The following is a 72,089-nucleotide window of genomic DNA, read 5'->3' on the forward strand; positions in this document are numbered from 1 at the left end:
AACACTCAAGAAGCTTGATACCATCCAGGACAAAGCAGCCCGCTTGATTGGTACCACATCCCACAAACATCTCCATTAACGCACAGTCGCAGCAGTGTGTCCCATCTACAAGATGCACTGTAGGAATTCACCAAGCCACCTTAGGCAGCACTTCCCAAATCCATGACAACTACCATCTAGAAGGACAAGGGCAGCAGACACATGGGAACAGCACCACCTGCAAGTTCCCCTCCAAGACATTCACCATACTGACTTGGAAACATATTGCCGTTCCTTCACTGTCACTAGGTCAAAATCCTGGAACTCCCTTCCTAACAGCACTGTGGGTGTACCTACACCACATGGACTGCAGCCGTTCAAGAAGGCAGCTCACCACCACCTTCTCAAGGGCAACTGGGGATGGGCAATAAATGCTGGCCCAGCCAGCAAAGTCCACATCCTATGAGTGAATTTTTTTTTTTTTTTAAATTGAGCTATGATGGCATCCTTAGGTTGTGGTCTCTTGCAAACTGTGAACTGGACATACATTTGCGACTCTTGAAATCAATAGGACAGAAAAGTGATCACATTAGCCTGGACTATGTTTAAACCCAAGTTCTAGACATGAACAGACAGATGTTCTAGCTTACCTTGGCATCCAATTTCTCAAAGATTTTTCTTTCTGGAATTAATGTCACCAATGGGGAATAACCCAGGGATAGCAGAATGATGCATATGGAAAAAACATGAACAACTATTTTTCTTTTTAAAATAAAATGCACGACTATCACTGTACTTAATAAATTTATATTTTTTCATTTGATATAATTTTTTTATTATTTACTCATTGGATGTGGACATTGCTGGCTAGGCCAGCAATTATTGCCCATCCCTAATTGCCCTTGAGAAGGTGGTGGTGAGCTGCCTCCTTGAATTGCTGCAGTCCATGTGGTGTAGGTACACCCACAGTGCTGTTAGGGAGGGAGTTCCAGGATTTTGACCAGTGACAGTGAAGGGATGGCCGATATATTTCCAAGTCAGGATGGTGAGTTACTTGGAGGGGGACTTCCAGGTGCTGGTTTCCCCATGTGTCTGCTGCCCTGTCCTTCTACATGACAGTGGTCATGGGTTTGGAAGATGCTGTGTAAGGACCCTTGGTAAATTCCTGCAGTGCATCTTGTAGATGGTACACACTGCTGCTACTGTGCGTCAATGGTGGAGGAAGTGAATGTTAGTGGATGGGATGCCAATATGAACATAGGAACATGTAAAAATATGAAATAAGGGCAGACATAGGCCACTTGTCCCCTCGAGCCTGCTCCACCATACATTAAGATCATGGATGATCTGTTTGTATTTTGAATTCCACATTTCCATCTACCCTGGATAACCTTTGATTCCCTTACTGAAAAATAATCTATCTATAACAAAAGCAAAATACTGCGGATGCTGGAAATCTGAAGTAAAAATGGAAAATGCTGGAGAAGCTCAGCAGGTATGGCAGCATCTGTGGAGAGTGAAACAGAATTGATGTTTCGAGTCCATGTGACCCTTCTTCAGGATCTATATACCTCTGCCATAAAATTTTCAATGATATTGTGTTCACAGCCTTCTGAGGCAGAGTTCCAAAGTTGCACAATCATCTTAGAGAAATGATTTTTCCTCATCTCTGTCCGAAAATGGTGACCCCTAATTTTAAAACAGTGTCCCTTAGTTCTGGACTCACTCATAATAGGAAACATCCTTTCCGTGTCCACCTTGTCAATAGATATAAAAACAAAAGTCTGTTTTTGTTTTCCGCCTTGTCAATACCGTTCAGGATCTTATATACTTCAATCAAGCCACCCCTCACTCTTCGAAACTCCAATGGAAAAATCATATAGGCTCCTTTGTCCTAGATGGTGTCGAGCATTTTGAGTATTGGAGTTGCACTCATCCAGGCAAGTAGAGAGTATTTCATCACTCTCCTGAGTTGTGCCTTGAAGATGGTGGACAGGCTTTGGGGAGTCAAGAGGTGAGTTACTCACCACAGGATTCCTAGCCTCTGACCTGGCCTTGAAGCCACAGTATTTATATGGCTAGTCCAGTTCAGTTTCTGGTCAATGGTAACCCCCAGGATGTTGATAGTGGGGGATTCAGTGATGGTAATGCCATTGAACATCAAGGGGTGATAGTTGGATTCTCTCTTGATGGTCGTTGCCTGGCACTTGTGTGGCACGAATGTTACTTGCCACTTGTCAGCCCAAGCCTGGATATTGTCCAGGTCTTGCTGCATTTAGATATGGACTGCTTCAGTATCTGAGGAGTCGCAAATGGTGGTGAACATTGTGCAATCATCAGTGAACATCCCCACCTCTGACCTTATGATGGAAGGAAGGTCATTGATGAAGCAGCTGAAGATGGTTGGGCCGAGGACACTACCCTGAGGAACTCCTGCAGTGATGTCCTGGAGCTGAGATGATTGACCTCTAATAATCACAATCATCTTCCTTTGTGCTCAGCGTGACTCCAACCAGCGGAGATTTTTTCCTTTAATTTTCATTGACTCCAGCTTTGCTAGGACTCCTTGATGCCACATTCAGTCAAATGCTACCTTGATGTCAAGGGCAGTCACTCTTACCTCACCTCGGGAGTTCAGCTCTTTTGCCCATGTTTGAACTAAGGCTGTAATGAGGTCAGGAGCTGAGTGGACCTGGTGGAACTGAAACTGGGTGTTAGTGAGCAGGTTATTGCTAAGCAAGTGCCGCTTGATAGCACTGCTGATGACACCTTCCATCATTTTACTGATGATCAGAGTAGACTGATGGGGAAGTAATTGGCTGGGTTGGATTTGTCCTGTTTTTTGCATACAGGACATACCTGGGCAATTTTCCACAGAGCTGGGTAGATGCCAATGTTGTAGCTGTACTGGAACAGCTTGGCTAGGGGCATGGCAAGTTCTGGAGCACAAGTCTTCAGTACTATTGCTGGAATACTATCAGGGCCCATAGCATTTGCACTATCCAGTGCCTTCAGCTGTTTCGTGATATCTCGTGGAGTGAATCGAAATGGCTGAAGACTGACTTCTGTGATGCTGGGGAAATCCAGAGGAGGCCAAGATGGATCATCCACTCGTCACTTCTGGATGAAGATTGTTGCAAATGCTTCAGCCTTATCTTTTGCACTGATGTGCTGGGCTCCTCCATCATTGAGGATGAGGATATTTGTGGAGCCCCCTCCTCCAGTGAGCGGTTTAATTGTCCGCCACCATTCATGACTGAATGTGGCAGGGATGCAGAGCTTAGATCTGATCCATTGGCTGTGGGATCGCTTAGCTCTGTCTATCACTTGTTGCTTATGCTGTTTGGAATGCAAGTAGTCCTGTGTTATAGCTTCACCAGGTTGAAACATCCCTTTTTGGTTTGCCTGGTGCTGCTTCTGGCATGCCCTCCTGCACTCTTCATTGAACCAGGGTTGATCCCCTGGCTTGATGGTAATGGTAGAGTGGGGGATATGCCGGGCCATGAGGTTACAGATTGTGTTCGAGTGCAATTCTGCTGCTGCTGATGGCCCACAGCACCTCATGGATGCCCAGTCTTAAATTGCTAGATGTGTTTGAAATCTATCCCATTTAGCACGGTGATAGTGCCACACAACATGATGGAGGATATCCTCAGTGTGAAGGCGGGACTTTGTCTCCACAATGACTGTGTGGTGGTCACTCCTACCGATACTGTCATGAACCATCTGCATCTGCGGCAGGCAGTTTGGTGAGGATGAGGTCAAGTATATTTTTCCCTCTTGTTAGTTCCCTCACCACCTGCCGCAGACCCAGTCTATGTCCTTTAAGACTCGGCCGACTCAGTCATTAGTGGTGCAACCGAGCCACTCTTGGTGATAGACATTGAAGTCCCCCACCCAGAGAACATTCTGCACCCTCAGTGCTTCCTCCAAGTGGTGTTCAACATGGAGGGGTGCTGATTCGTCAGCTGAGGGAGGGCAGTACATGGTAATCAGCAAGAGGTTTCCTTGCCCACGATGCCATGAGAATTCATGAGGTCTGGAGTCGATAACTCTCAGGGCAACTCCCTGCTGACTGTATGCCTCTGTGCCGCCACCTCTGCTGGGTCTGTCCTGCCGGTGAGACAGGACATACCCAGGGGTGTTGATGGTGGAGTCTGGGACATTGTCTGTCAGCTATGATTCCTTTAGGATGACTATGTCGGGCTGTTGCTTGACTAGTCTGTGAGACAGCTCTCCTAATTTTGGCACTAGGCTCCGGGTGTTAGTAAGGAGGACTTTGCAGGGTCGAAAGGGCTGAGATTGCCCATGTCGGTTCCGGTGCCTAGTTCCGGATTGTCCATCTGGTTTCATTCCTTCTTGGCTTCTTCATGGTTTGATGCAACTGGGTGGTTTGCTTGGCCATTTCTGAGTTAACCAGTGTTAACCAGAGTGGACCTGGAGCCACATGTGGGCCAGACAGGCAGGTTCATTCCTAAAGTACATTAGTGAACCAAATGGGTTTTTATGCCAATCAACAATGGTTTCATTGTCATTAAACTTTTAATTCCAGACTTTTTAACCAGGTCCCCAGAGCATTACTCTGGGTCTCTGGATCTGGACAAGTCCAATGACAGTTCCACTGTGCCTCCCCCCTTTTCTATGGGATGCACTAAAATCAGTTCTCATTTGAAACAAAAATGCAGCAAATGCTGGAAATGTGAATTAAATTATTAAAAATTACTCTGAGCCAAAAATCAGGGAATAAGATACGAAAATGGAAAATCCCAGCCATTTACTGAACGACCGTTACACCCGACCCTAACATTACCATCCTTTGTAAATATTAACTGCCTCATAAGCCAACAATGTAAACACTATTATATCTCTCACTAAAGGAAGCTTTGCTTTATTCTGGTGCCAGGCATTAAACTTAATCAGTTTTCAAACAAATAGCAATATCTGCACCAGAATATTAAGGGGATGTGGTGGCGTATCGGTGTTTTCACTGGATTGGAAATCTAGAGCCCTGGGTTCGAATCCCTCCACAGCAGATGGTAGAAATTAAATCCAATAGACTGGAATTAATGGTGATCATTAATGATTGTCATACAAAACCAACCTGCCCTTTAAGAAAGGAAACCTGCTGCCCTTATCTCCAAACCCACTCAGCAATGTGGTTGACTCTTAAATAGCCTAGCCTAGCAAGCCACTCAGTCACATCAAACCACTAAAAAATCAGAGGGCCACCACCTGGCATTGACAAAGGCTCTAGAAACCTGTCAACCCTGCAAATTCCTCCTTACTAACATCAATGTGCCAAAACAAAAGAGAGCTGACATCCTGATCTACTCAGGAATGTCCTAGATATCACCATCATCATCCCTGAGTATGCCCTGTTCCACCAGCAGAGGTGGCAGTACCATGGTATACAGTCGAGATGACTCCAGCAAACAAGGGCATGGAAACATCTTGCTGATTACCACCTGTGTCCCACCCAACCACCCCCCTCCAAGCACTGGCAGAGGGGCAGAATGCACTCTGGATGGGGGACTGCAATGTCCATCGCCAAGTGTGGCTCTGGTTGCTCCACTGCTGGTTGAATCCTAAAGGACGGAGTTGTTGGATACCAACCTGCCTGCTGCATCCGTCCATGACAGTATTGGTAGGAGTGACCTCTGCACTAGTCCTTGTGGAGATGAAGTCCTGTCTTAACATTGTGGATACCGTCCATCTGTTTTGTGGCACTACCAGTGTGCTAAAAGGATAGATCTGGCAACAATGAGGCATTGTAGGCCATCATCAGCAGCAGAATCATACTCAACCTCATGGCTCGGCATATCCCCCACTCTCCCATTACCACCAAGCCAGGGTGTCAACCTTGTGAAGCTACAACACAGGACTACTTTCATGCCAAACAGCATAAGCGGCAAGTGATAGACAGAGCTAAGTGATTCCACAACCACCAGATCAGGTCTAAGTCCTGCAGTCCTGCCACATCCAGCCAGGAATGATGGTGGACAATTAAACAACTCACTGGAGGAGGGGGCACAACAATTATCCCCATCCTCAATGATGGGGATGTCCAGCACATCAGCGCAAAAGATAAGGCTGAAGAATTTGCCAGAAGTGCCATGTGGATGATGTATCTCAGCCTCCTCTGGATCCCCAGTATCACAGATGCCCGTCTTCAGTCAACTTGATTCGCCCCATTTGGGTGAAAGAATGGCTGAAGGCACTGGATACTGCAAAGGCTATGGGCCCTGACAATATTCCGGCAATAGTACTGGAGACTTGTTCTCCAGAACTTGCCGTGCCCCTAGCCAAGCTGTTCCAGTACAGCTACAACACTGGCATCTACCTGGCTACGCGGGAAATTGCCCAGGTATGTCCTGTACACAAAAAGCAGGACGAATCCCACCCGGCCAATTACCGCCCCATCAGTCCACTCTCGATCATCAGTAAAGTAATGGGAGGGGTCATCAAAAGTACTAGCAAGCAGCACTTGCTTAGCAATAACCTGCTCACTGACGCCCAGTTTGGGTTCTGCCACTCAGCTCCTGACCTCAGCACAGCCTTTGTTCAAGTATGGTCAAAGGAGCAGAACTCCAGAGATGAGATGAGGTAAGTACGTTCCTATTATAAAGAAAAGGGGAGGATCCACCATCTGTGGTTAACTAAAGAAGTTAAGGAAAGCATCAAACTTAAGGAAAAAGCATTTAGCTGCACAAAGATGAGGGCAGGCCAGATGATTGGACAGAATATAAGGAATGGCAGAGAATGACTAAAAGGTGAATCAGGAGAAAGAAATTAGAGTATGAGAGGAAGCTAGCTACAAATATAAAAATGGATATCGAGAGTTTCTACAGGTATTTAAAAAGGAAAAGGGTAAGTAAAGTGAGCCAAAAACAGAAAATGCTGGAAAAACTCATCAGGTCTGGCAGCATCTGTGGAGGGAGAAACAGAGTTAACATTTTGAGTCTGGATATGTTAACTCTGTTTCTCTCTCCACGGATGATGTCAGACCTGCTGAGTTTTTCCAGAATTTTCTGTTTTTGTTTCAGATTTCCAGCATCCGCAGTGTTTTGCTTTTATCTTATGTAAAGTGAGTGTTGGTCCTCTACAGAGTGACAGTGGGGAGTTAATAGTAGGTAACAAGGAAATGGTGGAAGAAATGAACAAATATTTTGCTTCTGTCTTCACTATAGAGGATACAAAAACATTCCAGTAATAGCTGCAAATCAGGAGGTGAATGGGAGAAAGGAACTTGGTGAAATTGAAGTCACTAGGGAAACGGTACTTAGCAAATTGATGGAGCTGTGGGCTGGCAAGTCTCTGGGCCTCAATGGACTACATCCTCGGGTCGTAAAAGAGGTGGTTAATGAGGTAGTTGATGTGCTGGTGCTAATTTTCCAAAATTCGCTAGATTCTGGATAGGTTCCATCGGACTGGAAAGTAGCAAATATAACCCCTCTATTCAAGAAGGGAGGGAGGCAGAAAACAGGAAACTATAGGCCAGTTAGCTTGACGTCTATCGCGGGGAAGTTATTAGAATCAATCATTAAGGAGGTTATAGCTGGGCACTTAGAAGAGCTCAAGGCAATTGGGAAGAGTCAGTATGGTTTTGTGAAAAGAAAATCATGTTTAATCAATTTATTGGAGTTTTTTGAAGGAGTAAGATGTGCAGTGGATAAAGGGGAGCCTGTAGATGTACTGTACCTGGATTTCCAGAAGGCATTTGATAAGGTGCCACATCAAAGATTATTACAGAAAATAAAAGTGCATTGTTTAGGGGGTAACATATTAGCATGGATAGAAGATTGGCTGGCTGGCAGAAAGCAGGGAGTATGCAAAAATGGGCCTTTATCTGATTGGCAGGATGTAACGAGTGGGGTCCCACAGGGGTCTGTGCTGAGGCCTCAACTTTTTACAATTTACATCAATGACCTAGATGAGGGGAGTGAAGACATGGTAGCTAAATTTGCAGATGACACAAAAATAGATAGGAAAGTATGTTGTGAAGAGGAAATGAGGAGGTTGCAGATGGGTATAGATAGGTTGAGTGAGTGGGCAAAGATCTGGAAAATGGAATATAATGTGGGAAAATGTGAAGTTGTGCACTTTGGCAGGGAGAACAAAAAAGCAGAGTATTACTTAAATGGAGAACAGCTGCATAATTCTGAGGTGCAGAGGGATCTAGGTGTTCTAGTACATGAGTCACAAAAATTTAGTATGCAGGTATAGCAAGTAATTAAGTAGACTAATGGAATGCTCTCCTTTATTATGAGAGGGATTGAGCATAAATGTAAGGATGTTATGCTTCAGTTATACAGGGCATTGGTGAGACCACACCTCGAATACTGTGTGCAGTTTTGGTCTCCTTATTTAAGGAAGGATGTAAATGCATTGGAGGCGGTTCAAAGGAGGTTTACTACATAGATACTTGGAAAGAGTGAGTTAGCTTATGAGGAAAAGTTGGACAGACTGGGCTTGTTTCCACTGGAGTTTAGAAGAGTGAGGGATGATTTGATTGAAGTTTACAAGATCGTGAACGGCCTTGACAAGGTGGACATGGAAAGGATGTTTCCTCTTGTGGGTGAGTCCAGAACTAGGGGACACTGGTTTAAAATTAGGGGTTGTCCTTTTAGGACAGAGATGAGGAGAATTTTTTTCTCTCAGAGGGTTGTGTGACTTTGGAACTCTCTGCCTCAGAAGGTGGTGGAGGCTGGGTCATTGAATATTTTTAAGGCAGAGATAGATAGATTCTTGTTAAGCAAGGGAATCAAAGGTTATCAGGAGAAGATGGCAATGTGGAAATCGAAACACCAGAAGATCAGCCATGATCTTATTGAATGATAGAGCAGACTAGAAAGGCCAGATGGTCTACTCCTGTTTTGACCGAGTGAGCCATCAAGTGCCCTGGCAAAGCTGGAGTCAATGGAAATCAGGGGGAAAACTCTCCACTGGTTGGAGTCATAGAAAGGAAGATGATTGTTGAGGTCAATCATCTCAGTTCCAGGACATCACTGCAGGAGTTCCTCAGGGTAGTGTCCTCGGCCCAACCATCTTCAGCTGCTTCATCAATGACCTTCCTTCCATGATAAGGTCAGGAGTGGGGATGTTCGCTGATGATTGCACAATGTTCAGCACCATTCATGACTCCTCAAATACTGAAGCAGTCCATGTCTAAATGCAGCAAGACCTGGACAATATCCAGGCTTGGGCTGACAAGTGGCAAGTAACATTCGTACCACACAAGTGCCAGGCAATGACCATCTCCAACAAGAAAGAATCTAATCATCGACCCTTAACATTAAATGGCATTAGCATCACTGAATCCCCCACTACCAACATTCTGGCATTTCCTTTTCTCAGAAACTGAACTGGACTAGCCATATAAATACTGTGGCTACAAGAGCAAGTCAGAGGCTAGGAATTTCTGTGACAAGTAACTCACCTGCTGATTCCCCAAAGCCTGTCCACCATCTACAAGGCACAAGTCAGGAGTGTGATGGAATACTCCCCACTTGCCTGGATGAGCGCAGCTCCAACAACACTCAAGAAGCTCAACACCATCCAGGACAAAGCAGCACACTTGATAGGCACCACATCCACAAACATTCACTCTCTCCACCACCGACGCACAGTAGCAGCAGTGTGTACCATCTATAAGATGCACTGCAGGAATTCACCAAGGCTCTTTAGACAGCACCTTCCAAACCCACAACCGCTACCATCTAGAAGGACATGGGCAGCAGATAGATGGGAACACCACCACCTGGAAGTTCCCCTCTAAGCTACTCACCAGTCTGACTTGGAAATATATCACTGTTCCTTCACTGTCGCTGGGTCAAAATCCTAGAAATCCCTTCCTAATAGCACTGTGTCTGTACCTACACCACATGGACTGCAGTGGTTCAAGAAGGCAGCTCACCACCACCTTCTCAAGGGCAACTAGGGATGGGCAATAAATGCTGGCCCAGCCAGCGAAGCTCACATCCCATGAATGATTTTTTCTTAAAATTGAAGTGAACATTTGCTGGCAAATTCCTCTGCATCATAACCTTGCTCACAGTGCGTGGAAACTCTGCTTATGTACATAACAATGTCCCTGCAAAGTTACAGGAGAGGGAGTAACTCTCTGGATTATTTTATTCTCCTGTCTGAAAAAAGTATACGATTCTTCATTCAATTATGCACAGTGGATTGATTTTGCAAGTCTGTCTGAAGTACAATCCTTGGATTTATAATCAAAAGTATGCTGATTGTGTGCAGAAAAAATTCTTTGAAAATATCAGACTTACAAGTCAAAGGAACTTTGATAGGTCAAACAGGTTCCCCACAGAGCATCTAGTTGCAAACTTGACTTACACTAAGGCTTGGATTTCAGTCAAAAGCTCAAATTGACATTCATTCATTTCACCATCATTCAAATTCACTTTCCTTTATTTACTGAGTTTTCTCAGCTCTGATTCAAACGGCAAAATATTCGATGGGTGGAACTTTCCATGCCTGTTGGTGTCAGTTGTGTTCAGTGGCGGTGACGATCTGGCAAGAAGGCCAAAAATTGGTTCACGATGTCGTGAAACCAATTTGCGATCATCCACTCTGCCCGTCGATGGCGGGTCACGTTTCCCACTGTCGGAAGTCAGGAACGTCATTATAACATATCTGCATCTCATTATAAGCCCAGCTTGCCAGAATTATAACCCCCACACTGGATCAACCAGGCACGTTGGTGTGATTCACAACTGCACATAAGTGACATGCACCTGGTGAGCTGCACTTCACTCGGGACTTCGAGGTTTATTTGCCTACCTTGCTTCGGGCAGCACTCACAGTCACAGCGCCAGGCTTCACACACAGCGCCACATCACTTATAGGGGGGCTTATGAGCAGGTCTCTACCTACCAGACCAGCTGTGAGGTGGGGGTGGCTTTTCAACAGCTGCAGGGTGGGATTCAAACCCAGGTCCCCAGAACATTACCCTGGATCTCAGGATTACTCACCCAGCAATAATACCACTACACCATTGCCTCCCCCATTGTGTTGCACTTGTTTATTGGGGGATATTTAACTTCTCAATGGTTAACAGTACAAATCATGTTAAACTCATTGATCTTCATGTTAAAAATAATGACATAATATTACTAGGACAATTGAATTAAATTCTATTCATTTCTTGAATACTATGATTATTAATGCTCTGAAATAGTGAACAGTGAAAACTCTCTGAAGTGCTTTTATAAATCTTTATAGCACACTGGATTTTTCAGCTTTCTTCAGAAGATGAAACTAGTTTTCATTAGAAGCCCATTCTGATAATAGTAGATCTAATTAGGCTGCTCATTATAAAGTATCTTGTGTGAAGCTTCAAGCATATCCTGAGGACAGGATATTCTGCTCATTTTTTAAGTTCACATTTTGTTTAGCCGTGATTCCCGCAAAGGCATTTTATTCAGTCGCATGAGGTGCTGCTTTGTAATGCTGAATAAATGTACAAAATCTAATTAACATATCCACAGGTGAATGGAAAATGAAGTTATTTTTTATCACTTGTAGGCCACCCAGATGTGAGAAATTATGTTGAAGCCAAATTGTATTCCTGAAATGTATTTATATGATTAAAACTCTCCTTGCTTCATCTTGAAAAGATGTACGACACATACCATGTGCTATCAGTAATGGGTAAAGATTGTTCTTAGATGCATAATTGCATCCATATCTCAAAATGTAGCAAAAAGGCATTTGTGTCTTGTTTCGGATAGATAGATAAAATAGATTTATGCCTAGGAGCTAAAGCACATGACCAATAGTTACTTGAGCCACATATACTAGCAGTTTAGATTATTCATGAAATAAGTCCTATATATTAAAAATCCTGATGTCGTTGATCAATGATGATGTAAAGGCAAAAATTATTAATCATACCAGCTCCCAATTTTACTTACACCACTAGGCAGTGGAGCAAGAAGTTGCCAGAGCATTCCAGAAACATTCCCCCATCACTATTTCCTTCACAACAATCATTCACGATTGTAATGAGTGTTCTTCAGCTGACCACAGTGCGCATGTATGGTCTAATTGCCTACCTCACCTGGGTAACAAGATCTACCATTCAATGAGGTGGTAGGTATTTTTAGGACACCTGGATGCTAATGCTCTCTTCATCGCAAAAGAACATTTCAGTTTTTGGTGGTCACCAGGCTTTACTTTACTCTCACTCCCATTTGTCTCACCATCTCCCTGCATCTTGTTCAACCTCATCTTCTATCCTGCTCATCTTGGTCTTGGCGCTGTCCCTGCCCTGTTGGCTTTGGTTCTTCAATGAATTTTCCAATTTATGTAAGAACATAGATTGGAGATATTATTATCAGTTTTATCAGTTAAATAATTTTAGCTTCTTAAATTCCCTTATAAATTGTGACTTTGCTTCCTGATACGTGAGCAGTGGAATATTGTCAAATCTGATGATCTAGGGTTAACTGCAGCTTAATGTCCTTTGTAGAATTGAAAAGGAATAAGATGAAGCTACTGTTGTGTTTTTATTGCTAGTGGAGCTGTTTAGTGCAGATCACCTGGAGATCTGACCTACATTGGCATTTGGTCCCCAGTACCTCCAATTTATAATTCTCATTCTTGGGTTCAAATCATGGCCTCAGGACTTCCAATTGCTATAAAATCCTCCAACAGGACAATCTTACCCACTCTCAGGCATCACCAGTACCATCCCTGGGTATGTCCTGTCCCACCGGCAGGACAAACCCTCCAGAGGTGGCAGCACAGTGGTATATAGCCTGGAGGGTGTTGCCCTGGGAATCCTTAACATTGACTCTGGAGCCCATGACATGGGGAAGGAAACCTCCTGTTGATTACCATGCACCGCACCCCCTCAGCTGATGAATCATTGCTCCTCCATGTTGAACAACACTTAGAAGAAACACCACGGGTGGCAAGGGTACAAAACATACTCTGGGTGGGGAACTTCAATGTCCATCACAAATTGGGCTCGGTAGCACCAATACTGACTGAGCTGCCTGATTCCTAAAGTGCATAGTTGCTAGACTGGATCTATGGCAGGTGGTGAGGGAACCAAAAAGAGAGAAAAACTTACTCAAACTCACCGTCACCAATCCAACTGTCGAAGATGCATCTGTCCAAGACAGTTTTGGTAGGAGTGACCACCACACAGTCCTTGTGGAGATTATGTCCCATCTTCACATTGAGGATACCCTCCATCATGTTGTGTGGCATGATAGATTTCAAACAGATATGACAACTCAAGGCTGAGCATCCATGAGGCACTGTGGGCCATCAGCAGCTGCAGGATTGTACTTAACCACAAACTTCATGGCCCAGCATATCCCCCACTCTACCATTACCATCAAGCTGGAGGGTCGACCATGGTTCAATGAAAAGTGCAGGAGGGTATGCCAGGAGCAGCACCAGGCATACCTAAAAATGAGGTGTCAACCTGGTGAAGCTACAACACAGGACTACTTGTGTGCCAAACAGCATAAGCAGCAAGTGATAGACAGAGCTAAGTGATTCCAGGATCAGATCTAAGCTCTGTAGTCCTGCCACACCCAGTCGTGAATGGCGGTGGACAATTAAACAACTCACTGGGGGAGGAGGCTCCACAAATATCTCCATCCTCAATAATGGGGGAGCCCAGCACATCAGTGCAAAAAACAAGGCTGAAGCATTTGCAACAATCTTCAGCCAGAAGTGTCGAGTAGATGATCCATCTCAACCTCCTCTGGAGATCGCCAGCATCACAGATGCCAGTCTTCAGCCAACTCAATTCACTCCATGTGATATCAAAAAATGGCTAAAGGAACTGGATACTGCAAAGGTTATGGGGCCTGACAATATTCCGGCAATAGTATTGAAGACTTGTGCTTGAGAACTTGCCGCGCCCTTAGCCAAGCTGTTCCAGTACAGCTACAACACTGGCATCTACATGACAATATCAAAAATTGCCCAGGTTTGTCCTGTCCAAAAAACATAGGAAAAATCCGACCCAATGGATTACCACCCCATCAATCTACTCTCCATCATCAGTAAAGTGGCTTCTATTCATTCGTTCATGGGATGTGGGCATCGCTGGTTAGGCCAGCATTTATTACCCATCCCTAATTGCCCTTGTTTAGAGGGCATTTAAGAGTCAACCACGTTGCTGTGGGTCTGGTGTCACATGTAGATCAGATCAGGTAAAGAGGGCAGATTTCCTTCCCTAAAGGACATTAGTGAGCCAAATAGGTTTTAATGACAATCGGCAACGGTTTCATGGTCATCATCAGACTTTCAATTCCAGATTTTTTATTGAATTCAAATTTCACCATCTGCCATGGTGGCATTCAAACCCAGGTCCCCTGGGCATCAACCTGGGTCTCTGGAATACTAGTGGCATGGAAGGGGTTATCAACAGTGCTATCAAATAGCACTTGTTCAGCAATAACCTGCTCACTGACGCTCAGTTTGGGTTCTGCCAGGGCCACTCAGCTCCTGAACTTATTCCAGCCTTGGTTCAAACATGGACAAAAAGAGTTGAACTCATCAGGTGAGGTGAGAGTGACTGCCCTTGACATCAAGGCAGCATTTGACCAAGTGTGGCATCAAGGAGCCCTAGCAAAACAAACGTCAATGGGAATCGGGGGAAAACTCTCCACTGATTGGAGTTATACCTGGCACAAAGGAAGATAGTTATGGTTGTTGGGGGTCAATCATCTCAGTTCCACATCACTGCAGAAGTTCCTCAGGGTAGTGTCCTAGGCCCAACCATCTTCAGCTGCTTCATCAATGACCTTCCTTCCATCATAAGGTCAGAAGTGGGGATGTTCACTGATGATTGCACAATGTTCAGCACCATTCGCGACTCCTCAGATACTGAAGAAGTCCATGTCCAAATGCAGCAAGAGCTGGACAATATCCAGGCTTGGGCTGACAAGTGGCAAGTAACATTTGCGCTACACAAGTGCCAGGCAATGACCATCTCCAACAAGGGAGAATCTAACCATCACCCCTGTTCAATGGCGTTACCATCACTGAATCCCCCACTATCAACATCCTGGGAGTTACCGCTGACCAGAAACTGAACCGGGCTAGCCATATAAATATTGTGGCTTCAAGGCCAGGTCACAGGCTAGGAATCGTGCAACGAGTAACTCACCTCCTGACTCCTCAAAGCCTGTCCACCATCTACAAGACACAAGTCAGGAGTGTGATGGAATACTCCCCACTTGCCTGGATGAGTGCAGCTCCCACAACACTCAAAAAGCTTAACACCATCCAGGACAAAGCAGCCGCTTGATTGGCACCACATCCACAAACATTCATTCCCTCCACCACCGACGCACAGTGGCAGCAGTGTGTACCATCTACAAGATGCAGGGCAGCAACTCACCAAAGCGCCTTCAACAGCACCTTCCAAACCCATGACCTCTATTATTTTGAAGGACAAGAGCAGCAGATAGATGGGAACACCAGCACCTGTAAGATGCCCTCCAAGCCACTCACTATCCTGACTTCCTTCACTTTTGCTGGGTCACAATCATGGAAATCCCTCCCTAACAGCACTGTGGGTGTACCTACACCACATGGACTGCAGCAGTTCAAGAAGGCATCTCACCACCACCTTCTCAAGGGCAACTAGGGATGGGCAATAAATGCTGGCCTAGCCAGTGAAGCCCACATCCCATGAATGAATTAAAAAAAACTACCCAACTCTCCATTCCACTAACTCTGGCCATGTGTGCATCTCCTGCCCATTTGTAACTGTACCTTTTGTTGCCTCAGCTGGGGAATTCCCTTATAGCTTCTCCAACTTTCTCTCCTACTTTCAGATCATGTCCAAGATCCATCTCTTTGGCCAGGCTTTTGATTAACAACCAATATCTCCTTCTTTGGCTCGCTATCCATTTACTTCTGATTGTGTCAATGTGATAGTCCTTTGGATGTCTTTCTCCGTTTGAAGCACTAGGTAATGACAGGTTATTGTTGATTACCCTGCTTGATACCCACCAAAGAGGCTCAGAAAAGAAGTAGTGAGTTATCATTCTGGTACTTATCATTAAACACGTTATCATTACTAATTATCATAAGTTTGCTAATGATACCAAGCTAGGTTGAAAGCTCAGCTGTGGGGAAGTCAGAGAGAGGACACAGAGAACCTGCAAGGAGATATAGACAGGTCAGGTGAATGGGCAACCAGGTGGCAGGTGGAGTGTAATGTAGGCAAGTGTGACATTATTTGCTTTGGTTACAAGAATGTAAAAGCAGAATAATTTTTAAAAGTTAAAAAACTTGTAAGTGTTGATGTTCAAAGAGACTTGCGTGTGTTCATACAACGAATGCAGAAAGTGAGCATGTAGGTACAGCAAGCAATTGGAAAGGCAACTGGCATGTTGGCCTTTATTGCAAAGGGGTTGGAGCACAGGAATAAGAAAGTCTTGCTATAGCTGTACAGGGCTTTGATGAGACCACATCTGGAATACTGTGTGCAGTTTTGGTCTCCACGTTTCGGAAAGGATGTACTTGCATTGGAGGTGGGACAGCGTAGGTTCACTCAATTGGTCCCTGGGATGAGGGGGTTTTTCTATAATGAGAAGCTGAGTAAATGGGCTTATACTCTCTGGAGTCTAAAAAAATGAGAAGTGATGCCTTTGAAACCTGCAACATTCTGAAGGGGTTTGACAGGGTGGATGCTGAGAGATTGTCTCTACCAACTGGGGAGTTTAAAACACGGGGGCAGAGTCTCAGGATAAGAGCCCAATCATTTAGGACGGATATGAGGGGAAATTACTTCACTCAAAGGGTTGTGAATCTTTGGAATTCTCTACCCCAGAGGGTTGTGGATGTTTCACTGTTGAATACATAGATTCATAGAGAGATAGGTGGGATAGACACATTTTTGGTCTCTCGGTGAATTGTGGGAAATGGGGAGTGTGTGGGAAAATGAAGTTGAAACCCAAGGTCAGCCATAATCGTATTGAATAGCAGAGCAGGCTCGATGGGCTGTGGAGTCTATTCTTACTCCTATTTCCTGAGTTCTTGTGAGCTGGTTTGTCACACTTTCTATTCTTGGGTTTCTTACTCACTTTATTTCGAAGTTGCTGTGTGAAATGTCATCCCATGTGGAAGTAGTGTAAATATTGATCAGAACATATGGCACTGTCTTTATTGGAACTCTATGTTTAAAGCTTGAGAGAATCGGGGCATTAAGAGTGGTTACTTCATAGCACATCATTCTCCCTGATTGTAACCTCCTTAACCATTTGTTCTTCCTTTATTGTTCATGGTTTATTAAACTCAACTCCTGTCGCAGCCAGAGGCTGAATTAGGGTAAGTTTTACCATAAATTTTAAGTGAAGTCACAGGGCTGTTACAGAAGGGGGCCAATCAGCCAGTTGGCCATCTCTCCAACCGAGCAGTTCACTGGATGCCACTCCCCCCATCTTCTCCCCGTAACCCTGCACATTCCTCTTTTTCAGATACTAATCAGATTTCCTCTGAAAGTTTTAATTGACCCTGCCTCCACCTCACTGTCAGGCAGTGCATTCCAGATCCTCACCATCCGCTGTGTGAAAAAGTTTCCCTTCGTGCCTCCATTGCTTCTTTTGCCAATTACTTTAAATCTGTGCTGTCAGGTTCTCCACCAATGGGAACCGTTTCTCCCCACCTACTCTGTTCAGACCCGTCATGATTTTGAATACCTCTATCAAATCTCCTCTCAAACTTCTCTTCTCCAAGGAGAGCAGTGCCAATTTCTCCAATCCGTCTCCGTAACTGAAGCTCCTCACCAATGGAACCATTCTCATGAGTCTTTTCTACAATCTCTCTAATGCCTTGACACCTTTCCTAAAGTGCGGTGCCCAGAACTGGACACAATACTCCAGTTGAGGCCAAACCAATAAAAAATGCAATAAATGAATATAAATATAAAAATACAAAAAAAGAGAAAAGAAAAAGAAGTAAAAAGTTCAGGTGAAGATGCATCGGCATTATTGGAGCACTGTGATCGATTCACTACCCCAGGCAGCCATTACCTCCTTGAAATTGTCTATGATTTGAACCACTGCACTCCATTGATGCAGAAAACCTTCATGACACCTCTTTTTTCAAGTATAGTTGTACACCTGCTCCGCCCCACACAGAGAGTCAAGATCAATCATTTTGAGAGTGTCTCCACTAACCAGTGTCAGCCAGGGAAAAATGAAGAAATAGCTGCCACTCAACCTCTGTGAGATTCCCTGCGAGGAGACCCTTCTCTCATTAGCCTAGTTGGCTCTGAGAACCATGCCAGTGAACGTGAGGTCCTTGAGGGAGTGGTTAAGTTTGGGGCCTCATCTGTCGCACCTAATTTCAGGCAAATTCCTCTTCATCATTCTCATCCAGCAATGGTTTGGCCTCAGCTTCCTCTTCGTCTTGCTGCATATTTACTCTTTTTTCACATCATGGGCAGATAGTAATATATTTGACATCTTTACTGGGGTATATAGCAGGAGCATCCCGATTGGTTCTAGGAATGGAATCATTGATTGAGTCAGCCACTGTCGCTCAGAACTGTTAAATCCAGTTATGTGATGTTCCATCTTGTATTCGTACATTCAGTTGTTGTTGTGGAGTTTCTTAGGTTGATAGTACTGAAGAATGAAACTCTGATCTCCTACCAGCTCTCTGTCCAATTTTGGTCCACCATCGCAAAATGCTAGAATGATGATCTGACATAAAATGAAGGTGATATGAATACTTCCAGGTATTTGACATTGCCCGATATGGTGATGTTCCTGTGAGATTTGACATCATCTGGACCTTAACTGAATGGAAATTTTTCCTATTTGTGTTGGAAACGGAGTTGAGGAGACCTGATTGATACATAGATGCCACCTACAAAGCCCTGTACTCGTGGGAACACTGCCACCCGGAAAAAGCTGATCTGACATCTCTTTCCACAGCACAAATGGTGATGGTGCTGCCTTTGCAAACTTGATGGTCTCTATCTAGCAACCTGAATAATCAGCTCATTTTAACAAGTTATGTATGTTTCAATCAAACAAATAGTACCCATTATAAACCAGATGAAGGAGAATAGTGATATCATACTTTTCCAAGCTACTTAATGCAGCCAGCACAGGCAGTTGGTTTCATTGATATGAGTCCCCTCTGATTAAATAAAAGTTAATGCATTTGGGACCTCCTTATCTAAAGGAACATCCATCCTTTTTTGTCAAAGGTACCTGCAGGTTAACCAATAAGTGAAAGCATAGCAGTCAATTACAGCCTCCCTTGTGAAGTGGAGGCAACAAAGACAGTACTTATCTGACAAGTACATGTCTGCACTGTCTGGATCTGTAACTGCATGTCATGGGGAAAGAATGAATGTGTACATAGTGCCTGAAGTGTAATCATACCTGTCTATGTTGTCACCCCCATGAATGAATCTTCCCTCTGCAAATTTGGAATACCATCGAAATCCCGACAGGCATTTCTATCCTGAAAACTTTGTTCATTGAAAGTGAAATAAACACTGCTAGCAAGACTAGTGTGGGAAAAGAATTGGTAAATAAAAGTCTCAAAATCATACAGCACAGAAGGAAGCCATTTGGTCCATCATACCTGTGCCAGCGACAGGCAGCAATGAAAAAAGCAGATAAAACTAATTAGGAATTTTTTTAAAAAGGCATTAGAAGTTTTCAACCATTGAAACTTTCAACACATCTTTGAGAAGCCATCTTCCAGAAGCCATACGGTCAAACATGCATTTCACATGGACAAGTGCTGTTCTGGGAAAGCAGGGTGGTGAAAAACATGTGAAATCCAGCAGGGGACTAATGGCATCATGATCAAAAGTTTAATGCGGTTCATGTTGGTCAGTAGGTGCAGCCTCCAAAAATACTACATTCCCTTACCGCAATATTTGTGCCAATGGACATCAGGCACTCAGATCTCGAACCGGCATCTGTTGGGATTGGTAGGTAGTCAAACAAGGCTGCTGGATCAGAGCAGAGGCTGGCTATGTTTAGCTATTGGATTAGATTGTAAACAAATATTGGTGAGTTGGCTACATATTCACCTCCAAAACACCCAAAGCGGGTATTGGATTAGCTGTTTCTCCGCACCATCCAACCATCGCATCTTGATGTTCAGTGACGTTAACATCGCTGAATCCCCACTATCAACATCCTGGAGGTTATCATTGACCAGAAACTGAACTGGACTAGCCATATAAATACTGTGGCTATAAGAGCAGGTAAGAGGCTAAGAATCCTGCGATGAGTAACTCACCTCCTGACTCCCCAAAGCCTGTCCACCATCTAAGAGGCACAAGACAGGACTATAATGGAATATTCCCTACTTGCCTGGATGAGTGCAGCTCCCACAACACGCAAGAAGCTTGACAGCGTCCAGGACAAAGCAGCCCACTTGATTGGCATCACAAACACTCACTCCCTCCACCACTGATGCACAGTAGCAGCAGTGTGTGTACCATCTATAAGGTGCACTGCAGGAATTCACCAAGGCTCCTTAGACAGCACCTTCCAAACCCATGACGACTACCATCTAGAAGGACAAGGGCAGCAGATAAATGGGAACACCACCACCTGGAAGTTCCCCTCCAAGTCACTCACCATCCTGACTTGGAAATATATCACCGTTCCTTCACTATCGCTGAAACTCCTGGAACTCCCTCCCTAACAGCACTGTGGATGTACCTACACCACATGGACTGCAGCGGTTCAAGAAGGCATCTCACCACCACCTTCTCAAGGGCAACTAGGGATGGTCAATAAATGCTGGCCCAGCCAGCGAAGCCCACATCCCGTGAATTTAATTTTTTTTAAAATGCTTGCATCAGATGGGTTTCCTCAGGATAGATCTGACTCCACAATAGATAAACCCACGCAGAACTGGGTTAAGTTATTTATCCTCAAACAGTTGATAAGAATATAGAGGCCTGGGCCATGACTGAAATGACAAGAATCTCAATTGCATGTAGTTAGCTAATTGCATTAAATTCTCAATTTAATTTTGTTACTTAATCTATTTCATGATAAACTATGCCCCTTCTATGGGCAATGTTGCTATTCAAAACCTTGAGTTTCTAGATCATGAACAGAAGGTAGCCATCAAACTCCAATCAGATATTAGTGACCCTATCCATCAAACACAGGGTCTGCTTGCTGATGCCTGACAGTCTACCTCACAGCTCACTGACTTAACCTTCCGCTAGGCTATGCTCAAACCATTCACCTTGCTGAGCTAAACACTCATCAGCAACCCTTTATAGCTTGTGTCTATGATATGACACTAATTATATACAGACAAGAGAGATACTAAATCCATGCCATTAACAACCGGAGTTAAAAATTGCTTTTGTGAATAACAAAAATGTGATGATCAATGAACAAGATTGCGTCAGAAGGATTAACTTGGTGAGTCTGTAATTTACACTATACATTCCGATATCCATAATTTAAAAAGGTCATTGCTAGTCATAAATATTTTGGTAACAACCTGTATGAATGCGAGAGTAGTGTGATAGATTCAAAGGGTTCCTTCAAAATTAAATAGCTGAGCTGAGGAATGGCATTTATAATTTAATGTAGAAAAGCATGAAAGTGGGAAGGAAGTTAACAGAAACATGTTTTTTTTGTTCATTCGTGGGATGTGAGCTAACTAGGCCAGCATTTATTGCCCACCCCTAATTGCCCTTGAGAAGGTTGCAAATGCTACTAATCATACTGAATGATGTTACATGAGGATATTGTATAATAAAGTTTAGAGAAAAGCAGCAAGGGGGCCAGGATGCCTCTGGAACTCAAGCTGGTAACCTCAGAAAGCCTCGTTGTACGAATATGAGGGAGGGGGGGGGTCAAGATCTTCCTCTTTACAAAATGCAAAATGTATGGATAACACATGTGGAAACGTGTTATAAACAGCACAATCAATAAACAGCATAATCAATAAACAGCACAATCAATAAACAGCATAATCAATAAACAGCATAAGCAATAAACAGCATAATCAATAAACAACATAATCAATAAACAGCACAATCAATAAACAGTATAATCAATAAACAGCATAATCAATAAACAACATAATCAATAAACAGCATAATCAATAAACAACATAATCAATAAACAGCACAATCAATAAACAGTATAATCAATAAACAGCATAATCAATAAACAGCATAATCAATAAACAACATAATCAATAAACAGCATAATCAATAAACAACATAATCAATAAACAGTATAATCAATAAACAGCATAATCAATAAACAACATAATCAATAAACAGCACAATCAATAAACAGCATAATCAATAAACAGCATAATCAATAAACAGCATAATCAATAAACAACATAATCAATAAACAACATAATCAATAAACAACATAATCAATAAACAGCATAATCAATAAACAACATAATCAATAAACAGTATAATCAATAAACAGCATAATCAATAAACAACATAATCAATAAACAGCACAATCAATAAACAGCACAATCAATAAACAGTATAATCAATAAACAGCATAATCAATAAACAACATAATCAATAAACAGCATAATCAATAAACAACATAATCAATAAACAGCACAATCAATAAACAGTATAATCAATAAACAGCATAATCAATAAACAACATAATCAATAAACAGCATAATCAATAAACAACATAATCAATAAACAGCACAATCAATAAACAGTATAATCAATAAACAGCATAATCAATAAACAACATAATCAATAAACAACATAATCAATAAACAGCATAATCAATAAACAACATAATCAATAAACAGCATAATCAATAAACAACATAATCAATAAACAGCATAATCAATAAACAACATAATCAATAAACAGCACAATCAATAAACAGTATAATCAATAAACAGCATAATCAATAAACAACATAATCAATAAACAGCATAATCAATAAACAACATAATCAATAAACAGCACAATCAATAAACAGTATAATCAATAAACAGCATAATCAATAAACAACATAATCAATAAACAGCATAATCAATAAACAACATAATCAATAAACAGCATAATCAAACATGTTATAAACAGCATAATCAATTTTCAAATAGCTAAAGAATGCTAAACAGAATTTTCCCATGAAGGAACAAATTATGTGGAACAGGGTCCCCTGAGGAAAGGCAGTGGTATAGTGGACTAGCGATCCAGAGGCCTAGGCAAACACTCTGGAGACATGGCTTCAAATCCTAACATTGGCAGCTGGTGGAGTTTAAATTCAATGAACACATCTAGAATTAAAAACCATTTTCAGTAATGGTGACCCCATGAAACCATTGTCGATCGTCATTAAAACCCATCTGGTTTATTAATGTCCTCTAGGGAAGGAAACCTGCCGTCCTTACCTGGTCTGGCCTACATGTGACTCCAGACCCACAGCAATGTGGTTGACTCTTAAATGCCCTCAGAAGTGGCCTCACAAGCCACTCAGTTGTATCAAACAGCTACAGAAAAGACAAAAAGGAATGAAACTGGACACACCACCTGATATTAACCTCGGCATTGTGAGAACAGATGTTTTTTTTAATAATATTTTTGAGGGATATTGTGTTATTTTGTAAAGAAGGCTAGGTGTCTGTGTGTATATGTGTGTGTGTGTGTATGTGCATATGCCTGTGTGTATATGTGTGTGTGTGTGTGTGTGTATATGCCTGTGTGTATGTGTGTGTATGAGATTTAATTAAGCTGGGCAAGAGATTGATAGGAGTCAGGTTGTCTGGGGGCTTAAGACTTGAAAAGGATAGAGTTTGAGGTAAAAGTAAATAGGTTAGACCTAACATTTTCAGTTTTAGATAAGTTTGTTTAAATATTAAAGTGGAGTCAGAGGTAATAAAAAACATGTATCTTGCAGGAGTTCCATCGGTAAATAGTAGTGGGGAAATTACATTTTATTGACCCAAAAGCAAAGACAAGATAAAGATATAAACAATTTTATATTTGGAAGGACTTGAGTTTCAAAGAGGTGTGAAAACAATGGAGCCAGAGTTAAAAGGGCAAAAAATGTACATTGGAGTTACTGTGGATAGCTGGAGTAGCTGCTGAGCTGGAGCTATGGAGTTAGCTGGAGCTGTTTGAGCTGTTGAGCTATGGCTAGAACCATGGGCTGGGAGAGGATGACCTTTGAACCAGCCATCCAGTCAAGCCAGAAAAGTCTCAGGATGCAACAAGCAGTTTTATTCTGAAGTGGATTCCACTGCAGAGTGGATGAGGGCAGAGGTCATGGAGTACGACTTTACTGAAGCTACAGCAGTTTGCCTGGTGTAATATTACTGGATTTATTTTCTGTAGTTAATGTCTGTAAGGAAGTGTTGCCTGGAGGTGTTCACTTGTGGGTTTGATGAAGTGGAGTGTTTTTGGGGCATGTTTTGTAAGACTAACCTTATTGGTGTAACTGTAATCTTGTGTGCTTAATAAAACATTTACTTTTAATTGTTATAATCCCATAAGTGTTACTGGACATTTTACGACTGAAATCTGTACATCTTCTTCTCGTGTTCAGAATACAAAAAAAAGGCCCGTTAGCCAAGTTTCCCTCTGGGATTTGGTTTGCACAGCAGTTTAACACCGGCTATGGCCATAACAGGCACCAGAAACTGCCTAGTCCTGTCGACCCTGAAAAGTCCTCCTTACTAACATCTGGGGACTTGTGTCAAAATTGGGAGAGCTGTCTCACAGACTAGCCAAGCAACAACCTGACACAGTCATATTCACAGAATTATGCCTTACAGACAATGTCCCAGACTCCACCATTACCATCCCTGGGTATGTCCTGTCCCACTGGCAGGACAGACACAGCAGAGGTGGTGGCACAGTGGTCAGGAGGGAGCAGCCCTGGGAGTTCTCAAGGTTGACTCTAGATCCCATGAAGTCTCATGGCATTGGGTCTAACATGGGAAAGGAGACCTCCTGCTGATTATGACCTAAACCCCCCCACCCCCCTCAGCTGATGAATCAGTGCTCCTCCATGTTGAACGCCACTTGGAGGAAGCACTGAGGGTGGCAAGGGTATAGATTGTACTCTGGGTGGGGGAGCTCAATGTCCATCACCAAGAGTGGCTCGGTAGCACCACTGACCGGGATGGCCGAGTCCAGAAAGAAATAATTGCCGGAAGGGGTCTACAGTAGTTGGGGGGGGGGGGGAACCAACAAGAGGGGAAATCATACTTGACATCATCCTCGCCAATCTGACTGTCCCAGATGCATCTGCCAATGACCGTGTCGTTCAGAGTGACCACCGCACAGTCCTTGTGGAGACAAAACCCTGTCTTCACATTGAGGAGATCCTCCATTGTGGGAGGCAATGCGAGAGGAGCAGTGGCTTTGGTAAGATTTAAAAAGCACGTGAGCTGAAAGTCAAAGCGGAGATTTAAAAAGAGCGGGAGCTGAGAGAGCGAAGATTTAAAACGAGTGGGAGCTAAGGGTTAGAGCGGAGATTTAAAAAGAGACAGAGCGAGACTTGGGGCTGAAAGCAGCACAAGGACATCACAATTCAAAAAGCGATGCAGCGCAGGGGAGGCAGCTGATTGGTAAGTAGGGTCAGGTGAGGACTTCTACTTCTACGTTTTCTACTAATTAAACTGCTGAGCCCATTAGCTTAAACAAAATAAGGTGAAGAATTTGGACTGTAAAGGGAGTGTTTGGAGTGGAATAAGGCCCCTAGCATGATTAGTATTCTTTAAAGGGAGTAACTAGCGAGCTTAATCTAAAAGGAAGTCATGGCAGCAGATCTCGCACCCATGATATGCTCCTCCTGCGCTATGTGGGAAGCCATGGACACTTCCAGTATCCCAGGCAATCATGTGTGCAGGAAATTTGTGCAGCTGTAGCTACTGGCTAACCACGGTTCAGGGTTGCAGCTGCAGGTGGATTCACTGTGGAACATCTGCGATGCTGAGATTATCGTGGGCAGCACATTCATTGAGGTGGTCACACTGTAGGTAAAGACTGAACAGGCAGAAAGGGGATGGGTGACTGCCAGGCAGAGTAGAGGGAGCAGCCCTGGGAGTTCTCAAGGTTGACTCTAGATCCCATGAAGTCTCATGGCATTGGGTCTAACATGGGAAAGGAGACCTCCTGCTGATTATGACCTAACCTCCCCTTCACCTGTTGAATCGGTGAGTTGGCAATGATGGATTGGGGAACCTTACTAAAAGGGTTGACAGTGGATAGGCAATGGCTAATATTTAAGGAACATATGCATGAATTACAACAATTATTCATTCCTGTCTGGCGCAAAAATAAAACAGGAAAGGTAGCTCAACCATGGATTACAAAATAAATTAGGGACATTATTAGATCCAAAGGGGAGACATATAAAATTGCCAGAAAAAGCAGCAAGCCTGAAGTTTGGGAGCAATTTAGAATTCAGCAAAAGTGGATAAAAAGATTGATCAAGAAGGGGAAATGGAGTATGAGAATAAATTTGCAAGGAACATAAAAACTGACTGTAAAAGCTTCTATAAATGTGTGAAGAGAAAAAGATTAGCGAAGACAAATGTAGGTCCCGTACAGTCAGAAACAGGGGAAATTATAATGAGGAATAAAGAAATGGCAGAAGAATTGAACACATATTTTGGTTCTGTCTTCACAAAAGAGAACACAAATAATTTCCCAGAAATGTTAGGGAACCAAGGGTCTAGTGAGAGGGAGGAATTGAAGAAAATCAGTATTAGTAAAAAAAATGGTGCTAGAGAAATTAATCGGGTTAAAGGTTGAAAGATCCCCAGGGCCTGATAATCTACATCCCAGAGCACTAAAGGAAGTGGCCCTGGAAATATTGGATACATTGGTGGTCATCTTCCAAAATTCTATAGACTCTGGAGCAGTTCCTACAGATTGGAGGGTGGCAAATGTAACCCCACTATTTAAAAAAGGAGGGAGAGAAAACAAAGAATTACAGACCAGTTAGCCTAACATCAATAGTGGGGAAAATGCTAGAGTCTATTATAAAAGACGTGGTAACAGCACACTTGTAAAGCATTAGCGGGATTAGACAAAGTCATTTTGGGTTTATGAAAGAGAAATCATGCTTATCTAATCTATTGGAGTTTTTTGGGGCTGTAACTAGTAGAATACATAAGGGAGAACCAGTGGATGTGGTGTATTTGGATTTCAAGAAGGCTTTTGATAAGGTCCCACATAAGAGGCTAGTGGGCAAAATTAAAGCACATGGGATTGGGGGTAATATACTGGCGTGGATTGAGAATTGGTTGACAGACCGGAAACAGAGAGTGGGAATAAATGGGTCTTTTTCTGGATGGCAGGCACTGACTAGTGGTGTACCGCAGGGATCAGTGCTTGGGCCCCAGCTATTTACAATATATATAAATAACTTAAATGAGGGAACCAAATGCAATATTTCCAAGTTTGCTGATGACACAAAACTGGGCGGGGTTGTGAGGAGGATGCAAGGAGGCTTCGGGGCGATTTAGACAAGTTGTGTGTGTGGGCAAACACATGGCAGATGCAGTATAACGTGGATAAATGTGAAGTTATACGCTTCAGTGTGAAAAACAGAAAGGCAGAGTATTATTTAAATGGTGATATATTGGGAAATGTGGATGTACAAAGGGATCTGGGTGTCCTTGTACAGCAGTCAATGAAAGTAAACAGGCAGGTGCAGCAAGCAATTAGGAAGGCAAATGGTATGTTGGCCTTCATTGCAAGAGGATTTGAGTTCAGAAGTAGGGATGTCTCACTGCAGTTATACAGGGCCTTGGTGAGACCACACCTGGAGTATTGCGTGTAGTTTTGGTCTCCCTACCTAAGAAAGGATATACTTGCCATAGAGGGAGTGCAGCGAAGGTTCACTAGGCTGATACCGGGGATGGCAGGACTGTCGTATGAGGAGAGATTGGTTCGACTGGGCCTGTATTCACTAGAGTTTAGAAGAATGAGAGGGGATCTGATTGAAACGTATAAAATTCTAACAGACTGGATGCGGAGAGGATGTTTCCCCTGGTTGGGGAGTCTAGAACCAGGGGTCACAGTCACAGGATATGGGGCAGGCCATTTAGGACTGAGATGAGGAAACATTTCTTCACTCAGAGGGTGGTCAACCTGTGGAACTCTCTACCACAGAAGCTGTGGAGGCCGGGTCACTGAGTAAATTCAAGAAAGAAATTGATCATTTTTTGGATATTGGGGGCATTGAAGGGTAAGGAGAATAAGCGGGAATATGGTGTTGAGATAGAGGATCAGCCATGATCATATTGAATGGCGGAGCAGGCTTGACAGGCCGAATGGCCTAGTCCTGCTCCTAGGCCAGGGCTTTTCAGTCGGTGTGCGGGAGCAGGCCCCACGTGCCGGTGCGTAAAATGACATCGGGCGTGTGTCCCAACGCCATCGCACCGCCTCGCGATGTTTCATTCGGCGGCACATGCTGGAGTCAGCTGCATGGCCGCCAATAATTGATAGGCCCTGTTAAGGCCATTAACGAAGTAATTAATTTAAAGTTTTCGCTGTCCGTCCAACCTTACGATTGGCGGGCAGGTTTAAAGGCCAAGTGGCCTTTACAATTTTCAGGTAACCTTATCAGCAAGCGAGATGGTGTTTCATGAAGCTTTTACAAATTAAATAAAAAGTTTTTCTGAAAAATAAAAACATGGCCCATCACATGTGACACAGTCTCGTGAGGGGATGGGTTTCATTAAATTTTTATGACATTCATTTATTTTTTTCAGAAGTGCTTCAGTCTGCCTGAGGCAGCTCTGTGTCTCAGGGAGAATCAAGCATGTACGAAAGAGCACTGGACCCAACTCTCCCTCCTCCCCCCTCCACCACCCACACAGGCAGCGCTCGCGTATTACGCTGGCCTGCCCAGGTAAAATGGCGGCGCAGAGCCGCTGACGGGCGGCAGTCAGCTCCGCGACCAGCCCCACCCACTCCTGCTGAGCCAGCCTGACACGGGAAAACTTCAGGCCAAAGTTTCCATGTTTCTATGTTACCACCGTGCTAAATGGGGTAGATTTTGAACAGATCGGGCAACTCAAAGCTGCGTATCCATGAGGTGCTGTGGGCCATCGGCAGCGGCAGAATTGTACTCAAAAACAATCTGTAACCTCAATCTACCATTACCATGAAGAAGGAGATCAACCCCGGTATAATGAAGAGTACAGTGGGGTATGCCAGGAGCAGCACCAGGCATACTTAAAAATGAGGTGTCAACCTGGTGAAACTATAAAACAGGATGAGTTGCACACCAAGCAGCATAAGCAGCAAGTGATAGACAGAGCTAAGCAATCCCACAACCAACGGATCAGATCTAAGCTCTGCAGATCTGCCACATCCAGTCGTAGATGGTGGTGGACAATTAAATAGCTCATTAGAGGAGGAGGCTCCACAAATATCCCCATCCTCAATGATGGGGGAGTCCAAAACATCAATGCAAAAGGTAAGGCTGAAGCATTTGCATCAATCTTCAGCCAGAAGTGCCGAGTGGATGATCCATCTCGACCTCCTCCAAAGGCCCTCAGTATCACAGATGTCAGTCTTCAGCCAATTCAATTCACTCCAAGTGATATCAAGAAATGGCTGAAGGCTCTGGATACTGAAAAGACTATGGGCCCTGACAACATTCAGCAATAGTACTGAAGACTTGTGCTCCAGAACTTACCGTGCCCCTAGCCAAGCTGTTCTAGTACAGCAACAACACTGGCATCTACCCGACAATGTGGAAAATTGCCCAGGTATGTCCTGTACGCAAAAAGCAGGACAAATCCAACCCGGCCAATTACCGCCTCATCAGTCTACTCTTTATCATCTATAATGTGATGGAAGGTTTCATCAACAGTGCTATTTAGCAGCATGTGCTTAGCAATCGCCTGCTCACTGACACCCAGTTTGGCTTCCACCAGGGCAACTTATCTCTGCCCCAGGACATCACTGCAGGAGTTCCTTAGGGTAGTGTCCCAGACCCAACCATCTTCAGCTGCTTCATCAATGATCTTCCTTCCATCATAAGGTCAGAAGTGGGGATGTTCACTGATGATTGCACAATGTTCAGCACCATTCACAACTCTCCAGATACCAAAGCAGTCCATGTCCAAATGCAGCAAGACCTGGACAATATCCAGGCTTGGGCTGTCAAGTGGCAAGTAACGTTCACACCACACAAGTGCAAGGCAATGACATTCTCCAACAAGAGAGAATTGAACCATTACCCCTTGATGTTCAATGGATTGCCATCCCTGAATCCCCCACTATCAACATCCTGGGGGTTACCATTGACCAGGAACTGAACTGGACTAGCCATATAAATGATGTGGCTACAAGAACAGGTCAGAGGTAAGGAATCCTGTGGCAAGTAACTCACCTCCTGACTCTGTAAATCCTGTCCACCATCTACAAAGCACAAGTCAGGAGTGTGATGGAATACTCTCCACTTGCCTGGATGAGTGCAACTCCAACAACACTCAAGAATCTTGACATCGCCCAGGACAAAGCAGCACACTTGATTTGCACCCCAAACACAAACATTCACTCCCTCCACCACTGACACACAGTGGCAGCAGTGTGTACCATCTACAAGATACACTGCAGGAACTCACCAAGGCTCCTTGGACAGCACCTTCCAAACCCACGACCTCTACCACCTAGAAGGACAGGGGCAGCAGATGCTTGGGAACACCACCTCCTGGAAGCTCCCCTCCAAGTCACTCACCATCCTGACTTGGAAATATATCGCCGTTCCTTCAGTGTCGCTGGGTCAAAATCCTGGAACTCCCTCCCTAACAGCACTGTGGGTGTACCTACACCACATGGACTGCAGCAGTTCAAGAAGGCAGCTCACCATCACCTTCTCAAGGGTAATTAGGGATGGGCAATAAATGCTGGCCCAGCCAGCGAAGCCCATGTCCCGTGAAAGAATAGAAAATGCTCTGATGATAGGCAATCAACGCTCTGTCAATTGATGCATTTTTAAAACAATTTTGACATTGAGGGTTGTTGTCACTTTGGCCAATGGAACCAAACCAGAGCATAATTCACTTCCTTCACTCATTCAGGATGGCCAAAAGATTTACAGTCACTTTTGAAGTGTAGTCACTGTTGTGATGTTGGAAACCTGGCAGCCAATTTGAATTAAGCAAGAATCAATATATAACAATGTGATAATAACCGAGTAATCTGTGTTTTTAGTGATGTCGGATGAGGGGTAAATATTAGCCAGGGCTTCTCTTCTTTGATGTAATGCCCCGGGTTTTTAGTTTGTTCACTCAAAGAAGCAGACATTAGTTTCATATCTCATCGGAAAGGCAGTATTTTTGACTGAACACCAGCGTCAATCCGCATTATGGATTCAAGTCTCTGGATTGGAACTCAGGGGCAAGACCAGCGCCTTAATAATTATCGGGATAATCGATCCTCAGCACGTTTTACAGCTCCACAGCCTCGGTATTGTTGCGACCATTAAAGCATCTGTCAGAACTGCAGAATGCAGATTGTAATGTTGGCTCAATTGCCAGGAATTAGATTCAATTACCTCCAAGGCTCAGGGAAAGCAAGAGTTCCTGGAAAGGATGCATCTTGTCCCTGTTCAGTGTCTATCACAGATGGTCCAACTGACTGTGTGCACACGGCACCAACATATTAACACATCATTGTGCTGTGCCAAAGCTTCCATTTTCTATTTACTCATTGACATATTTCTCCTGATTTGTTTTCACTACATGTACCAATGTGTAAAATATTGCTTGAGCACTCACTGCATGGCCAGTTCTGCATTGGCTAAGGTCTCGATATTGGCTGTTACCTCCCCTCTCCATTAGGAAAGCTGCATTTCATTTTTGGTGTGTGAAGCAATAATGAACTTATATGTTCAACCACATTTACATGACATATTTGGAATTAAGAGAAATTGTGGTTTTAGTAGTTTCTGCCTAATTATAATGTCTTTTTTAATAATATCCAGTGTCAGTGGCACTAGCTAGATACTAACTTAATCAGGCCAATAGGAATTAACAATGTAAGAATTTGTGATTATCATAAATTGAAAAAAACCTTTGGAAGATAGGAAATGGCTTTGATATATTTTTCAATTAAGTGTAGTGCGATAAAAAATTATTTGTACTATTAAATGACTCAATGGTAAATGATGTGTTTCACTGAGATAAAGGCGTATTTGTGTTTCTTTTCTGATCCACTATCAGATCATGATGTTGAATCTGTGTCAGGTTTCAATTACATAATTTGTGCTTATTTAATTCAATGGGTACAAAATTCATGTGCCCTTATCCTTTTGCATGGAGCCCGTGATTCCTGGCATGCCTTTGCCCCTTCACATTAAGATGGGTAAAACACAAAATGAATCTATACAGCAATGAGAATGGCTTTGGTGCTGCACAATCAGCACAGCCCTCCCACTGCAGCATGTCGATATTGCTGTGATATGGCAATGTGGCTCAAGCATCTATGGCTTCCTTCAGCGGCATCTTCGTAACTAATCTCGTGAGGCTGGACAAGCATGTACACAAGGCACTGCTATCAATGTGTAGGTCAAACTCTTTTTTCCGGTAATATAAATTGTTGTGATAATTTGAAATTTGGCATTCTTGTGTTTGTCCTGATGAGTGCAAGATGAAAAGATTCAGCAATATCCTGACTTTTCAGCAATTTTCAAGTTCTGTACTACCAAGCGACTGGAAAAAGGCATAAGAAGCAGCACCTCCTTCCCCGCCCCCCGCACCAATTTCCCACCATCACCAAATTCCAAAATTAGCACTTATTTCTCATCACACTCAGTCCACATTGTCCCCACTCTGCACTGTCACAAAACCTGCCTACTGTCAGAGAGGGCTGGTGACTCACAATCAAATTCCAACTGATAAATCAGCTTCCTGCTATAGTAATTAACACCCATTCAAGCAACACTTACAATCCATTGACAGATAGTCCTGCTCCTAATTCATGTTAGTATGTTTATAGAATACTATAACTGCCACTACCAAGTAGTTTCTGTTAAACTAGGCTTTTTAACCAGCTTGCAGTTTTAAAGTCCTAAATCAGAATCTGACTGTTAATCTAAATTATAGCTTGAAAAAAAATTTACCAGAGATAACCAGCCTTAGCGAATTCCCAAGCGAGAATTTGTTCCTCACCACAGTCAGATCTCTACTCGGTGCTCCAACTCTCTACAGCCTCTGTTCCACATCACTGCTGTGCTGCTGTACCCCCCTCAGCCTGTGGGTGTATCGATTACCTACCCCTCAACCTGTGTGTGTGTATCAGTCACCTACCCCTCAACCTGTGTGTGTGTATCAGTCACCTACCCCTCAACCTGTGTGTGTGTATCCATCACCTACCCCTCAACCTGTGTGTGTGTATCCGTCACCTACCCCTCAACCTGTGTGTGTGTATCCATCACCTACCCCTCAACCTGTGTGTGTGTATCCGTCACCTACCCCTCAACCTGTGTGTGTGTATCCATCACCTACCCCTCAACCTGTGTGTGTGTATCAGTCACCTACCCCTCAACCTGTGTGTGTGTATCAGTCACCTACCCCTCAACCTGTGTGTGTGTATCAGTCACCTACTCCTCTGCTCTCCTGTGAGTGTGGGTAAAATTCCCTGTCAAAATACATTAAAAAACCTCCAAAGGCACTCGAGTGCTTTCAGATAATTTGCAACAGAAAAAGTTCCAAATCTTTAACTTACCTGCAATCAGGGTATCTGGCCCCACTTGCTGTTTTATGTCTGTTTATTCACGAGGGTACAATACAAGTGTTGTCAGGGCCCGTGTTGCCCAAATTTAGAATGCTGGCTTCACATCCCCCAGTTGGGCTGTGTGACCTGAGCATAATGCCAATTCCACACTCTCGGGCACATGCAGGGGGCACAGCTATGGGCACCAATATCATTGGAAAGCACCATGTGGATCGTGCGAGTAGCAGCCTGCAGCACACCCTACTCCCAGGGAAACAAGGTACGTCTTCATGGTGTTTATTAAAGTGGGTGATCAGTTGTCCATCTTGACACGCTGCACCAGATGAGTGTCAAAGGTGGAAAAGTGTTTCATTCCCCAGTATTGACACCACTGAACGTGATCAGCACAAATTCGACACACTTTCTATTCATGATGCTGATATTGCTGGTTTATCATCGTTTATAACAGAATGAGATAAAGGCCCATAACTTCCTCGGAGTGACAATCAGCATCAGATTGCCCCTCTGTGCCCAATTACTTACCAAAATTTCTCCCTTGTCTGTCGCGCCCAATCTCCCGATTCAGGCCGGGTGAGATCCAGGTAGTGCAGCTGACTCCGGGGCCCAGCCTCACAGTCCAGCAGAGTCAGATTGAAGAACACGTGCCCATTTTTACAGCACTGACTGCCCTAAACCAGGTAAGTTAAATATCCCATTGAAATTGACAGGCCAAGGGGGGGTGGTAAGTCTCGAAGGTAAGTGGATAGGATTTGAAGGGTGTTGGGGATCGGAGGTCGGATGGGGAGGGGGAATGTCAGACACCAGGGAGGGATGGGGCATCAGGGGGGTGGGGGTTGGTCAGACATCAGGGGAGGGGGTCAGACATCGGTGGGGGTGGAGGTTGTCGGAAGTCTGGAGGGGGGAGGTCTGGTCAGGTTGGGGTGGGGGATAGGGCTTGATGTGGGGCGGGGCTAGGAGGGTGTCCAGCCGCGTTGGATGGGGGTCAGGACAGCGTGGTATGTGGGGTTTGGGGAGGGGACGGGAGGGGGGGGGTCGGTTCAGGTCTGGTCACTGGGAATCCCATGGGGAGTCGGGGGTGTTGGGGAATACTGTGTGGGGCGTAGTCAAGGGTGGGGGAGACCCCTGGGCAGTCAGGGTTGTGGGGGGGGTCCCATGGGGGCCCAGTCAGCGTCTTTACAATAGTTACCCAGTATTTAGAAGAGGTTTTTAATTCTTCTAACTTTTTCTCAGTAAATATTTGTGTAACATAACCGGAACCATCTGAAGTTTGTGATTTAAATCACATTTCCCAGAGCAGGACAGTGGCCCAGGGCGGGACAGTGGCCCAGGGCGGGACAGTGGCCCAGTGCGGGACAGTGGCCCAGAGCGGGACAGTGGCCCAGAGCGGGACAGTGGCCCAGGGCGGGACAGTGGCCCAGGGCGGGACAGTGGCCCAGGGCGGGACAGTGACCCAGGGCGGGACAGTGGCCCAGAGCGGGACAGTGGCCCAGAGCGGGACAGTGGCCCAGGGCGGGACAGTGGCCCAGGGCGGGACAGTGGCCCAGAGCGGGACAGTGGCCCAGAGCGGGACAGTGGCCCAGAGCGGGACAGTGGCCCAGGGCGGGACAGTGGCCCAGGGCGGGGCAGTGGCCCAGGGCGGGACAGTGGCCCAGAGCGGGACAGTGGCCCAGGGCGGGACAGTGGCCCAGGGCGGGACAGTGACCCAGGGCAGGACAGTGACCCAGAGCGGGACAGTGGCCCAGAGCAGGACAGTGGCCCAGAGCGGGACAGTGGCTCAGGGCAGGGCAGTGGCCCAGAGTGGGACAGTGGCCCAGAGCGGGTCAGTGACCCAGAGCGGGGCAGTGGCCCAGAGCGGGGCAGTGGCCCAGAGCGGGACAGGGGCCCAGAGCGGGGCAGTGGCACAGAGCGGGACAGGGGCCCAGAGCGGGGCAGTGGCACAGAGGAAGTTTGCACTTCTGGGCAATTACGATGCAAATCCCCACCTGGGAAATTCCGAGAGGGGTTCCCCAGCGCATCTTTGGGGTGCCTCCCAAATCCGATGCTGTGAAACTCCGAGATTACGGCCCAAACATTCCATAATGTTCTCGACCTTTTAGACAAAGGGCGGAATTTTCCATCCTGGAGACTGAGTGCAGTAATAGGCGGGAAAGCTGGCATCATTCCCACTGGCCGGCGGGTCAGGTGAATCCGCGGCTTCTTCCACTTTCCAACTCATTAATTATGCATCAATGAGGAGTTTGTCGAATCTCTTGGTGGGGCAGGAGGGGATTCGTCCGCTCCGCTGTTACCTCTTGGGGTCAAAGGTCCTGGCATCATATTTCAACGGCACTCGCACGGACACTCATCACTGCAGCTCAGGTGTGTTGTGTAATTAAGGTTCTCAATGGTGTCAAAAAGAACCAAACCCTCTGCTCTATGGTTCAGGGAGGCCTCCCTGGGGATTCTCCTCCGGGCCGTCCAGGAAAGGAGGGAGGTCCCCCTTCTGAGGGACAGGAGCTGGAGGTCCTCTCACGTGACCATGCTGGCCTGGGAGGAGGTCGCTGGGGAGGTTAGCGCCTCTGTCCAATGGAAAAGGAACAGGAATAGAATGAATGATCTGATGCGCTCTGACAGGGCAAGTGAAACTTTGACTCACTCCAAACTCACACTCCCATAAGGGCAATAGGCAGGCTAAGGGTTAGAGTCCACAGGGATGTCACACACGACCAGCAGGTAGGACATCAGCACTGAATGTCTGCCAGACACTGTAAGCTCGCCATCTCATGTAAGTTCGTATCGCTGGCTCTTCATCCCCAGGGCACTGGTCTTCCCTGAGCTGTACCGAACAGCAAAGGGCCCTTCTCCTCATTCTAATCAAAGCTATCAACAAGGCAGCCCACAGCCTGCATTCTCCACTCCTCCTTGTATCTGTGAACAGATACAGTTGAGCAATTAATAGGAGTTCTCCTTGAAAGGTCTCCCCCAATATCCAAGGCAGGAATCCAGTCTCTAGCCTTTGACCTGTCCTCAGTCTGTACATGGTATATACCAAGGCCACCCCCTGCAGGATGGTATCATCCTGGAGGACAACAGGTGCCTGAGCATTCACAACGAGAGCCCTAATGAGGGTCAAAAGACCCAAGTCCTGGGATCCACTGTCAGGTGGTTGCCCTCCAGTGGCTTTGGCAATAACTGTCGATGTCCAATCCTTGCAATTATGTCATGACTGCAAGCATGGTGCTTTACATGGCATGGCCAGTGCAGTGGGAACATGGGGATTGGTAGGATGCCTACTGCCTCTGAGCAGCAGCCGTGGCCATTGATTGTTTGACCCTACACCCATTCTCACATGGCTCTGTAAGGATCCGATGCCATTTAAGACCATGTGCACCGCAGATCCCAAACGTAATGGATCCGCACCGGAATGTGCATTATTAGTAAAGGAGCAAAGCTCGTTCACGGTGCATTAGACCCTTGAGTCCAGCACTCAGCTGAGCCATGCCCTCCATGGTTTGAGCAAGAAATTTTAATTGGACGAAAATTGCAGTGCTGAACTCCTCCCACTCGCCCAGAGACCACTCCCCAATCCATTTTTTCTAGCATGTTTTTCAAACAGTGATACCCCTGGTGAGATCAAAAATGTTGCTGGTGACTTTTGTGCATTAGACCAGCTTCCAACCTTCTATCAACCACCAAGTTCCTCCTCTCCTGCTCCGTAATCACCGCCTCCTCATCCCCCCTCTTCCTGTCCCTATCCAGCCTCCCCATGTTACCCCGTTACCTTTGACCCCATCATTGTCTATGTGGATATTCCTGTTCTTCCCCTTGAACCCTTCAATGTTGATATCCCCATGCCACTCATCAACCTGATTCCTCCCATTCTCGAGGCCACATGCACACGTACTTTTCAGGACCCCAACCTGAGACCATCCAATACCCCACTGCTCCCCCCCCTACCATCGTGATATTTCAGCTACCCTCCCCTGAACTTCACTGTGTCTCCTGCCTCACAATAGTCGAACTCCCAGCAGGATATTGCTTAGGTGACTGACCACACCCTGGACCTCATACTGTGCACGGCTGTCACTGCACAGCGAGGCCTACTCCACTGTAGTAATTATGGTTTTATTTAAGAATAATACTTGTTAAGGAAGATCACATGATCTGTATTAACCAATATGAGAATAGCGTGGGCTACCTCCGCAGTCAGTGTAGAGATAGAATTGGTCAAGCATGACCCAAACCTCCCTGTCGCTTGCCATTTTAACACTCCACCCTGCTCTCATGCCCACATGTCTGTCCTTGGCTTGCTGCAATGTTCCAGTGAAGCTCAACACAAACTGGAGGAACAGCACCTCATCTTCTGACTAGGCACTTTACAGCCTCCCGGACTGAATATTGAGTTCAACAACTTTAGATCATGAACTCCCTCCTCCATCCTCACCCCCTTTCCGATCCTCCTTTTTTCCAATAATTTATATAGATTTTTATTTTCCCACCTATTTCCATTATTTTTAAATGTATTTCCATCCATTGTTTTATCTCTACCTTTTAGCCTATTTCGATCCCTTCCCCCCACCCCAACCCCACTAGGGCTATCTGTACCTTGCTTGTCCTGCTTTCTACCCTTAATTAGCACATTCCTTAGATAATATCACCACCTTCAACACCTCTTTGTCCTTTTGTCTGTGACATCTTTTGTCTATCTCCACCTATCACTGGCCCTCTATCCAGCTCTTCTTGTCCCACCCGCTCTTAAACCAGTTTATATTTCACCTCTCTTCTTTTTTTACTTAGTTCTGTTGAAGGGTCATTCAGACTCGAAACATTAACTGTGTTCCTCTCCACAGATGCTGCCAGACCTGCTGAGTTTTTCCAGGTATTTTTGTTTTCGTTAGAGATAGAATTAGAGTTGAAAGCACATGTGTAGTTGCTGCTGAGTATATTGTAAAGAAGTGTCTGCAGATCAACTCTATCATTAATAGTACAACTTGGCCACCCTACAACACCCACCCAAGACCGGGACCAAGGCTTGCATGCTGTAGAGAGCCCTCTAACAAGGCCTGTACAGCCCCAGGACGGCCTCTTCAACGTACCCCTGGCAGGCTGGCCTCAGCCCCAGGCCAATGTCTGACTCTTCCTTGGACAGTCTGGTAACTCTTGCCCCAGGACAGTCTTTCACTACCTCACTCTGTTCCTTAACTACCCTGTAGTCCCGTCTCCATCTCCCCTCTCCACTTTTGTGCCTCTCCCCACACTCCTGCCTCTGTTTCCCCCCTCCTCTCTCACATTTTCCACCTGGTTCTGCCTCAGTCTCTCCCTCCCCTCTCATGTTCCCACCACCAGTCCTGCCTCTATCTTCCACCCTCCCCTCTCACATTTCCCCCCCATCAGACCAGCCTCAAACTTCCCTTCCCCTTTCGTGTTCCACACTCCCCCATCCCACACTAGTCCTGCCTCCATCTTACCCCTCCCCACTGGTCTTGCCTCCAATGCCCATCCTTGGCACAGCTGGTGCTATAGGCACCTGCTATCTCACAGCTCTGTTCTTAGTGAAGGTGAAAGCCTCATCTACTGCCCTCCAAGTAGCGGTTGAACTGAAGCTCGCCAGGTGCACACTGTGTATATACAGTCGAGGAACAGACTGTTCCAATTTCCTGCTGGCAGGGCACTGAATTTGGCGGGGGAACTGAATTCTGGTGAGTTGGCCTTTTAATGAGCATTCATGAGATGCAAATGTGGTTCCCGGCAAAGATCAGTGGGAAACTCGACCTGCCTGTAACCTGCCATCAAAGTCGGGAGAACAGATTTCCAAACTAAATTCCCTCTTTTGCATCTCACCAAATTTAGTTCCCCTGCAGCCACGATTCCCAGGGCTGGCTGGACCGGGAAAATTCCACCCAATGACTTTGATGTTTGTCTCATTGTTGTTAGTACTTCTTCGCTCTGTGCTCAGTGACCCACCTCTTCCACTGTTGTTCCTTCCAGCACATCATGCTCGAGGTTGTTTCCATAAAGGAGACTCCATTTATATATCCAGGTTATTAACGTGGTCTGGGCTGCCCAATCAGTGAGTGGGGTATCACCACTCTATCCTCATTGGACACGAGTACCCCAATTAGTCAACTCATTATTGGGAGATGAGATCTCAGGCCTCCTGCTTGACGATGCGGCTGTTGCCAGGTTGTAGGGCAATTTGAACAGATTTCACATCAATCTCCCCAAACTGCACACAACGTGGGTAAATGGTTAGAGTTTAACAGGCTATAGGAGCTTATTTCCCTTGCTATTTTTGGAAGAAGAGCATATTAACCCTGGGTGGAATTATCCGGTGCAGAATTCGGGACTTACTGTTAGGGCCTTGCTCAGGTCACAAATATCCGAGCAGCAGAAGATACTGGAGCCCTACAGCTACCGGACCCTGGAGGACCCTGCATCGCACGTTGGGTGGATCCTCATGCACATGGCTTCACCACGAAGCAGCTCCCGGAAGGTGAAAGGTCACCGTTGATGCTTCGGGTCTAATTTGGAACATCACAGACTCGGCCATGGACAGCTGCTCACGATGATGGGGATGATGAAGATCTCACTGTGAGTGGGAGAGGAAGGTATACCGGAGGCGGTGAGGTTGGGACGTTGGGAGGTAGATGTAAGTGGGAAGGAAGGTGTAATGGAGGGAGTTCAGAGGGGGGAAGGTGTCTGGGGGGAGGAGGGGGTAAGGGTGGAGGAGGGAGTAAGAGTAGAGGAGCGAGTGAGGTTTGGGGGATGTTCAGGTGCACATGCAAGGGAGGGGTCTGTGGATTCAACAGGGGAGATGATGGGCAAAGTGATATTGTCACTGGACTAATAATTCAGAGACCCAGGTTAATGCTCTGGGGACCTGGGTTGGAATCTTGTCATTTGGATTCAAGAAAAACCTGGAATTAAAATCTGATGATGGCCATGAAACCATTGTTGTAAAAACCTATCTGGTTTACCATAAGGGAAGGAAATCTGCCGCCCTTACCTGGCTTGGCCTACATGTGACTCCAGACCCACAGCAATTTGGTTGGCTCTTAAATGCCCTCTGAACAAGGGCAATTAGGGATTAGCAATAAATTCTGGCCTAGCCAGTGATGACCACATCCCATGAATGAATTGAAAAGACGTCCATGAAGACTAAGGCCCAACTTTGGACAGGATTTCGGCCTCTTGTTGATGTGAATCTTGTGCAGCCTGAAATAGGCCCAAACAAATTTGAATTTCACTGTTGTCTATTGTGTTCCTTAGTTTGCTACTAATGATGAATCAGATACTAAAACCATAGAATAGATTTTAATACAATTTAAACAGAATACACATCAAGAGAATCTATTTTAAAGTACCAAAATGAAAATGTCTCCAATAAAGATCAGACTGTAAACATTTCTGTAAACCAAACAATCGAAACCGGTACGATGATTAGTCTGTGTGGGAGAAGTTGAACAGCCAGGAATCATTGTTGTCACCAAGGTTCCCATATTTTTGCCCCCTTGTTTGGCTACTGGGCAAGCTGAGGGAACTAGGAGTGCGCTCCATCTGTCCCCACCTTAAGGTACTTGAATTTACTGCTTCAAATCATTAAAATAATGTGGTTACGCCAGGAAGCAAAGAAGCCAGAATATAGACGCAGCTATCGCCCAGAGAGAGCTGCAGGTACTGGTCTGGCTACCAGCTTCAGCGCCTCCTAATGGCTGTTGGAAATCGAAGTAAGATTCAGACTTTCTTTGCTTTGCAGCCTGACATGCTCAGGTCATGAGAGGGGAATCCCAGAAACCAGACACCCCCAGTTTTCTGAGATGCCAATGGGTGAAATTGTCCCGCTTCCATGTGCCTGCCAGGGCTGCTACTATTACAGGCACAGGTCCAGAAAGCATCAGAAATCCTGGGGCAACAATAAAGAGGCTGGAGATGCCGCCTAATCAAATTGCAGGCCTTTCATAAGTTCATAGCTCAGGCACCTATAGGCCCCTTGGAGAATGAGGCTGGGGAAATAATAATGGGGAACCAGGAAATGGCAGAGGAGTTGAATAAATACTTTGCTTCAGTCTTCATGGTGGAAGACACTAATAGCATTCCAAAAATACTAAATAATCAAGGGGCAAAAGCCGGGGAGGAAATAAATACAATAACTATGACTAGAGAAAAAGTACTAGGAAACTAATGGGGCTAAAGGCCAATAAGTGACCTGGATCTGATGGGTTACATCCTAGGATATTAAAGGAAGTAGCTACAGAGATAGTGGATGTACTGGCAGTAATCTTCCAAGAATCCTTAGATTCTGGAAAAGTTCCAGAGGATTAGAAAACTGCCAATGTAGCACCCTTATTCAAAAAGGGAGGGAGACAAAAAACAGGTCACTATCGGTCAGTTAGCTTAACATCCGTCCTTGGGAAAATGTTAAGAGTCTATTATAAAGGATGTAATAGCAGAGCATTTAGAAATGCTTAATACAACAAGTAGAGTCAGCATAGCTTCATGAAGAGGAAATCTTGCCTGACAAGTTTATGAGAATTAGGAGGTAACAAGCAGGATAGATAAAGGGGAACCAGTAGGTGTAATATATTTGGATTTTCAAAAGACGTTCGATAAGGTACTACACATAAGGCTACTTAATAAGATAAGAGTCCATGTTGTTGGGAGTAGTATTATGGATAGAGGATTGGCTAACTAATAGAAGACAGAGAGTTGGGATACGGGAGGCATTTTTAGGATAGCAACCTGTAACTAGTGGAGTTCCATGGGGATCAGTGCTGGGGCCATAATTATTTACAATATATATTAATGACTTGGATGAGGGAAGTGAATGTACTATCGCCAAGTTTGCAAACCAAACAAAAATAGGTGGGAAAGCAAGTGGTGAGAATAACACAAGGAGTCTAAAGAGGGATATAGACAGGTTAAGTGAGTGGGTAAAAACTTGGCAGATGAAATATAATGAGGGCACTTTGGCAGAAAGAATAGAGGAGCTGAATATTATTTAAATGGAGAAAGACTGAAGAAAGCTGCAGCACAGAGGGATTTGGGGGTCCTCGTGCATGAATCACAAAAAGCTAGCATACAAGTTCAGCAGGTAAAAGGGAAGGCAAATGGAATGTTGGCCTTCATTTCAAAGGGAATGGTGTATAAAAATAGGGAACTTTGCTAAAACTATACAAGACATTAGTTAGACCATACCAAGAAGACTGTGAAGAGTTTTGGTCCCCTTATCTAAGGAAAGATATACTGGCATTGGAGGCAGTCCAGAGGAGGTTCACTAGGTTGATCCTGGGGATGGAGGGATTTTCTTATGAGGAGAGGTTGAGTAGGTTTGGCCTGTACTCATTGAAGTTTAGAAGAATGAGTGGCGACCTTATTGAAACATATAAGATTCTTAGGGGGCTTGACAGGGTAGATGCTGAGAGGTTGTTTCCCCTTGTGGGAGAGTCTAGGACCAGAGGGCATTATCTCAGTGTAAGGGGTCGCCCATTTAAAACAGATGAGGATTTCTTCCCTCAGAGGGTAATCAATCTGTCGGATTCTTTACCTCACAGGGCTACAGAAGCTGGGTCATTAAGTATATTCAAGGCTGAGATAGACAGATTTTTAATCAGTAAGGGAATCATGGGTTATGGGAAAAGGCAGGAAAGTGGAGTTGAGGATTATCAGATCGAGCATGATCTCACTGAATGGCGGAGCAGACTGGATGGGCCAAATGGCCTACTTCTGCTCCCACGTCTTATGGTCTTATGGTCTAACAATATTGGGTGTGCGATACAATGATGTGAAACAATAAGTTTTGATGTAAACTACACGCTGCTGAATGGTTAATAAATAAAGAGAAAATCTATCAAAGAATATTTGTTGAAAAGTTAGTTCCTTTATATCTACATGGCATTGCTGCCTTAACTCCCCTCAAATCACACTGATTATAGAATCACCGGTCTCCTCATGTTTCTCAGACCCCACATGAGCTAAGCGGCCATCTGCTGATTTTTCACAGTGTCTGATAGAAAGAGACTAGCACTGTTATGAAATGGGAGCTGCTTCTACACAAAGGAACCGTGTCTAAAGACAGAGATATGGTTTTATCCAGTGCATTAAAATCTATTACGCCCATAGTGCAACAGTGGACCTAGACAAATCAAATCTAGCACATTGTAACCTTTGCAATAGTAGAAGCTTAACGATGGTACAGATTGATGCACGATAATGGAAATTTCTCATTCAAAAGAGATACAATCTCACACAAGACTACTAAATGAATCCTCACTGCATGGAACCAATTTTTCTAACAAAACCTGCCGATTGGTCATTCAGTTTGAGAGCTTTCAAACAATGGATAGCTGGTAGTGATTGCAAGGTAGTAATCTCCTTCACGGGTTCCATTAACACCACTCATCACATGATCAAAGCCAAAGTGGTTTAGAGCTGTCAACGCAAGTTCAAAATTAGATTGTAGCCTTGAGATCATCCAGATTATCTGTTCTTTTCCATATTCTATACAGAAGTGCATGGGCTCAACGTCATTCCTTTGGGTTCTTCCTGTAGTCTGTTCCTGATGTTTATTAAGCTCTGTCTCATTGATACAGAAAGAACTCTACATTGAAGGTTAATGGATGTTGGCCTGATCAAGACAAGTTACAACTCAGGAGCTGATTATCTTAGAATAATGTATTTCTGGGTACTCTGGTTATTCATCACACAGAAAAATTACAGCAATAAAGCTTTTACTGTAGAAGATAAAAGTTAGAGGCAAAGAATAAAACCAACACCATCGGACATTATCAGTGAATATAATTGTACATCAGAATAATATTTTCTTCCAGTAAAGCCCGTATGTTTCACACTGAATAAAAAAAATACTGTTACTACACAAAGTGATCATCTTATGCAAAACTCTGCAGGTGAACAGCATCCAGATTGTCAATAGTAGCTAAGGGAAGAATCTTCCAAGAACAAAACTCATTTATGGCAAAATAAAGTATGAGTCTATAGAAAAGTTCAAAACGATAGTGTCACATTCAAGGTTATCACACTCTCACGGAGCTAGATTTTACAAACCCCTCCAGTAGAGAAATGTAAAATCCAGCCCATGAGGTTCAAAAGACATTAACAAATTGCATAAGAAATAGGAGCAGGAGGAGGCCATTCGGCCCCTCTAGCCTGCTCTGCCATTCAATAAGATCATGGCTGATCTGATTGTGGTGTAAACTCCACTTTCCTGCCTACCCTCTCCCCCACCCGCCCTCCCCATAATCATTGACTCACTTGACAAGCAAAAATCTGTCTAACTCAACCTTAAATATATTCAATGACCCGCCTCCACTGCTTTCTGGGGAAGAGAATTCCAAACAGTAATGACCCTCTGAGAGAAGAAATTCTTCCTCACCTCCATATTAAATGGGAGACCCCTTATTTTCAAACGGTGCCCCCTAGTTCTAGATTCCTCCATGAGAGGAAACATTCTCTCAGCATTTACCCTGCCAAGCACCCCTCAGGATCTTATATGTCTCAATACAATCACCGTTCATTCTTCTAAACTCCCTCTATCATGTCTGCAGCAGCAAAGATGCTTAATGAAACCTCTGCTTCCCATCGGGCAGGCCGCTGGACGGGCCTTAATTGGCCCGCCCACTTAAAATGGCGGCAGGCCCCATTTCGGCAGCGGAGTTCGGCTGCCCGCCCGCCGCCGAGCCGGTGGGACCCACACGCCTACCAAGGGCAAAATTCTGCCCAATATTTTTAACCCCAAATGAACATTACCTCATCTCTAAGCAAACCTGTTGTTATTGGCCAGTTGGTCACTTGTTGTTACGGGGTTAATTTCATTCGATTTGACCATTTGTTCACATTCCCCTGCAGAACAGGACAATGAGGCTCCCCATGTTGTTACCCCTACCTGACTTGTACAAACCCCCATTCATTTCCATGCACCTGCTCCAGGCAGCTGAGAGTATAAGTGAAGATTCACGTCCAGTGCTATCTGCTTCCTGACCCACAGGCAAAGCTTACAGCAACAAATTAATATTTTTAAAATTACAGGCATTAGTAGATTTCCAGCCTTAATAACTGCTTGATTAATCATCTATTCTTAAATCATAACATAATTGAGGTACACCACTTATTCAATCATCTGTTTCCTGCTGGTTACTAATTATACAGTAATTCTTGTTGAATTCATGTGAGTGGTTGTTAAGTACAGAATACAAAATGGCGTCTTGACCTTGTTAGCTTATTACACTAAATTAATATGAAAACATCCTAATAACGGTCAAGTTAAACTAAAATCGACTGCCCAGCCCTACTTACACTACTTTTTGTATCGTCAGCAAATTTGGCTACAACACAGTCTGTCCCTTCATCCAAGTCTTTGATAATAGATTGTAAATAGATGAGGCCTCAGCTTTGATCCTCCAATAGTCCCAGTTTGCCATCCTGAAAATGATGCATTTATCCTGACTCTGCTTCCCATTAGTTAACCAATCCTCTATCAATCTAATATACCACCCCCAACACCAGGAGCTCCTATCTTGTGCTGTAACCTTTTATATGGAACCTTATTGAATGCATTAGCAGCATTGTTATCTTTTCTATTTCAGACTTACCATTAGAAATCAGCACTGATTTGGTTTTGAATTTGTCCTTATGCTCAGACCATTAACACTCAGTTTTCAGCTCAGTCTCGTTAACTATGGATTCGGACAACTTTAAACTCATTTTGATTGGTTTGTCTCTCTAAAGACAAAGTCCAGGGCATCGGAACCGTAAAGAAATATCCTGCCCTATCTTCAAAAACTAAATCTTTATTGTTCCTACAAGCAGAATTCACTGGATTCTTTCCAAATCAAAGTACCCTAGTGGCCTCTACTGGACAAATTTCTAGATGCAACATGCCCTCCTTTACTGCCTCAAACCCTTTACCATGGTTTTACAAATCTTATCTTCTGCCATTCCCTCTCCCCAAAATTTCCCTGTGCTTTTCACTTCCTATAGCTGAACTGATGGGCTGGGCAGAGTACCAGTGTCTGACTGACTGGGGTGCCAAGCCTTCTGTTATTTTCCCTTCTTGTTAAGGGTTGCTTGAACAATTCACATGATAGCCTGGTTGAAAATGGAACCCAGTGAATTGTGTTGTGGTATTTTCAGCTGAAGGCTCCCAGGTCTGCTTTAGGATTCTTTGGTGCCCATTGGAGTTTAAGCAGCGCTCACCATTAATAGATAGGTACAGTATATACACCAGGTAACATCATGGCTGTGTTACCAGAGCAGTAATCAGAGGCCTGGATTAATAATATGGATGTGAGTTAAAATCCCAACATTACAGTTGGGGAATCTAAATGCAGTTAAAATAATAAATAGGAAATGAAAAAGCCAATATCAATAAAGGTGACCACAAAACCACTGATTGCTTTAAAAACCCAACTGGTTCACTAATGTCCTTTAGGGAAGGAAATAGGTGAGGCAGTGGCATAGTGTTAATGTCACTAGACATTAATCCAGAGGCCCAGGCTAATACTCTGGCGTTCAAAGGGTTCAAATCCTACCACAGCAGCTGGTGGAATTTAAGTTCAATTAATGAATCTGGAATTGAAAGCGAGTCTAGTAATGGTGACCGCGAAACTATCATCAATTATCGTAAAAACCCATTTGGTTCACCAATGTCCTTCAGGGGAAGAAATCTGTTCTGGCCTACATGTGACTCCAGACCCACAGCAAGGTGCTTGACTCTTAACTGGAATGGCCTAGCAAGGCACCCAGTGCCAGTTCAAGAAGGAAGCTCAACACCACCTTCTCAAGGGCAAATAGGGAGGGAAATAAACAGTGCCCTTGCCAGTGAGACACACATCCAGTGAATAAAGTTAAGTTTTAAAAAAACCTGTTCCCATGAGGATCAGGAATGCTCCCCTGACTGTAATCTGACCCACCACTTCTGGGACGTATTGGAGTGGAGCTCGGTGTCAACAAGACAAGTAACTAGCAGGTTAAAGGGTGGAGAGTTCCTGCCTGTCCATCCTTCTAGCTCTTTGATGAAGTAGAATACCAAATAGATCATCTTAGAGCAAGACACCTACCTAAAATAAAATGCCACACTAGAGGTTGCTGTTTATTCCTTGAGTGAGCTATTAGATTACTGCTAGGTTTTTCACTTGCTCATTATCCACTGAATTTGCATAATATTTTAAATTGAAAATGAGGCCTAGAGGGATCTTCACTGGGTGAAATTGTCACTGGAACACAGTGAAAAACATACTGCCCTGTTCTCAGTTTTCATCCTGAAAGGGGTTGTGGTCTGGGCTTCCAGAACATCCCATTTAGTACAAAAATCAGGATTTACATCCTATCCGGGTTGTCATTTTGGGAGACGAGTGAGTTCAGGCAAACAGGGCCAAAAAATGGCAAATTTAAAACAATGCGGTGGTGCCTAGGACAGCAAAAGTGCTTCTCCAACACTCGGCATGAGTCTGGTTGATGCTGCTGGACTGGACAATGCACCCCCCATCCCCTTCCCCATCCCCCCAACCCCTACCCAGATCCACTTTGCTGCTGGCCACATTGATGTGCAGCCCCCAGCCCCCACTCCCCCCACCCTCCCCAGCATTTCAATGACCTGGAATCCACAGCAGGACATCTGCTTATGACGGTCAACTCTCAAGATGAACCAACCCTCCCAGCAGTACCAGTGGGCGGCTTAAGTGACCTGTTAGCATTTTCAAGGACTGAAATGATGTAGGGCCTTAGCTGGCCTAAAACGCAGCAGTAAATGCCAAACAGAGTTTGCTGCTCACATTCCTGGAAATGGAAGGGCACAGGGTGAGATTTCCAAAAGCTCACCCAGATCTCGAAGATGGACACTTTATAAAGACTGCAAACTTGAGGCTCAAAGTGGAGAGTGAGCTGAAATACAAACAACAAACTTATCTCGGGTAAGAAGATTAACAAACAGCCAAAAATATAACAAAGAGATTGCAAGTTCTTTCTGAAAGGATGAGCCAGAATTTACCAAACATTGTCCTAATTTGCAGATATTTTGCATTTTTTGATCTTGTGGCCACAATTTATGCATTAAGTGGAATTAAATTTGTTCACAATGTAAACAGAATGAGCAGGATTTTCCTACTCTTACCCCTGATTTAGTGATTCTGATGAAGGTTGATGGATTTGAACAGACTCCCCAAACTTTAACCCTGGTTAATTTTGCGCTCATCCCCATTTTCTGTCCTCACTTCTACTGGAAATAGCTGCAATTGAATCAAATGAAAATTGCAGAGGATTTGCAGTCCATGGGTAGGGGGATGGATTCCCAGGCCAGTATTGCTGGGTTGTGGGCACTCTATGGGAGGCTGCGATGTTCCCTTCTTTGAAGCTGCCAGCCCCTTTAACATTGTTACCTCCATCCCCCACTTCCCCCACTCGCTGCCCCTTGGTTTCCATGTGCAAGTGAGGATTCCACTGGGATCTCCCCAGAAACACCCTGACATACCAGGCTTTTCCTGACAATGAAGCAAAAATCTTGGCTGAGATTTGCTGAAGCTTCTTCATATTCCTTGTGTTTCTCCACATACTTTTCTTATCATCCCCTTAATCTCTTTCCTTATTTTGTCATATTTTCCCTTAGTAAAACAGAACATTTTTCTCATCTCTACATGTAAACTCACTTCTTTAATTTTAGTCTACTTACATAGTGTTAGTTTAGCTACAGCATCTTGAAAATTGAAGTTGTCTGTTCTTTAAAGCAATATATATATATTTACTCCGCACCTTTTACAATCTCCTTTTATCTCACCTCTGCCATTATTATGGATTTAATCAACTGAACAGACAAAACCAGTGAAAAGAACTTGAGAGCACTGGTCAAATCTGCAGATATCATAGGGGGATTCTAATGCCTTTTTTTCATACATACAATGACTATCTATGGATTTCTACAATGAGGAAAAAACACCTAATGAAATATCTGTTTAACAACCAATTCCCCTTCACACTGTCATCCTTTAAACTTGTTTATAGCTCTAGACAACAGCAGAAATGTAATCTAATGCCTAATATTGGATTGCAAAAGTAAGAATGAGACAGGTTTGGGAACTATATAATCACATTAATAATCTGTCAGGCTGTTTTGAAAACTAGATGGTTTCACTGATGCCCATTATGGAAGGAAATCTGCCAACTTAACCCAGCCTGGCCTATATATGACTCCAATTCCACACCAACGTGTTAACTCTTATCTTCTCTATGAAGTGGCCTACTCAGCCATCCAGATGCACTGAAGCTCTCACTTTCACCACAGAGAGTGCAGTGATGCAAGAAGGAAGCCCATGACCATCTCTTCGGTTCAACTGAGCATGGACAATAAAGGTTGCGTTTGCCAGTGACACACACATCCTGCGAATTAATCAAAAATGATCGCGAGTAGTAACTTCTACACTCATGCAATCCTCAGATTTAGCATCTTAAGAGTTCTACAGGCAGAAGAATATATCAATATTTTTCTGTAATTAATTAATTGGTTATTTACAGGCAGTCACTGATTTACAGTATATGAAATGCAGTTTTATTGGTGGGTTATTAATTAGTGAAAAACAATTATCCTCTTGTTTCTGCAAAGAGTGATTTCAACCCTCATCTCAAAATGTTTTATATTTTTTCTATGCTCTGTACAAAGTAAATGTTTTGTTATCATTGTTCTCATTACTGTTGAATATAAATAATATAAGTAATCGCAGATATCATTTTGAGCAGTAACTTCAGTGGTTGATGAAACAAGTGACTGGTGATGCGGAGCTGGGAGCCACTTTGCAATGGTGAAACTTGGAAGCTAATTTTGAAGGGAAGAACTACAGGTCATTTTAGATGAAACTAACCAAGTAAATAAATCAACAATGTGTATAGTTTGAAGCAGCGCAATCTTCATAAAACTCTCCTTAGTAAAACTGTCTCTCTGTGTTGTTCACGAACCCATGTCACAAATCAAGTGAAAACGTATAATTTAGGGTGACTAAACATATTTTCAAAACAGATAAGTAGCCAGGATAGAAAATGTAGGTTTCCCAGCATTGGTGAGGCAACAATTCTGAGCAATCTCTATTTTAACAGGTGGACATACACAAGACAAATGCAAATCAAATGCACATCTAATTACCACAAAGTGGTGTCACACGATTGACGTACATTTATAAGTAACACACTAATACTCAGGAATGTCAGCATTCATACCGACTGTCCACCTGGCAGATTCAGGAAATCTAGTTCTTCACATCACTGCCTACGTCATTTAGTTATCGTAGGTTTATTAGTGATTGCTGTGCTCTCTCTACATTTCAAGAAAACCAGCACAATGATTTTGCTGCATCTGCTGGCGGAATACATGTAGTGATTGCCTTTCATAACCATCACGCAGTCAGAGACCGTGCAGATTTAAGGAGTGGTATCATTTTAATGAAAATTAGCAGAGATGACCTTTGCCACCTAGTGACACTTTTGAAAGCTGCAAGCTGAGTGATTTTACGCTGCTTGTTTGTGCAGTAACACAGAAAACATCACTCTTAATTTTCCCAATTCCCCAAAAAACATCAAGGAGACAGAAATTGTCCATAGACAAAAAAAACTCGGATCTCTAAACAGACAGAAGCGATTATGCTGACAGTATTCTTGATCTTGTCCCTGCAGCAGCTTGCTAGATTAATAGCTCTCTTTCTCTAAGCGCAAAACAGAAACAGAAAGTACTGGAAATACTCAGCAGGTCTTGAAGAAGAGTCAAATGCGACTCAAAATATTAATTCTGTTCCTCTCTGCACAGATGCTGCCAGGGCAGTTGAATATTTCCACCTCCTTCTGTTCGTGTTTCACATTTCCAGCATTCACCATATTTTGTTTTTACTCCTCTAAGTTTGCCTGTTTTGGAATTTTTATGTCCTTGTTCAGTTTGTTGAAGAGCTCAAGGGAATGTGAAGTTTATTTTTACAGTGAGAATGGGTTTTCTAGTTTTAACCTTATATTTGGATATTTATACCGGCCACAGCCAGATGACAGAAAACCATCCTCTTCATTAAAGCATTGTTCTCAGACAGGCACATGATCATTTCTAACATGCTTTTGATATTTGCAGATTCCAAGAAATGCTTAACTATTTCATCCCATCTGCTTCTTATTGTGCCTGTTGTATTTGCATCATTTTATTCACACAGTTTTCATTTAACAGGGCTATTCCATCAAGCATTGCTTCCACATTAATGGCCACTACATATTCCAACCTGAACGGAACTTTCTTTAAAACAGACACTTAAATCTCTCAAATTATCTGTATGTTTTTCCCGATACACATATCTATTTAACTCCTATTTAACTCCTCATACAAAAAGCCTCTCAATCAACATCTGCAAAACCAAAATCCTCCACTAGCCCTCCCTAGTCAAACACCTACATCTCCAGACATTGTTATTTATGGGGAGTTGTGGGAAGTCATTCAAAGCTTTTTTTAAAATTTTTATTTATTCACGGGATGTAGGCATCACTGGCTAGGCCAGCATTTATTGCCCATCCCCAGTTGCCCTTGAGAAGGTGGTGGTGAGCTGCCTTCTTGAACCGCTGCAGTTCATGTGGTGTAGGTACACCCACAGTGCTGTTAGGAAGGGAGTTCTGGGATTTTGACCCAGCGACAGTGAAGGAATGGTGATATATTTCCAAGTCAGGATGGTGAGTGACTTGGAGGGCAACTTCCAGGTAGTGATGTTGCCTTGTCCTTCTAGATGGTAGTGGTCATGGGTTTGAAAGGTGCTGTCTAAGGAGCCTTGGTGAATTCCTACAGTACATCTTGTGGATGGTACACATTGCTGCTACTGTGTGTCAATGGTGGAGGGAGTGAATGTTTATGAATGTAGTGCCAATCAAGCTGGCTGCTTTGCCCTGGATGGTGTCAAGATTCTTGAGTGTTGTGGGAGCTGCACTCATCCAGGCAAGTGGAGAGTATTCCATCACACTCCTGACTTGTGCCTTGTAGATGATCGACATCCTTTGGGGAGTCAGGAGGTGAGTTACTCGCTGCAGGATTTCTAGCCTCTGACCTGCTCTTGTAGCCATAGTATTTATATGGCTAGTCCAGTTCAGCTTCTGGTCAATGGTAACCCCCAGGATGTTGATAGTGGGAGATTCAGCGATGGTAATGCCATTGATCATCAAGGGGCGATGGTTATATTCTCTCTTGTTTGAGATGGTCATTGCCTGACACTTGTTTGGTAAAACAAATGTTACTTGCCCCTTATCAGCTCAAACCTGAATGTTGTCCTGGTCTATCTGCATATGGATACAGATTGCTTCAGTATCTGAGGAGCTATAAATGAACTTCCCGTATCTTGGCAGCTACCTTTCTCAAAGGGTCACCATTGAAGAGGAGATCCAGCTCTGAATCAGCTGTCTCTGCATGGCCTACTGAAAATTGTGCAACCAACTCTTCACTAACAGAGATCTCTGTGAGAGTCTAGTCTACAGTGCTGTTGTTTTCACATCCCTTCTCTATAGCATTGGGACTTGGGTGGCCTACCAAAGACACCTCCATGCACTGAATATTCAAAGTCAAGTGGGAAGACAGGCGAGCCAATTCCAGCATCATCACTGAAAACAACTCCTCCAGTCTCACAGCCCTGACTATGTGAAATCTGCTCCATTGGTCTGGGCACTGGACCCACATGTGAAATAATCGCCTACTGAAGCGGACCCTCTTTTCACAAGGATGGCTCCCGGTCTCAAGGAGGACAGTGTTTTTAGGACACTCTGAAGGCCACATTGAAAAGGGGTCAAATTGACACCGGTGTGTTGGACCAGGTGGCTGCACCTCATCCAACAAGCTACAACAAAGTCAGAAACTGACAGCATAAACTCCGCTGTGGAGAAGTGATGAAAGCAGAAGGAGAGAGAGTAGGACCCTGGCTCAAGAAACCCCCCCTTCCTCAGGGCAACTCTTGTCCTCTCTGCCAACTGGCTCCAGGGTTGGCATGTTGAATCACCTGTGGACACACAAACCATGAAGCCTGGCAGACATGATCCTCGTTTTGAAAGACTGACAGTGACGGTGATGATAAGGATAATCTATTTTATGTCTGTATTGAAGAAGGATCTCGACAAATTCAGATAGCACCAATGTCCCACCACCCCTGCTTTGTTTGAGTTTCTAAGTAGTTTTATCCATCAAACAGGCCACAAATCTTCTTCCTATCTTATATAACCAGTTTCTTTTCTAGATTGTTTAAGATATTGATTGATTCTGTTAGGAGATCATCTTGATTTAGCAACATGATTGCATCATGAACAGAAGTAATATAGGAACACGGGAACACGAGGAGGCCATTCAGCATTTGACATCTAGATAAGACATCATTCAGTCTTGTTGTAGCTATGGCAAATGCACAAGTGCTGTACCAGCATTGTTATACCTAATAACAATAATAATAGAAACATTCAGGACATTTTCCTCCTTTCTTACACCATACTCCTGTTCACAACAGGTCAGAATTGCAATCAGTTTTTCCACACGCATCTTACTGAAACAAAACTGAAGTTAAAGAAAAGAACAGAATTTTTTTTTAAAACAGGGCCAATAGGACCAAAAGGCTGTGACAAAGAAAGGAGGCAAAACTCCCTGGCACCACTGCTAATGTGCACAGTGCACAGCTGAGTGTGCTAATTAGTAAATATGAATATAAATAAGAGCAAGAGGAGACCATTCAACCCTTTGTGCTTGCTTCGCCATCCAATAAGAGCATGACTGATCTTCCATCTCAATTCCATATTCCTGCACTACCACTCCCTTAGTACCAAAAATTCGATTCACCTTTGACTTGAATATATCCAACAGCACAGTATCCATACCCTCTGACATAGAGAATTTCAAAGATTCACAACCTATTGAGTGAAGAAAATTTTCCTCACCAGAAAATGAGGAGGCAGTGGTGCAGTGGCAATGTCACTTGATAAGGTCATCCAGAGGCCGAGGGCAAATTGTGGAATTTAATTCCAATTAATTGGAATATAAAGCTAGTCTCAGTAATGGTGACCATGAAGACGATCATCGATTGCTGTAAAACCCTACTGGTTCATTAATGTCCTTTAAGGAAGGACCATTTTTTCTGTTATTCTGATAGATGTTTGGCTCTCAGCCACACATACATAATGAGACCCAAAGGAAACATTGTCTGATTGACAGCTCAGACTCTCTGATCTCTGCTGTCAATTTCACAATGTTTGTTTACACAGATTAAGTGTTTTCAAGTGTTTGTGGTTTGTGGCTTTTGAAATTTCAAAGGGCCTGGGAGAGTGATACTTTCATGAGCTTGCAGCCCAGGCCTTATTTTCATAGAAGAAAGTGAGCAATGGATTACATTGTTTCAGAGTTTTGTTTAACATACACCACTTTACACTGTGATGTTCATTGGTTATAGGAAGTGTACAGTGAGTCAATGAGCTTGGAAGTGCCAGAGCCTGGCATAGGGGGCATGAGGAGATGTAGGGGGTGGGTGGAAGGGCAGAGCTTGGTAGAGGGGTATGAGGGGGACATTTTGAAATTAACTTTTCAAAGGTCCCCTCATGCACACTAGGACTCATGTCTCCTCTAAGGGACCGTGAACCACTACTTTTTAAAAATCTAGCCTGACTCCATGAAAATTGCAGAGGAGTAGAATATACCTATCTCCACAATGGAGCCTGCCAGGTCGAGATTGCCAGATGCAGACTTCTGACAGGAAGCATCACAGATTCTTTAAAGGCAGCCTAACATGTGCTGCAGATAAAGGGGAGCCCAAAGGCTTGAATTTCCAGAAGGCATTGGATAAGGTGCCACATCAAAGGTTATTGCAGAAAATAAAAGTGCATGGTGTAGGGGGTAACATATTAGCCTGGATAGAGGATTGGCTGGCTGGCAGAAAGCAGAGAGTATGCATAAATGGGTCTTTTTCTGATTGGCAGGATGACACGAGTAGAGTCCCACAGGTGTCTGTACTGGGGCCTCAACTTTTTACAATTTCTATCAATGACTTAGATGAGGGGAGAGAAAGCATGGTAGCTAAATTTGCAGATGACACAAAGATAGGTAGGAAAGTATGTTGTGAAGAGGACATAAGGAGGTTGAATGAATGGCAAAAATCTGGCAGGTGGAGTATAATGTGGGAAAATGTGAAGTTGTTCACTTTGGCAGGAAGAATAAAAAAGCAGAGTATTACTTAAATGGGGAACAAGTGCAGAATTCTGAGGTGCAGAGGGATCTAGGTGTTCTAGTACATGAGTCACATAAAGTTAGTGCAGGTATAGCAAGTAATTAAGAAGGCTAATGGGATGTTATCCTTTATTATGGGAGGGATTGAACATAAAAGTAAGGATGTTATGCTTCAGTTATACAGGGCATTGGTGAGACCGCACCTCGAATACTGTGAGCAGTTTTGGTCTCCTTATTTAAGGAAGGATAGAAATACATTGGAGGTGGTTCAGAGGAGGTTTACTAGATTGATCCCTGGAATGAGTGGGTTGTCTTATGAGGAAAGGTTGGACAGACTGGGCTTGTTTCCACTGGAGTTTAGAAGAGTGAGGGGTGATTTGATTGAAGTTTACAAGATCCTGAACGGCCTTGACAAGGTGGATGTGGAAAGAATGTTTCCTCTTGTGGGTGAGTCCAGAACTAGGGGGCATTGTTTTAAAATTAGGGGTTGCCCATTTAGGACAGAGATGAGGATAATTTTTTTTCTCTCAGAGGGTTGTGCGACTTTGGAACTCTCTGCCTCAGAAGGTGGTGGAGGCGGGGTCATTGAATATTTTTAAGGCAGAGGTAAATTCTTGTTAGGCAAGGGAACCAAAGGTTATCGGAGGGTAGATGGGAATGTGGAATTTGAAACACAAACAGATCAGCCATGATCTTATTGAATGGCAGGGCAGGCTCGAGGGGCCGAGTGGCCTACTGTTCCTGTTTCATATGTTCATAAAAATCGCACAGCACGAAATGGAGCTGGGAATTCTGGAATCGGGACCCACCCGCCATTTTGAAAGGGCTCCCAAGTCAAACTGACTCGGTGAAAATCCAGGCCTGTGCATTTGTTTTCTAGGTTCCCCGGCCAGGGGAAGCAACCTCCCAATGTCTCCCCTGCCAATCCCCTTATGTTTCAATCAGATCTTCTCATCCCAGGAGCCAGTCTAGTGATCCTTTGTTGCACTCCCTCTAGGGTAAGTATGTCTCTCCTTAAGGAGATCAAAACTGCACACAGTTCTCCAGGTTTGGCCTTCCCAATACTGTGTATAATTATAGAGAGACTCCTTTACCCTTTGCAATGAAAGTTAACATTTCCTTTGTCTTTCTGAGTTCTGTATTGTGCCCACACATTAACATTCTGTGATTCATGTACAAGGACACCCAGATCCTTCTTAATGCAAACATTTCCCAGTCTCTCAACAATAAAAAAACTGCTTTTTTTTTATTTTTCTGACTAAAGTGGATGACATCACACTTTATCACATGATACGCCATCTGTTCATGTCCATACCCACTCACCCAATCTGTCTATATCTCTCTGCTGCCTCTTTGTGTCCTCCACACCATTTTTGTTACCATCTAACTTTGTAATGCCAGGAAACTTGGAAATGTTAGACTCAATCCCCTCAACTAATTAAATAATATAGATTGTGAATAGTTGAAGCTCAAGCACTAATCCTAGTACAGTGCTATTTACACCTTCCAAATCAAAAATGTCCTGTTTATTCCTACTTTCTGTTTCCTGTCCAGTAACCAATCTTCAGTCCACGCTAATATCTTACATCCAATAACAAGTTCTAATTTTGTGTAATAACCATGTGTGTGGCACCTTATCTAATGCTTTTTGAAAATCCTAAAGCATTACATTCACTAGCTCCCCCTTATGCTTATAAAAACTCTAATAGATTTGCCAAACATGGGGGTGAATTTAATGGGCCCCCCACTGGCATATATTGAGGCAGGGGGCATGTAAAATAAAGCGTGGGGCCTTCCCGCCCAGGCCTGAATTGTCCCCCATGTTCCAAGGGGCAGATAAGGCATCAGGCCGTCTAGCCACTCTTAGATCTACTGAGGCCCTTGAGTGGCCAATGAATGTTGTGTTTTTATTATGATATAAAGGCACCAATCACTCATAAGGGATTGGGTAAACACATTGTGGGTTTATTTATTTAAACTAGGCACATGGGAAAATATATGCATGGATAGAAAGATTGAAGACATCAGGGCAGAGCTGTTATTCTCACAGGCCAAAGTGAAACTGAGTCTGGATAAGATGACACACTTCCCTTCTAGTGATGTCATGCTGCTATTCCTTAAAGGCATATTACAACAATGAATGACCACTTGAGGACCTCAGCCTGTCTCTGCCTCTATAATACGCACATCTGGGGAAGGCAGAAGGAAGGCGACCAGCCTGTGCAGGCTAAAGGTGGGCAGGGAGGGGCATACCTCCTTTGAGTGGATCTTCTGTGCCCATCAGGGTATCCCTCCAAGATGGTAACCCACTTTGTGCCTCTGCTCCTGGCCTCTAAAATCCGACCACTTACCCACAGTCCCACACTTGCTGAGGTCTCCAATCCCTGCTCAACCAAAATACCCAGTCTTACCTCAAGCCCTGGAGACAGACTCAGCGCCTCTCGGAGCTCCTTGCAGTCCTAACAGTGGCCACTACTGTGCTCTGGCGCTGCTAGGTCTATGGAGCGGCTGCCCAATCAGGTTGGCCAGCAGCTCGCGAGGGCGGGACATCCTGTCCCTGAGGGGCAGAAGCCCCACTCTCAAGTTATTAAGGCTGCCCCCAGGGTATTATCACTGCAGATCCTTAAGGTTTCATTTCTACTTATCATTCTTTTCAATTCCCATGGTTTGCTTCATTAATTGTTTTACTTTGGAGATTAATGTCAAATCGGAATAAAAATTCTCTACATAAGAGTAACCATTCTGTAATTCTGGCAAAAATAGAGCTACACACACACATAGCACAGGCTCAGCAGCACCTGAACCATGGAGGGTGGACTGACACATACTATGTTCAGTCTGACCTCTACCTTGAGTAGGCTTCAGGCAAAGGAACTCCTGCTCAGGAAGCACATGGATTTGGGAACTTAAAATTTGAGGGAGGTGGTGGTGTAGTGATAACCGGGTTAGTAATCCAGAGGCTCAGGCTAATCCTCTGGGGATATGGGTTCAAACCTCACCATGGAAGCTGGTGGAATTTAAATTCAATTAACAGAGTCTGGAACTGAAAGCTGGTCTCAGTAATGGTAAATTATTCATTAAATTATCATCAATTGACGTAAAAATCCATCTGGTTCACTAATCCCCTTGAGGGAAGAAAATCTGCCTTCCTTACCTGGCCTGGCCCACAGGTAACTTGAGACCCACAGCAATGTGGTTGTCTCTTAAATACGCCACTCAGCTCCAGTGATGCCTACATCCCATGAAAGAATGAACTAAACAATGACAGCTCAACATTAAAGGACAAGTAATTGTGGAGTTAGAGTGGGAGAAAAATAGATTAACTTCTCACCATAGCAGTGCAGGAACAGGTAGGTTATACCATTCCCTGGGATGAGATGCTGTGGGAGGGGAGCTGAAGAATGGCAGCCTGAGTTGAGCTGAATGTCACCCTCCAACAAGCCATGATCTAGTCGAATGGCAGAACAGGCTTGAAGGGCCAAATGGCCTACCACTGTTCCGAAGTACTAAGTTTCTTGGTAAGAGCACAGGTGCCATCTACATTGGGTATTACTGACACAGTCAAAGCAGTTAGTCTCGATCTTTCACCTGGCAGATGAGCAAGACATGCTTTGATCTCAGGAGCAAGGTTAAAGGGGAGTGTAATCCTTACTATACCACTGGGGGCATCTCAAACATTTTTTCTTCAACCGATGCCCCCTTCCCTCCCCTGTGGGTCAGAGCATGATGGACCCCGCTAGTTTCGTGCGCGCCTGTTAATGGAGTTCAAGATAAGGTACTTCCCGATGAACACATGAATTTAACCATGGAGGTCCCCCTGGGCAGGGTAAATGCTGATGATGGGGAAAGCACTGCCCCAGGCTTTTGGCCCACAAATCTCGGTATTGTAATGATTGGTGCCTGCTGTGGACTGATTACCAATCCTGTAGCTTTACAGATCAAATGCTGCCAGAGTAACTAATGCTGCAGGGAACTTGTTTTAGTGAAATGTACAATCCTTGGTGTCATGTGACCTTGTGTCTGAATTTGTATTAATGAGACCATTTTCAGAACATGGGTTCCTGCCCCTTTCTCTTTATAGATTTTGCTAGGATTCACAATGAAACATTTTTCTTCAGGTAATTTTGTGCAACATTATTTTATTTTTTGAGATTATCAGAAAATTGGCAAAATATGATCCACACATAGAAATAGTTTTTTTTTTAAGCAGTTCTCAAAAAAATCTAAGCTCAATGAAAAGTCTGTAAGTCCAATCAGGAATGTCGGAAAACTTTGCAAGATGGTCGAATGACAAATTCATAAAATCTATTTCACTGGCTGGGCCACTGAGGTCCCTGTCGACCGTGTAGTGGAGAAATTGAATGACCTTTAGGCCCAGAAAGTAGTTGCCAAGTATGCTTTCAAAACAAACAGCATGCCAAAATGCCACGAAGCATGTCAACTGAGGGCTAACTGTTATGAAGAGACAGAGAGAAATTGGGAAGAAATGTCAAGACTTCAAAAACAACAGCAAAGCCAAATGAAAATAATATACGATGGGAGCATCAAACAGATGTGGAGGTAAGAGCTACGTGACAGTTGCTGTGGAGTTATACACCATATTTACAGAAAGACATGCTTAGAAAGTGCAAACAGAAACACGCCTGAGTGAAACTGGCAAACTAACTGAATTTACATCTCAGAGGACAAAAATAATACATTGTGAAAGGATTTTTCCGCAGACCAAATCACCCTCCACAACACTGTTAATATACAAACAGCCGTTTGGTGATACAGAACTTGAGTGGACCACTGGTGCATTCGCCATGGCAATACGTCTACCAATCAGAATCCATTTGCCAACCAGTCAGCGCTCTCTTCTCAAACAGTATAAATTGTTGTTTCCCATGACATTGGCATTTCCTTGCGAATTGTCCTGGTGAGTGCAAGATGAAAAGCTTTGACAAGAAATGTCTTATTCAGCAATACAGTTAGTATGAAGGTAAAATCTGGCACTTAATGTGGTCAATTTGCACTTTTACCACTTTATGTTCATCAGGGTAGTAGTTCCCTCCAAATTGAGAGAATGGCTTTGCTGCTCCGTTAGCACCAACAAAAAAAGTTGTCAACATTTTAAAATCTTCTGGTTGTTGAGCACCCAAAGCATCTCAGGCAGTTGGTCCATTTTAATATGCAAATTATGGTTGTGAGACACAGCCACTTGCAGTCTGAACAGGTCGGATTGTGTGCATGCACAGTCCACAGGGCCTTACAAAATAATCGGAGCTGCTGCCTTCCCAAGGAACACCCCCTCCCTGGTTAGCAGCCTTCCCTGCAGCACATTGGGAGGACTAAACCAATGGAGCTGCACTGAAACAGGGCCCATTTGATGCCCTGTGGCTCTCCAGCCTGATGTCAGGGAGATCAGTGCCTCAAAACGTGGGCGACACTTCCCAGTCAGAATGGATTCTATGGAGCAGGTCAAGTAGAACTTTCACTACCACCTTCTCTAGGCAACTAGGCATGGGTGAAAATGTGACCTTGACGGCCATCCGCTACATCCTGATAATGAAAAGGAAGAAAAGAGGAGGGTTTTCAAATGTTCTGAAGAAACTGAAAAACCGGACAGTCCAATTGGGCCATATTAACCACCCAACTATATTGTAAAAAGCCTCACAGAGCTCACACACTCCCTGTACTGATTAAACTTGTGTTCTGTGCGATCATTATTGATTAGAGCCAATTTTGCAGTGAGGTGCCCAGGGACTGGCTGCACATTGCACACATCCTGAAGAACTAAGCCTTCAATACACGTCACACTGAGCCCCTGATCTGACAGGAGCATATGTTTTTTAGGATTCTCAGGAGGAGCAATATGCACAGGCTGGTCTCCGTATTCTCCCCAAATTGTTGCAAAGTGGTTGCACTCCAGATCCTTCTGGGTGTTTACAGAGTTGCTCTGCTGAGTGTCAATATTAAATGTAAACCTGCAAAACCGTTTGCTGGGAGGTGGGGAGGGGAGGAGAAAAATTGGGTGGGAAGACAACGGGTGATATGCCATCATCTTCCTGTCACCTCTGACATTTAGCAGCGGCAGTGAAGATGGCGAACATCCCTCCCACCCTGAGGCCACTTCAGGTCTTTAAGTGGGTGGCCACCTCACCACATGGGAAAACTCCCTGGTAAACCCTGGAAGCTTCCTTGCAGCCTTGTGTCGGAGGGGGGGGTTTGAGGGTCTGCCTCATCACCTGCTCAGGCATCTTACGGACCATGGAGGGCCCCCAACATCAAGAGCCCAAGAGCCTCACCGAGAGAAGACCACCTGCCCTCACAAATAACCCACTCCCCCCCCCCACCCCTCACCAGGACCTGCCTGAATGACCCCGGTGAGCCCAACCCACTTGCTTCTGTTCCGGGGCCTCCTCCTGTGATGCTGCAGCTCCTGGCGGAAGTCCCGGGAGTGGCCACTACTTCTGGTGGTGCTGCTGGGGCTAAAGAGCAGCCGACCATCCTACTGGCTGGCAACTCTTGGGGGGTGGGGGTTGGGGGGAAGGCCTCCATCGGTTAAAGGGATGGGACCCCTGACTGCAGACTGTTAAGTATCTGCTGCGTGTAACCTGCAGTCAGGGCTCCCAGAACCAACTGAGGCAGGGATGCTGCCCCCAGTTCCTGGCCAACATATGAGCTCTGTCCCATAAAATCCCAGCCAGAAATAGTGAGAGAAAGAAACCATTACACTATAAGCGTAGTGGAGGCACTGCTATGTTTGGCCAAAACTATTTTGGTTGCCCCAACACTGGACAGCTTTGTATCACCGAGAGGAGAACCACAAGCCCATGATCTAGGCCTAGTGGAAAGAGATGACATTTCCAACTCCAACAAGGATACATTCCTGCTCAATGCCAAAAGTTCAATTTCCTCACCAAAACTGTCAAAACAAGACAAGGCAGGTCCTAACTGGAAGGATGGGGATGGGGAAAGCATGTTGTGTATTTCTACCTTACCTTTTCGACCTTTAACACCCTTTACTAGACCCCTGAGGGTCACGCAAGCTTTTGCTCATCCTTCCTTCCACAGCACCTATTCCTTCATTCATCAGCCCTCTTGTAGGGAAGCAGTAAAAAGCTCGTTTCCTGTACCTATTCCAATTTATTAATTTTAATCAGTGTTCTGTTTATGTCAAAGCACGCTGATTTCCATGTTAAGAGGGATCTAAATCCTAAAATAAGTGAGGGTTTTGGGCAGCTGGTAATAGGTCTCTTTCAATGTGAGCCAGCCATATTGCTAGTGTTAACAGGATGCAAGGCTACTGACCCCACTTTAAGACTGTTTTGTCCCATCAATTCCGTGCCAAGGCAGATAGGCAGTGAAAAATCAGCCTGAGAGCCGCGATTCCAAACTTTCTAAACCTGAATGTGCATCATTCTTAAAAAAATTTTAAGATATTTTCTTGACAACTCATATTGAATCCAATAGCCTCTCTAAAGCACAGAAAGACCGTGTTCAAAAACCTACTAAACTTCATTTAGGATTTCAAGCAGATATTCTACCATTATTTGGAGAGTTTAAATTCAGTATGATTAAATGAGAGATTGATCCCATCAACAAAATGGGACTGTTAAAATGTGATTTGATTGATGATAATAGTCATTTGTTTTTACCATTGTAGCATATCCATAAATTAATTTCTAATCTTAATGTTTCAAATTTCAATACTATTAACTTTAGCTCAGCAGAGCACTCTGAGACTGAGTGTTTCATTCTGACATCAGTTCAATCCTAACCACATATAATGGTTAGATTTGTGAAAGAGTTACCTAGGTAACAGGTTGACATGCTTTCTTTCCATCTGACTCTTAGAGAAAACACAGATGAAGTCAAACAAATGCATTGTTAGCATAGAGTGAATGTACTGAAATGGACAGGCCCCTTATTCCTCTTATACAACACTATCCACCTACTAATCACTCATTGCTTTTCAATCAACAAAAGCAAGGAATATTGTACAATCTACTTCAGGAGAGCAGTGATTTTTAAATCCATTGGAGGGTTTCAAAAGCATCGAGCTTCTTGAGAAAGGCATTACTATGCTTATCCGTCAACTCCTTAATATCTTGTTGCTGAATGGAAGCATCACATATCCATGTTATTAAAATAATCAAACACTGAGGAAATCAAAAATAATTCTAGCCTTATTGCGAATGCAGTTAAATCCACATGGATACCATTCCGATAATGTCGAATCAAATTCATGCCAATGTTCTGATACATGGATATTGTTCTCAAGTTTCAACTGTATTCTTTGCACAATCTGTAACAGTACTAGACATTTCAGCTAAAGCAATCCTATTAAATGAACATACTGCCAGAGGCAGTTTAGCACTAGCTACCTTAACTGTCATCATTCAAGTGGATGTCTTGGTGTAGCTGTGAGGAGCACTTTCTACTCAGGTTATCTGATCAGAAACAATGGGATCAATAGCAGCACAAAAGGCAATGAAAATGGGCAGCGATGACTACAGCTGCCTGACTGCATGCTTGGTGCCGTGACCTGAATGTTCCTCTCCTGCCCCCACTAGACTGCCACTGGCCACACTTTCCCCCCTTATTGCAGGCACTTTCAAATAGAGGTAAGGTGGGGGAGCTGTGTTCTCGGCTCAAGAGTCTCTCACTTGCCCTTACGCCTCCTGCTCCCGGGTTGTCAGGTGGACCATGATAAGCCCAGGGTACTGGCAATAATAGACCTAGCTGCTTCCAAAGATGGGACAAGACCTAGTAGAGGCCAGCCAGTTGCAGCACGGTATCTTTACAGTGCAGAGGGAGGCCATTCGTCTCATTGGGTCTGCACTGGCTCGCTGAAAGAGCATTCCCCACCAATCCCACTCCCCTGCCTTACCTCCTGAAGATTTCAGGCTCAACTTCTTTGAGGTCCTGTGACCCCGCTAAAAACTTTAAAACTTATTTTCTGGGACAGAAACTGTTGTAGCTTCTTAGGGGCAGATGGTGGACTTTCATTTGCAGGTAGCAGTCGCACTAGGAGACCAACATGATTATTCACCCAAGGAGCTGGGTTGGGCTGATGGTGTCAGGCAAAGTCCTGTCTAACTCTTTATGGACTTCAGTTCCATTAACCTGTGACATCGGACCCCCAGGTAACGGTTTCCCTAGTCACGGATGTGGTGTCCAATACCTGCTATCCATCATAAATTCATTCACAAGCAAAGGCACAAAAGATAAACAGATACAAAAACTAAACTGGGGACAAAAGGGAGTTGTGGACCTGCAAAAGACTGATCTTTCAAACAAGGGAGTCAATCAGATGGACATGATAGAGCAATTTTAACCATGTATGTGACATGCAATAAATGTTTCTCATTATTAAGCTAATGAAGATATGGAGAGACTTAAATAAGTGAGTGTTAAAATGGCCTGGTTAAGTTGTAGTGTTCCAGTCAGTAGGGGGAAATTTGCCTGGTGAATTGATTAGCAAATCCGTTTGCTTTATATCGAAAGTTTCAGTACCTCTCTCTCTGCATTGTCCCTGCCTGTGATCTGATATGTCTGTTTTTTTCACATTCACAAAAATTTACACTAATGTTGTGCTATTAACATAGAAAAACATCACAAAGAGCTTCGCAAATGGAGAAGGAAGAAATGAGTTCCAGTTAACTCACCGTGCACACATTATTTAAGGAGTAACTCACCTCCTGACTCCCCAAAGTCTGTCCACCATCTACAAGGCACAAGTCAGGAGTGTGATGGAATTCTCTTGTTATGATTCCAGGTGAGGATGGTTTGGAAGGCTCCCCTTTTTTCCCTCTCCTCATTTGAATGCAGCAGTTTTTCTAAATGGATATACTTGCCACTTCCATCAGTGTTTAACTATTTATAAGACCATAAGACCATAAGACATAGGAGCAGAAATTAGGCCATTTGGCCCATCGAGTCTGCTCCGCCATTCAATCATGGCTGATAAGTTTCTCAACCCCATTCTCCCACCTTCTCCCCATAACCTTTGATCCCCTTACCAATCAAGAACCTATATATCTATGTGTTGTGACCATAAAAAACATAATCGGGCAGGTTTTGTTGAGTTTTGAAAAAAGAAAAGAGAATAGCTTTAATTGTACTTAATCCGGTCTAAGTAAAATAATAAAAGTGCTTCGACTTTCACACGTACACACACACACTTGAAGTTCACACACACACAAATAAATTACCAGAATGGGGAGGATAGATTAAGTAATATAGAGTCCAGTAAAATTAAAGGGGTATACCACTCTTCAAGGTTGGTGACTCAGTTGGATTCAGGCTGAACCTGACATTCTTGCCGCTTTTGGCATCGAGGTGGTTTAAAGATGTTGACGGACGGTTTATCCGTTTATCTGGAGACAGCAGCACTGGGTAGAGTTGTTTTTTTTTAAATCTCTCTCTGCAGCACCTGGGCAGTCAAAATCAGCAGACAGAGTTCAAAACTTGCAGTTGGATGGAGAGAGAGCAAAAGAGAGAGAGAGAAGGGGTGGGGTGGGGGAGCGCAGGAAGGCACTTAGAATATCTTAATGCAATCAGGCAGAGTCAACATGGTTCTGTGAAAGGGAAATCATGTTTGACTGATTTCTTGGGGTCCTTTGAGTAAGTAACGAGTAACATGGATAAAGGGGAACCTGTGGATGTGCTGTATTTAGATTTCCAGAAGGCATTTCACAAGGTGCCACATCAAAGGTTACTATGCAAAATAAGAGCTCATGATGTGGGGAGGGGGGGGCAGGTAACATATTAATATGGGCAGAGGCTGGGTTAGCTAACAGGAAACAGAAAATAGGCACACATGGGTGTTGGGTCCTGTACCCTGGCTGGTTGGGATTTAAGGATCCTGATTGCACGCTGGTTTCGGGGTGACCGCATTGGTACCATAGACGGAGAAGATCAGTAGATCATTCTTAGAAGAAACACATTCTGTTTATTTACAAAAAGGAACTCAGCAGCTACATTTGTGAGCTTAAAACTCTAGCTTTACACTTCAGACTCTAATTCAAGACTGTCCTACAGAGGTAGCCCATGTTGCTCTGCTATTAGATACCAAGATCATGTGATCTTCCATTACAACATTCATCTTAAAGGTATATTGCACATCAGATTACTACAATGGGTCATGTTCAGATTGGCAAGATGTATCGAGTGGAGTACCAAAGGGATCAGTGCTGGGGGCCTCAGCTATTTACAATTTATATCAATGAGTTTGATGAAGGGACCAAATTTATGGTTGCTAAATCTGCTGATGACACAAATATAAGTAGGAAAGTAAGTTGTGAAGAGGATATAAGGAGACGGCAAAGGGACATAGATAGGTTTAGTGAGTAGGCAAAAAAATTGGCAGATGGAGTATAATGTGGGAAAATGTGAACTTGTCCATTTTGACAGGAAGAATGAAAAAGCAGCAAATTATTTAAATGGGGAGAGATTGCAGAACTCTGAGGTACAGATGGATCGAGGTGTCCTGGTACATGAATCATAAAATGTTAGTATGCAGGAACAGCAAGTGGTTAGGAAGGCAAATGGAATTTTGGTGTTTATTGCAAAGGGAATGGGATATAAAAGTAGGAATATTTTGCTACAACTGGACAGGGCATTGGTGAGATCATATTTGGAGGACCGTGTACAGTTTGGTCTTCTTATTTAAAAAATGATATAAACGTATTGGAAGGAGTTCAGAAAAGGTTCACTTTACTGATACGTGGGATGCAGGGATTATCTTATGAGGAGAGGTTAGACAGGTTGGGCCTGTATCAATTGGAGTTTAGAAGAATGAGAGATGTCCTTATTGAAACATGAAAGGGGACTTGACTTCAGGTGGATGTTGAATGAATGTTTCCCCTAGTGGGAATAGCTAGGACCAGGGGTCACTGTTTAAAAATAAGGGGTTTCCCATTTAAGACAGAGATAAGAAGAAATATTTTCTCTCAGAAATCTGTAGAACTCTACCCTGAAGAGCAATGAAGGCTGAATTAATGAATATTTTTAAGGCAGAGGTAGATAGATTCTTGACTAACAGGGGAGTCAAAGATTACCGGGGGGTAGGCAGGAATGTGGAGTTGAGACCACAATCAGATCAGCCATGATCTTATCAAATGGCAGAGCAGGTTCAAGGGACTGAATGGCCCACTCCTGCTCCTAAATCACATGTTTGTATGAAAGTACCTACTCAGTGTCTTGTTCCTTCAGCTTCTCAGCTACTTGCCCTGTTCTGCAGAAAAAGCAGGTGCTTAAACACAAAAAGGGTTGGCTTGCCACATAAACTCCATCTCTAATTGTCCATTGACCCAAATATGGCCATGGCCAGTGTATTCCACTTATCTTGATTAGATCATTGCTGGGAATTCCTCTCGTAGACAGGTTCCCATTGTCCAGATGATTATTTCTAACACTTGTCTTCACCCAGTTGAGTGCACGGGTGATTGGGTGTTTTGTCAATGGAAAAGGAGATGGCCCACATTCATCTCTTTAAAAGCAATTGTTCCTGGTGCAGCTTTGCAGACAAGTTGTCTTCACGTCAATCATGTTAGAATGCAGAAGGTACAGTGATGCAAATGTGCAGCCTCCTTTGACTGAAATCCCAAGTAACTGGAGTACGGCTTTAGTCCTTTTTTAAAAAGGGGACCCCTGCTCTAAAATCAAAAATCATTTTTGATATGAAGCATAGTTTCACAACACTCTCCACTTGCCTGGATGAGTGTGGCTTCAACAACACTCAAGAAGCTCGACACCATCCAGGACAAAGCGGCCCACTTGATTGACACCCCCTCCACCACTGATGCACAGTGGCAGTCGTGTGTACCATCTACAAGATGTACTGCAGCAACTCACCAAGGCTCCTCTGATAGCAGGACCCACAACCTCTACCACCTAGAAGGACAAGGGCAGCAGATAGATGGGAACACCACCACATACAAGTTCCCCTCCAAGCCACTCACCATCCTGACTTGGAAATATATCGCCGTTCTTTCACTGTCGTTGGGTCAAAATCCTGGAACTCCCTCCTAACAGCACTGTGGGTGTACCTACATCACAGGGACTGCAGCGGTTCAAGAAGGAAGCTCACCACCACCTTCTCAAGGGCAAATCGGGATGGACAAGTGCTGGCCTAGCCAGCGACGCCCACATCCCATGAATAGAGCAAAAAAAAAATCCATTCATTAGAATCATAAGATCACAGTCAATTCCAAATGAAGAATGTCATTCAGCCTTTGACAAATAATCCTGCAAATCTCCAAAAGTCCCAACACAGCATCGATCTATTTCATGAATTAATCCAGAAGGTTTATTGCCTCCATAACCCTGTGCTGAAGAGCATTTCATGAATCAATCACTCTTTGCAGGTAAAGGTGCGCTTCCTCATAGCGTGTGTTTGGGAGTGGGTGGAGGTTAAAACCCACGAAACTGACAGCACATCATAAAGCCAAGTCCAATTCGCCACTTCTGTATTTCACAGCAGCGCAATAGACTGCACATGAGCATCACCCACAGGACAGGTAAGTTGTCAATCTCAATATGTTAATAAGTCAATTACAGTGACATTAACAAGACTCTTGCAATTTAACACAAGTTTCCCAGTTTTCTGGAACTCACTTGTGATAGAAAGAAGGGAAGCAGTAATTGAACGGGCTGAAGATTTAGCAGGAAAATATACCAATAGGTGCTGCAACCTCACAGCTGTGATCTAGCCTGTTTGTGTGAAAGGCTTTGTTCCCAGTATTTGTGTTGAAAGGTTACTTCCGAGGTTTGTACATCTGATCTCCACTTTGGAGCTCTGACCAATCAGATCGGTGAATATTATTTTATTTTGGACTCAGATGAAGACCATCAACAGAAGCAGAAACTACACCAACCCACTGTACTCATCTTTCCTGCCCTGCTAACATTATTAAAATGCTTCAGCATTGAATCCACATTCCTACTGCCAACCTCATTGGCAACCTCCCCCCATGCCTTATGATAAAAGCAAAATACTGCGGGTGCTGGAAACCTGAAACAGAACTCTGAAAAAGAGTCATACAGACTCGAAACGTTAACTCTGTCTTTCTCTACACAGATGCTGTTAGACATGCTGAGTTTTTCCAGCATTTTCTGTTTTTGTTCTGCCCATGCCTTCTTTGTTTCACTGGCAGGCCATCTGTAAGGAACAACATCCCCCTGTCAGACCCTTCCAGGCCCCAGCATCACATCCAGGCTGGTGTCACTCAAGTAAAGCACGCCGCCCTCTGTCCATTCATTCAATCCTGCTCCTAACTCCAAAATGCATCAAATTTCATGTTTGAAATTTTCAGATAAAATCAGCTTGTGTGAGTCGTTCTCTCAAGCTCATTAGTTGGAAAACCTGGAAATAATTTAGTAATTCAGTGGCTCGGTTAAAAATCTACTGACACTCACATTGCACTTACCTCGGGGTTTCCCATTCATTGACAGATACCACCACACATCTGCTCCCAGCCCACTGGCAAATTAAAATCCAGGCCATCGTTTAACTTGAGTGCTCTGGGTTAATTGTTCCTGTTCTATTTATTATTGGATCTAGGTTTTTAAAGTCTTCTCTTAATTCAAAGCTGAGTTTGAAATTTTTATGACATTTTCCCATTATGCCATCCTCTGACACAAGAGTCAACTCTGAGATCCCCCTGTGCACCTCTGACTGACTGTGGATGTTTTCCATGTACCTCAATGACCAGAATATTATTTAGACCATTTTGTAAATACTTGCCAGCTTTATCAGAATCTACTGCCACCTTCAGTTTTATATTATCTGCAGGATTTTCCAAATTGCATTGCTTTTCTGAATATGGTTCACATATCTATTTTCAAAGCAATAGGGTCTGAGCATCAGTCTTTGGGACATACAACACAATATATCTCCATAATTTGGAATCACTTCCTTATCTAGTGACTATTGCATCCTCTTTTTCAGCTTTTTAAAATCTGCCTCCAAGTTTCAACTAAACGCTCACTATTTTGAGGTTGTGTTGTTGTTGTGTTACATAATGACCTTGGGCTTATTTACTGCCCAAGACACAAGGCACCAATCCCTCACAAGGGATTGGGTAAACATGTTGTGGGTTCATTTATTAAGACTAGATACATGAGAGCAGTTATACCTGGGTATAAAGATTGAAGGCACCATATGAACATGTGAATTAGGTGCAGGAATAGGCCACTCAGCCCCTCGAGCCTGCTCTGCCATCTAATTAGATCATGGCTGATGTGAATGTAACCACAACCCTGCTTTTTCAGACAAGGTGCCAACATCAGATAAAACTAAAATAAAATTAATGAAGGAATAGTAAAGGTGAAATAGCAGATTGTGTTAATAGCAGAACATGGACCAGTGCCCAACACAAACTGGAGAAACAGCACCTCATCTTCCGATTAGGCACTTTGCAGACTTCCAGGCTTAATATCGGGTTCAACAGCTTCAGACTATGAATTCTTCCCTCCAATTTGACCTCTTTTTCAATCCAATTTATTTTTCCCCAACTCCGTCCCCTCCCAACCCCCCACAGGGCCATCTGTCACTTGTTTCTTTATTGTGCTTTCACAGAGCTCTGACCCTTGTTCTGCTATTAACACAATCTGCTGTTATCTTTACGCCACTATTAACACCTCCTTTAGTCTTTGCCACTACCATTAATACTCCCTTTGTCTTGCGTCCATGACATTTTTGTCAAATTTCTCCTTAGCTGTCACCTATCACTGACCTTCTATTTTCCTCCACCTGCTTCACCCACTCTTGGTATAAAAGCCATCACATTTCTACTCTTTAGTTCTGAAGACAAGTCATACAGACTCGAAACGTTAATTCTGTTTCCCTCTCCACAGGTGCTGTCAGGCCTGCTGAGGTTTTACAGCATTTTCTATTTTTATTTCAGATTTTCAACATGTGCAGTATTTTGCTTGTATTTTAGTAGTTAATTCACTGCCACTCCTCTTCCAGGAATGCCTATCTTGAAGAAGTATTGCTCTTCTCACTGACAGGATTTCTGTTTTCCCTTTCACCCTGTTCACCTTCATTGTTTTCCATTTCCCTCCTGGTGTTTGTTGAGGTGTTTACTAAAACCTGTTTTCACAGCCATATTTCCTTCCTCAGTGACTGTCTCCGTCTCCGACTTGCCCCACGCGGATTCCAACTGAAGCTCCATCCCTCATGTTTCAAATCCACCCAGGATTACAGGTATCTCAGAGACATACAACATTCCT

This window comes from Cetorhinus maximus, chromosome 9 (genome assembly GCF_964194155.1).
Source record: "Cetorhinus maximus chromosome 9, sCetMax3.hap1.1, whole genome shotgun sequence".
Classification (NCBI taxonomy): domain Eukaryota; kingdom Metazoa; phylum Chordata; class Chondrichthyes; order Lamniformes; family Cetorhinidae; genus Cetorhinus; species Cetorhinus maximus.